A 72,089-nucleotide genomic window follows, 5' to 3' on the forward strand; every position below is an offset into this window, starting at 1 on the left:
CTACCTTTAAACAATTCAAAATTTATCACCTCTGATTTGTGTCAATGTTTTATAGCTCATGAGGAAGTATGTGGTGTTTATCTTTCAATCTTGTTGGGCAACTTTCACCAATGGACTAGTGGCTTCGTCCGCTTATCCAATAATTTTGCAAAAAGAGCTGGCAATGGGATTCCCAGTCCCAAATTAATTAACAAAAATAGACACTCCTCCATGGTATGTGATTGTTGGACGGCACCCGAAGGATTCGGTTAGCCATGGCTTGTGTAGGCAAAGGTTGGGAGGAGTGTCATCATAATAAAACTAAAATAAAAAGGCACTCCTTCATGGTATGAGATTGTTGGCAGGCACCCGAGGATTCGGTTAGCCATGGTTTGTGAAAGAAAGGTTGGAAGGAGTGCCATCCAAAAATAAAATAAAATGGGAGCCGCTCTTTGAAGGTTTGTCTGGCAAGGGGGTTAGAGTACTCGCTACCATTCGTTGACAACAACATACACCTCTCAAAACTTTATTTTTATGCTCTCTTTATGTTTTCAAAATAAAAGCTCTAGCACAAATATAGCAATCGATGCTTTCCTCTTTGAAGGACCATTCTCTTACTTTTATTGTTGAGTCAGTTCACCTATCTCTCTCTACCTCAAGAAGCAAACATTTGTGTGAACTGTGCATTGATTCCTACATACTTGCTTATTGCATTTGTTATATTGCTTTGCATTGACAACTATCCATGAGATATACATGTTACAAGTTGAAAGCAACCGCTGAAACTTAATCTTCCATTGTGTTGCTTCAATGTCTCTACTATGAATTTATTGCTTTATGAGTTAACCCCTATGCAAGACTTATTGATGCTTGTCTTGAAAGTACTATTCATGAAAAGTCTTTGCTATATGATTCAATTGTTTACTCATTGCATTTACGTTGTTTTTAATCGCTGCATTCATCTCATATGCTTTACAATAGTATGATTAAGATTATGTTGGTAGCATGTCACCTCAGAAATTATCTTTTATCGTTTACCTACTCGAGGACGAGTAGGAACTAAGCTTGGGGATGCTGATACGTCTCCAACGTATCTATAATTTCTGATGTTCCATGCTTGTTTTATGACAATACCGACATGTTTTGTTCACATTTTATGTCATATTTATGCGTTTTCCGGAACTAACCTATTGACGAGATGCCGAAAGGCCAGTTGCTGTTTTCTGCTGTTTTTGGTTTCAGAAATCCTAGTAAGGAAATATTTTCGGAATCGGACGAAATCAACACCGAAAGTCTTAGAATTCCCGGAAGCTTCTGGAACACCGAAGGAGAGTCGGAGGCGGGCAGCAGGGGGCCCACACCATAAGGCGGCGCGGGTGGCCCCCTGGCCGCGCCAGCCTATGGTGTGGGGGCCCCAGCCGCCTCCTTGCGCCGCCTCTCCGCCTATATATTCGTCCCTGACCTAAAAACATCGACCAGTTCGACGGAAACAGAGAAAACCATCCAGAGCCGCCGCCATCGCGAAAGTCCAATTCGGGGGACAGAAGTCGCTGTTCCGGCACCCTGCCGGGACGGGGAATTGCCCCCGGAGCCATCTTCACCGCCATCTTCACCGCCATCGCTGCCTCCATGATGAGGAGGGAGTAATCCACCCCCGAGGCTGAGGGCTCCGCTGTAGCTATGTGGTTCATCTCTCTCCCATGTACCTCAATACAATAATCTCATGAGCTGCTTTACATGATTGAGATTCATATGAGTTTTGTATCACTATTCATCTATGTGCTACTCTAGTGATGTTATTAAAGTAGTTTTATTCCTCCTGCACGGTGTAATGGTGACAGTGTGTGCATCCGTGTTAGTACTTGGCGTATGCTATGATTATGATCTCTTGTAGATTATGAAGTTAACTATTGCTATGATGGTATTGATGTGATCTATTCCTCCTACATAGTGTGAAGGTGACAGTGTGCATGCTATGTTAGTACTTGGTTTAGTCGTGTTGATCTTTCATGCACTCTAAGGTTATTTAAATATGAACATTGAATTGTGGAGCTTGTTAACTCCGGCATTGAGGGTTCGTGTAATCCTACGCAATGGTGTTCATCATCCAACAAGAGTGTAGAGTATGCATTTATCTATTCTGTTATGTGATCAATGTTGAGAGTGTCCACTAGTGAAAGTATGATCCCTAGGCCTTGTTCCTAAATACTGCTATCGCTGCTTGTTTACTGTTTTACTGCGTTACTACTGCTGCGTTACTACTGCTTGTTTACTGTCCTGGGCAAAGCACTTTTCTGGTGCCGTTGCTACTACTTATTTATACCACCTGTATTTCACTATCTCTTCGCCGAACTAGTGCACCTATTAGGTGTGTTGGGGACACAAGAGACTTCTTGCTTTGTGGTTGCAGGGTTGCATGAGAGGGATATCTTTGACCTCTTCCTCCCTGAGTTCGATAAACCTTGGGTGATCCACTTAAGGGAAACTTGCTGCTGTTCTACAAACCTCTGCTCTTGGAGGCCCAACACTGTCTACAGGAAAAGGAGGGGGGCGTAGACATCACTCGCCGGTTGTTTCGGACGCCAACACATTCTGGCACGCCCGGTGGGACAGTCTTCGACATCAACTGCATCGCCATCTACATCTGAGATGGCGGAAGGTACTCCAGTCACGTACGAGGATCTGCCAGAGGAGCTCAAGAAGAAGTATGACGATGTCAAAGCTCTCCTCGAGGCCGACCTCATCGGCTCTTTCCACAGGACCCGCTCACACGGCATCAGGTGGAGAGGGTTCTCACCTGAAGGCGCGCTCGATGGAGTGGACCTGTCCACCCCTTCAGAAGAACGCACCACGTCCTTGCGTCAGGAGATCAATTTCATGGTAGCTCATTCGCTACACCGCCACTCTGAGAGCCTGGTGAACACTTTGGAGCGGGTCGCTCTTCGAGTGCTCCATGAAATCTTGAATCATCGGTACTCTCCGTCAGGACCAGCTCTAGGAACTCATCAAGGGGAGCTACCACTCCAGAGCCGACCACCGCTGCCGTTCGCGCCGGGCAGCACCAGGTGCCGAATACACCGGCATTCGTTGTCTACAAGATCGGGGGCGATCCTAGTGATTACCAGTTCTTGTACGAGGCGCCCAAGGAGATCCCTCACGGATACACGTGCACATACGTGCCAGACAGCAGTAACTGGGCACTCATGAACCAGACTGCAACAGCAGGGACTTCTGGAACAGCAGGAGGAGTTTCTGGATCAGATCTTGAGAAGCAGACGTGGCTGGCTAAGTATGCCGCTCCGACGAACCTCCAGAGCTCAACTCCTGTGGCTAGCTCAGATCTCGAGAAGCAAGCGTGGCTAGCTAAGTAAGCCACCCCAGCAAATCTTCAGAGTTCAACTCCTGCAGCTAGCACGGCGGATCAGATCAGCAGGATCTTAAGAGACCAGTTCGGCATGGTGCCGAAAAGGAGGGCAATCGGCTATTCCAAGCCGTATCCCAACGACTACGATTTGATCCCACTACCACCCAAATATCGGCTCCCTGAATTCTCCAAGTTTAGTGGGGCAGATGGCTCCAGCTCAATCGAGCATGTAAGCCGATATTTGGCGCAGCTGGGCACGATCTCAGCTGCAGATCCACTACGCGTGAGGTTCTTCGCATAGTCCCTCACAGGATCGGCTTTCGGGTGGTACACCTCGTTGCCACCAGACTCGATCCGGACTTGGAAGCAGATGGAAGAACAGTTCCACATGCAGTATCACTCAGAGGCTTCCAAGTCTGGCATTGCCGATCTAGCACAAGTACGTCAGAAGCGTGGAGAAACTGTGGCAGAATACATCCAGCGCTTCAGAACTGTTAGGAACCGATGTTATTCGGCTCGTGTGACTGAAAAAGAAGCAGTCGAGTTGGCAGTGGTGGGCCTTGCATCACCAATCAAGGATATGGTCTCCCAAGCAGACTACCCTTCACTGGCGCACATGGTTCAGAAACTGTCGTTATATGAACAGCACCACCCAGACTTGTACCAGGACAAATTCAAGCGTGCGGTAGTCTTGGTTGAAGCAGATGAAGATGAAGGGTCCGCGGGAGATCAAGAGGTAGCAGTAGCTGAATGGACTCGGGGGGCAACCCCCGTGTCCTGCAAATGGGTGAAGCCACAAGGTCCTCCTAGAGGGTTTGACTTCGACGTTACCAAAGCCGAGCAAATTTTTGATCTCTTACTCAAGGAAAAGCAGCTGAAGTTACCCGACGGTCTCAAACTCCCCACAGCACAGGAGCTGAATGGAAAGCTGATGTCTACGTTCCCCCTCCTTTCCTGTAGACAGTGTTGGGCCTCCAAGAGCAGAGGTTTGTAGAACAGCAGCAAGTTTTCCCTTAAGTGGATCACCCAAGGTTTATCGAACTCAGGGAGGAAGAGGTCAAAGATATCCCTCTCATGCAACCCTGCAACCACAAAGCAAGAAGTCTCTTGTGTCCCCAACACACCTAATAGGTGCACTAGTTCGGTGAAGAGATAGTGAAATACAGGTGGTATAAATAAGTATGAGCAGTAGCAACGGTGCCAGAAAATAGCTTGCTGGCGTGTAGTTGATGGTGGTAGTATTGCAGCAGCAGTAACGCAGTAAAACAGTAAACAAGCAGTAGTAACGCAGCAGTATTTAGGAACAAGGCCTAGGGATTACACTTTCACTAGTGGACACTCTCAACATTGATCACATAACAGAACAGATAAATGCATACTCTACACTTTTGTTGGATGATGAACACATTGTAGGATAACGTTGCATAGAAAACAAAAAAATTTCCTACCGCGAACACGTAATCCAAGCCAAGATGCAATCTAGAAGACGGTAGCAACGAGGGGGTATCGAGTCTCACCCTTGAAGAGATTCCAAAGCCTACAAGAGGAGGCTCTTGTTGCTGCGGTAGACGATCACTTGCCGCTTGCAAAAGCGCGTAGAAGATCTTGATCACGATCGGTTCCGGCGCCACGAACGGGCAGCACCTCCGTACTCGGTCACACGTTCGGTTGTTGATGAAGACGACGTCCACCTCCCCGTTCCAGCGGGCAGCGGAAGTAGTAGCTCCTCTTGAATCCGACAGCACGACGGCGTGGTGTCGGTGGCGGTGTAGAAGTCCGGCGGAGCTTCGCTAAGCTACGCGGGCAATATGGAGTGGAGGAGCAAAGCTAGGGTTTGGGAGGGGGTGGCCGGCCACTCAAGGGGGGCGGCCAGCTTATGGTCTTGGGGTGGCCGGCCCCCTCCCTTGGCCCCTCATTATATAGGTGGATCCCAAGTGTTGGTGTCCAAGTCTTCGAATAAGACCCGAAACCAAAACCTTCCATAGGAGGGGGAAACCTAGCCCAACTAGGACTCCCACCCAAAGGTGGGATTCCCACCTCCCATGTGGGGGGTGGCCGGCCCCCTATGGTGGAGTCCACTTGGGACTCCACCCCATCTAGGGCTGGCCGGCCATGGTGGTGGAGTCCCATGTGGACTCCACCTTCCTTGGTGGTTTCTTCCGGACTTTTCTAGAACCTTCTAGAACCTTCCATAGAACCTTCCGCGACATTTTATTTCACATAAAATGACATCCTATATATGAATCTTATTCTCCGGACCATTCCGGAACTCCTCGTGATGTCCGGGATCTCATCCAGGACTCCGAACAAATATTCGAACTCCATTCCATAATTCAAGTGCTACCATTTCAACATCCAACTTTAAGTGTGTCACCCTACGGTTCGAGAACTATGCGGACATGGTTGAGTACTCACTCCGACCAATAACCAATAGCGGGATCTGGAGATCCATAATGGCTCCCACATATTCAACGATGACTTTAGTGATCGAATGAACCATTCACATACATTACCAATTCCCTTTGTCTCGCGATATTTTACTTGTCCGAGGTTTGATCTTCGGTATCACTCTATACCTTGTTCAACCTCGTCTCCTGACAAGTACTCTTTACTCGTACCGTGGTATGTGGTCTCTTATGAACTCATTCATATGCTTGCAAGACATTAGACGACATTCCACCGAGAGGGCCCAGAGTATATCTATCCGTCATCGGGATGGACAAATCCCACTGTTGATCCATATGCCTCAACTCATACTTTCCGGATACTTAATCCCACCTTTATAGCCACCCATTTACGCAGTGGTGTTTGGTGTAATCAAAGTACCTTTCCGGTATAAGTGATTTACATGATCTCATGGTCATAAGGACTAGGTAACTATGTATCAAAAGCTTATAGCAAATAACTTAATGACGAGATCTTATGCTACGCTTAATTGGGTGTGTCCATTATATCATTCACACAATGACATAACCTTGTTATTAATAACATCCAATGTTCATGATTATGAAACTAATCATCCATTAATCAACAAGCTAGTTTAAGAGGCATACTAGGGACTTCTTGTTTGTCTACATATCACACATGTACTAATGTTTCGGTTAATACAATTCTAGCATGATATATAAACATTTATCATAAACATAAAGATATAAATAATAACCACTTTATTATTGCCTCTAGGGCATATCTCCTTCAGTCTCCCACTTGCACTAGAGTCAATAATCTAGATTACATTGTAATATACCTAACACCCATGGCATTCTGGTGTTGGTCATGCTTTGCCCTAGGGAGAGCTTTAGTCAACGGATCTGCTACATTCAGATCAGTGTGTACTTTGCAAATCTTTACTTCTCCATCTTCGATGTACTCGCGAATCGAGTGGTAACGCAGCTTGATATGTTTCAGCCTCTTGTGTGACCTTGGCTCTTGTGCATTGGCGATGGCACCCATGTTATCACAGTAAATGATTAATGGGTCCAATGCACTAGGAACCACACCGAGCTCTACAATGAACCTCTTCATCCATACCGCTTCTGATGAAGCCTCTGAAGCCGCTATGTACTCTGATTCTGTTGAAGACTTCGCCACCGTGCACTGCTTCGAGCTTGCCCAGCTTACTGCAGCACCATTCAATATAAACACGTACCCAGATTGTGACTTAGAGTCATCAGGATCAGTGTTCCAACTTGCATCGGTGTAACCGTTTACAACGAGCTCTTGGTCACCTCCATAACAAAGAAACATATCCTTAGTTCTTTTCAAGTACTTTAGGATATTCTTGACCGCTGTCCAGTGTTCCATTCCTGGATCACTTTGATATCTGCTAGTCAAACTAACAGCATGTGCTATATCCGGTCTAGTACATAGCATGGCATACATGATAGATCCTACTGCCGAGGCATAGGGTGTCGTGGATGTAGCCACGGCAGATGCTACAGGGGGTAGCACTTCATTGATGCGAGGGGAAGGGAACATTGCCATCTACGGGTCGAGGTGCAAGAGACGCAAGGGTTTTACCCAGGTTCAGCCCCTCCGGAGAGTAAAAGGCCTACGTCCTGCTAGATCTCTATTGCTCAGTGGAGAATTACAATGGGGGGGCTCAGTCGGCGGCTACGCCGAGAGCTTACAGGGGGAGATTGGATCTCGAGTAAGGTGTCCTCTAGGGTTTAAGCCCGGGGGTTTATATAGACACCCCCGATCTAGGGTTACATGGTGATAACTCCGAATCATATCAGTTGCTACTAATCCGGGATTTGTTAACTCTCTTGCAAGTAATCTTCTAATCCGGCTGCACGGATCTTCTCCTTAGAATCGTGGCCCAGTCGCCTTCGGGCCCAGTCGCTTGGGCGACTGGCAGTCCACCTGGGCCTTCATCTTCAGGGCGAGTAGGACTGGCGACCCACCCCCTATGGGCATATCCCCATCAGTAGTCCCCGAGCGCGGTGGTGATGAAGCGCGGATCTGAAGCAAGTCTCGGATAGGCGCGGTGATGGATCGAGGTGAATCGCCGCCGGGCTCCCGAGGATAAAGTCACGGGTTCAGCGCCAGTCTCCAGTCGCCGTAACTTGATCAGTCAGTCGGCGTACGACAATCGCCGTTTGCCAGTCGGCGTTTTGCCAGTCGGCGCACATTCACCACAGAGACACGTGGAGAAGCCAACGGCTAGATTTCACGTTGACCGAGGCGTGGCCCGTTTGCATGTTGTTGACCGTTGGGCCTGACGTGACCGCTAACGGCTAGTTTAACGGCCACTCAGCCGGAGAGAGCGCAGATCTTGACCGTTGATTACGGGGCGGCGATTCCGGGACGGATCAACGAGCGGATTTCACCCTTAATCTGGGCGAGTGCGGACGGTATAAAGGGCTGCCCCTGGGATTAGGGTTCACCACTCCTCCGCATTCTTCTCCCATCTCATCTTCATTCCAAGTCTCACGCGCATCCATGACGGCGAAGGGTTGGGGCAAGTCAAAGGTCACACGGGAGTCTCTCCTCCCGTACGTCGCTTCTGGGGTCATCCCGGAGTTCAAGCAAGAGCGATGGCGAGTTCCGCCGGCGAACGAGGTGGAGCCCCTCCCGCGGCCCGGGGAGTTCGTGATCTTCCTGAGCTTCCTCGATCGCGGGTTCGCTCTCCCCACCTCCGACTTCCTCCGCCAATTGCTGGCCTTCTACAGCATCAAGGTCTCCGACCTTGGGCCGCACAGCGTCCAACAGATTTCTCTGTTCGTGGCGTTGTGTGAATGCTACTTGGGCTGCCCACCCTACTTCCCGCTGTGGGTGTCCATCTTCCACGGGCGGGCGACTCGGGCCAGCAAGAACAGCGAAGCACTCATCCCGAACGGGGGGATCACCTTCCAGGTGAAGTCCGGGGAAAGCTTCATCGACATGGCGCTCCCCAAGAAGGCGCAGTCGCTGTGGCGTCGTTTCTGGTTCTATGCCAAGGAGTACACTCCCCCGGGCGAGGTATGCATTCCCCAATACAGTCCCGAGCCGAGCGTCCCGCGGCGCCTCAATGTCCGGTCGCTGCCGCGCGAGCAGGAGAAGGTGGTGAAGGATATGCGCCAAGCGATCCAGGCGCTAAAAGATGACGGCCTGACGGCGGTCGACATGTACAACTGTTGGCTTGGCCGGCGGCTGATCCCCCTGCGGTGCCGAGCTCACCCCATGTGGGAGTACCGGGGACAGAACGACCGCACCCGGTCGACGGCGACCGAGTGGGACGAGGGCGAGTACCGGAAGGCGCTTGCTAAGATCACCACTGCCACCTTTACTTCCTTCGAGGACGGCTTGCAGCCCTACACCGAAGACACCCCAGCGCCTCAGGTAATGCTTCGCATGGCGACTTCGCACGGCTTAGCCGCGCTTCTTCCTTTCTGACTCGTTCCTTTGATTCGATTGCAGCGTTGGCGGAAGATCGCGGACCACCTCCCTCCTCTCGCCGGAAAGGAACCACCGGAGATGACCGAAGGCGAGGAGGAAGAGGTCGACGAGGAGGAGGAGCGCACCGAGTCGGACTCGGAGGCGCGGGACTTCATCAGACTCCCGCGCGGGTCGAAGAGGGGTGCCGAGTCCTCGTCCCAGGGCGCGGCTGAAGAGGAGGCGACCTCCCGTCCGGAGGACAAGGCGGAGCCCTCCAAGGAAGGGGCCGAGCCGCTATCAAAGCGACTGCGCCCCACTCTCCTGGAAGGGTCCATGAGGCTTCAGTGTCCCTTGAAGGACGCGATCGATGCGGGAGCTCGGGCCGGTCCGGGCGTAAAAGCGATTCCCACGGTGAAGTAAGTATTTCTTGTCGAATTTATCCTTCCTGCGACTGGACTGAGTGTCGACTCACCTCGCCTCTCTGTAGGTCCAAGAAGAAGACCTTGGCGAAGCCGCCCGCGGCCGGGGTGGCGGCCACGAGGGCGGCCGAGGCAAAGAAGAAAGCCGCGGAGAGGAAGGCGGCGCCGTCCGACCTTGGGGGTGCGGGGTCGGCTCCAGAAGAGCCCGCCGCCGGGAGTCAAGCGGAGAAGGAGAGCACTAGCCACGTCGAGCCCACCGCCAACGTTTTTCCTCTACCCAGCATGGCTCGCGGGGGCATGGCGAGTGCGGCGACGGGTCCGGACGTTGCTCCGCCTGTGGTGGAGGAGGAGTCGACTGACATTGGATCGACCGAGGGGCAGAAGGCACCCGAAGTTGAAGAGGACATCGTCGAGGAGGGCGGTCTGTCGGAGCCACTGAAAGAGCGCCGGTCCAAGGCCGCCAGGGACCGCGCCCCGCCCAGCGACACCGACACGCGGACGGGCGAGGTTCCGTCGACTGAGGCGGTGATGCGAGCGGACGGGGCGACCGAGTCGCGTCATCCGCCGCCGTCTTCATTGACCTTCACTGAGCTCCACACGGCGCTTGGCGAGGCGCATGTGGTAAGTGTCGCTGAACACGTGGCCTAGTCACCCCCAGTCCCCGAGGGTCGACTTGGTCTGAAAGGGCGAGTCGAGTCTCTATTTGCTTTTTGTTTGTTGACCTTGGCACTTTTGTTTGGTTTCCGTAGGCGGAGATTAAGCGGCTGACCGCGCTTGTGGAGGAGGCGGCGCAGAAGAACCGGAAGCTGATTGCCCTGGGCAGTAAGTCATGCCCACTCGCCGTCCTCATTCAGTGTCACTGGCCCGGGCGTTCGTTCTCACCGTTTCCTTTTCTTGTAGCAGAGGCGCAGGCAAAGGCTCTTGCCGAGGCTCGGGAAGGGTTCGTCAAGGAGTCCTTCTACCGTGAAGCCGAGTTCCGGGCGCAGCAGGCCGAAGAGGCCCGGAAAAGGGCGAAAGCGGAGGTGGCGGAATTGACGAAGGTCCTGGAGCAGAAGGGCCGGGAGCTGGAGGACGTCATCACCGAATACAAGGTGAAGCTGGAGGCCGCGACTGATGCGCGGGACTCTGCACGTGGGGCTGCCGCGTCTCTGCGGGAGGAGGTGGCGGCCTTGAAGCAGCAGCACGCCAAAGAACTTGCTGCGGAGAGGGAGGCGTCCGAGGGCATCGTCCTGGCGGTGCAGGCCGAGAAGACCAACTTCGAGGCTTTCGTCAGGGAGATGTCGCGGCAGATTCTTGGTAAGTTCTTGTCGTCGCACTTCTTGTTTATTTGCCGGGGGTTCGAGCATCTGAACACGGCGAGTCGGCCTCGGGGGTCAGTCCCCGAGCGTGGCGAGTCGGCTCCGGGGGCCAGTCCCCGAGCGTGGCGAGTCGGCTCCGGGGGCCAGTCCCCGAGCGTGGCGAGTCGGCTCCGGGGGCCAGTCCCCGAGCGTGGCGAGTCGGCTTCGGGGGCCAGTCCCCGAGCGTGGCGAGTCGGCTCCGGGGGCCAGTCCCCGAGGGTGGCGAGTCGGCTTCGGGGGCCAGTCCCCGAACGTGGCGAGTCGGCTCCGGGGGCCAGTCCCCGAGCGTGGCGAGTCGGCTCCGGGGGCCAGTCCCCGAGCGTGGCGAGTCGGCTCCGGGGGCCAGTTGGCGTTGAAGGGGAAGTTCTCATTTTCCCTTTTCCTTGTGTTGTTGACTGCAGGTACGTGCGACTTCGTGGAGACGGCGACTCCGCGGGAATGCCTGTCGACCGCGACCGCGCGTATCATCGCCTGCGCGGGGGAGATACTCGCCGCGCTCCAGTACCTAAGCCCGCGGGAGGTGATTCCGCGGGACACGCCATCCGTCTTCAAGGCGGTGTCCAACATTCCGGCTGTTGTTGACTGGCTTCGCCGCTCTTCCTGCCGCGTTGGCATTACCATGGCTCTGAGTATGGTGCTGGCGCATTACTCTGAAGGGTTCGACGTGGAGGAGGTCACCGCTGGCTTCCCCTCGGAGACTGGCGAGTTCGATGTTGCCGAAGTGCTGCGGCTGATGGATGCGGTGCGCCCCTTCGCCGACCGAGTACTGGCGACCGCGGACTTGGAGACTCATATCCCCAGCCAAGCGGCACCTGGTGACGCGGAGAAAGAGCCGGGCCCGGTGGACTACCCCGCGGAGCGCCTCTTCCATGCCGCTGCCGCCGGCTCGTTGTCGACATATCCGGTCGTGGTGTACACGCCGAAATTTCGTCACGGCGATGATGGCGTCGAGCCTGTCGTAGAGGGGGCTCCGGGGTCGTCCTCGTAGTTTCCTGAGTACCTGTGTAGGAAGTGGCTGGATTTCCCGCGAGCGGGAGTTAGTTGTAAATAAAATGATGACTTTTGCTTAAATATGATTCGGTGGTTGCTTTTGCATTATTTTGAGGCGGCGATGCATTGGAGTTGGTTCCGACTATCCATGGCCTTCAGGCCAGTCGCCTTGCGACCCCAATGAAGGCTATCGACTTGACTGTTTTCCTTTTCGAGCTGGGCGTCCCCAGTCGCAGTACGTAGTCATTATAGTACGAATAGCAGCCTCATGGGTGGAGTAGTGGTGAGTTGTATTTTGCGCTGTTCGGATGTAGCGCGCCACTCGTCGTGGCTCGGTGAGCCAGTCGCTAGGCGACTCCAAAGGGGATCATTGCGGGCGTATTTTCCTTGGCGAGCCGCGGGTCCGTTTTGCGGAGTCCCTAGTCGAAGTACTTAGCCGCACACCCGCCAACCTAAGGTAGAGGAGGGCATTGGTGTGCTTTATAGCGTAGCACAAGGCGGTCGCCGAGGCCCGTGGGGCTGGCCGAGCGTGCGGCCCTGCTGTGGGTTCCAGTCGCCGTTTTCACCCGACGGCGTTAGAGATGGTGGGTGACCGGGCCTGGTGTTGCGCCTCGGTTACGCCGCCATCCCGTGTTAGCCCGGCTACTTGGCCGATCGTGGACTTCTCTCTTCCAGCAGCGGCGACCGGAGGTCTCTCAGCACCTAGTCGCTTGTTGCGGCGACTAAGCCGGTGTGTACCGGGATGAGAGATGGCGATATCTGGCGGGTGAAGGAGAGGTAGTCGGAGCTTGAGATCAAAAATGGTCGGCGATTTTTATTAACCTCTGAATTTTCGGATTACATTTTTTCCTTAGGTATAGAACCGCCGGAGAAGGTTGATGTTCCAGGGGCGCTCCACCTCTTTAGTGAGCGGCTCGCCTTTGTCGTCCTTGCGGACGTCGATGAGATAGTAGGAGTCGTTGCCGAGTACGCGGCTGACGGCGAATGGTCCTTCCCAGGGCGGGGACAGCTTGTGCATCCCTTTCTTGTCCTGGATTAGCCGGAGTACCAGGTCGCCGACTTGGAAGGAGCGACTCCGAACGCGGCGACTGTGGTAACGACGGAGGTCCTGCTGGTAAATGGCGGTTCTGGAGAGTGCGAGGTCTCTGGCCTCATCGAGGAGATCGAGGAGATCGATGTTACTCATCCTTTCTCTTTCTTCTGCCGTAGCCGGTCCTTGAGTTTTACTCAATACCTTGCCTGGTAACATAGGTAAGAACCCTTTCTTACTTTCGTCCATTCTAAACTTCTTTAGAATCTTGTCCAGATATGTACTCTGTGATAGCCCTATTAGGCGTCTTGATCTATCTCTATAAATCTTGATGCCTAATATATACGATGCTTCACCAAGGTCTTTCATTGAAAAACTATTATTCAAATAACCCTTAACACTGCTTAATAGTTCTATATCATTCCCGATCAATAATATGTCATCTACATATAATATCAGGAATGCTACAGAGCTCCCACTCACTTTCTTGTAAATACAGGCCTCTCCATGACACTGTATAAACCCGAAGTCTTTGATCACCTTATCAAAGCGTCGGTTCCAACTTCTTGATGCTTGCTTCAGTCCATAGATTGAACGCTGAAGTTTGCATACTTTGTCAGCATTTTTAGGATCGACAAAACCTTTGGGTTGTACCATATACAACTCTTCCTCAATGTCTCCATTAAGGAACGCCGTTTTGACATCCATCTGCCAAATCTCATAATCGAAAAATGCAGCTATTGCTAACAAAATCCTCACAGATTTTAGCTTCGCTACGGGTGAGAAAGTCTCATCGTAGTCAACTCCTTGAATTTGTCGGAAACCCTTTGCGACAAGTCGAGCTTTATAGACAATAATATTACCATCAGCATCTGTTTTTCTCTTGAAGATCCATTTATTCTCGACAGCCTTTCGGCTATCAGGTAAGTCTACCAAAGTCCATACTTTGTTATCATACATGGATCCCATTTCGGATTTCATGGCTTCTTGCCATTTGTTGGAATCTGGGCTCATCATCGCTTCTTCATATGTCGCAGGGTCCTCATCATTGTTATCCACAATCATGACATTTAGACAAGGATCATACCAATCAGGAGTGGTACGTTCCCTTGTCGATCTGCGAGGTTCAGTAGTTTCCTCGTTCGAAGTTTCATGATCATTATCATTAGCTTCCTCTGTTGCCGGTGTAGGCGGTACAGGTACAATTTCCGGTACTGCGCTACTCTGATCAACGAGTATAGATTCATCAATCTCATCGAGTTCTACTTTTCTTCCAGTCACTTCTTTAGTGAGAAATTCTTTCTCAAGAAAGGTTCCGTTCTTAGCAACAAAGATTTTGCCTTCGGATCTGTGATAGAAAGTGTACCCTATAGTTTCCTTAGGGTATCCTATGAAGACGCATTTCTCCGCTTTGGGTTCTAGCTTGTCCGGTTGTAACTTCTTTACATAGGCTTCGCAACCCCAAACTTTCAGGAACGACAGCTTAGGTTTCTTATTAAACCATAATTCATACGGTGTCGTTTCTACGGATTTTGATGGTGCTCTATTTAAAGTGAATGCGGCTGTCTCTAATGCATAACTCCAAAATGATAACGGCAAATCAGTAAGAGACATCATACTACGAACCATATCTAAGAGAGTTCGATTACGACGTTCGGACACACCGTTTCGTTGAGGTGTTCCCGGCGGTGTCAATTGTGAAAGTATTCCGCATTTCTTTAAATGCATGCCAAACTCATAACTCAGATATTCACCCCCACGATCAGATCGTAGAAATTTGATCTTCTTGTTACGTTGATTTTCTACTTCACTTTGAAATTCCTTAAACTTCTCGAAAGTTTCGGATTTATGTTTCATGAAATAGATATACCCATATCTACTCAGATCATCTGTGAAGGTTAGAACATAACGATAACCACCGCGCGATGCTACGCTCATTGGTCCACATACATCGGTATGTATGATTTCCAATAAGTCAGTAGCTCGCTCCATCATACCAGAAAATGGAGTCTTTTTCATTTTTCCCATTAGACATGCTTCGCATCTATCAAGTGACTCAAAGTCAAGTGATTCAAGTAATCCATCAGTATGGAGTTTCTTCATGCGTTTCACTCCAATATGACCAAGACGACAGTGCCACATATAAGTAGAATTATCATTAAGTTTAATTCGCTTAGCATCAATGTTATGTATATGCGTATCACTACTATCGAGATCTAACAGAAATAAGCCATTCTTTTGTGGTGCTCGACCATAAAAGATATTATTCATAAAAATAGAACAACCATTATTCTCAGACTTGAATGAATAACCGTCTTGCATTAAACAAGATCCAGATATAATGTTCATGCTCAACGCGGGTACAAAATAACAATTATTTAGGCTTAAAACTAATCCCGAAGGTAGATGTAGAGGAAGTGTGCCGACAGCGATCACATCGACTTTGGATCCATTTCCAACGCGCATCGTCACTTCATCTTTCAGTAGTCTTCGTTTATTCTTTAGTTCCTGTTTCGAGTTACAGATATGAGCAACCGAACCAGTATCAAATACCCAGGTACTAGAACGAGAACCAGTGAGATAAACATCTATAACGTGTATATCAGATATACCTTCTTTCTTCTTCTTGACAAGGCCGCTCTTTAGATCAGCCAGATATTTGGAGCAATTACGCTTCCAGTGTCCCTTCTCCTTGCAGTAATAGCACTCAGCATCAGGCTTAGGGCCGTTCTTAGGTTTCATAGGAGGCGTGGCAGCTTTCTTGCCACCCTTCTTGAATTTTCCCTTAGACTTGCCCTGTTTCTTGAAACTGGTGGTCTTGTTGACCATCAACACTTGGTGCTCTTTCTTGATCTCAATCTCAGCAGCTTTTAGCATGCCAAAGAGTTCAGGTAACTCCTTGTTCATGTTCTGCATATTGTAGTTCATCACAAAGTTCTTGTAACTTGGTGGCAGTGATTGAAGGACACGATTAATCCCCAGTCTGTTAGGAATCACTATTCCCAAGTCACTGAGTTTCTTCGCATGCCCGGTCATGGCGAGCATGTGCTCACTAACGGAGCTGCCTTCTTCCATCATGCAGCTGAAGAATTGTTTCGATGCTTCATAGCATTCCACGGCCGCATGAGTCTCGAATATAGCTTTCAGCTCATTCATCAACTCATGAGGATCATGGTGCTCAAAACGTTTTTGAAGATCGGATTCCAGACTGCACAGGATGGCACACTGAACTTGAGAGTACCGAGTTTTCCGAGTTGCGTAAACAGCTTTTACTTCATCGGATTCATCTTCTGCAGGAGGGTCACCTAGCGGTGCATCAAGCACAAATTGCAGATTTCCGCCAGAGAGGAAGATCCTCACATGACGGAACCAGTCGGTGAAGTTGCTACCGTTGCTCTTAAGTTTCTCTTTCTCTAGGAACTGATTAAAATTGATTGGGGACGCCATCTCTACAACATATATTTGCAATAGTTTAGACTAAGTTTATGACAAATTGAGTTCAAATTTTAATTCAACATAATTAAAACCCTAGGTGAACTCCCACTCAAAACAATATCCCTCGCATTGTCTTAGTGATCACACGAACCAAATCCACCGCACCTATGTCCGATCATCACGAGACAAGGTGTGATTTCAATGGCGAACACTCAAAGTGTTCATCATATCAACCATATGATTCATGCTCTACCTTTCGGTATCACGTGTTCCGAGACCATGTCTGTACATGCTAGGCTCGTCAAGACCACCTTAGTATCCGCATGTGCAAAACTGTCTTGCACCCGTTGTATGCACTTGTTGATTCTATCACACCCGATCATCACGAGATGCTTCGAAACGACAAGTCTTGGCAACGGTGCTACTAAGGATGAACACTTTATTATCTTGAGATTTTAGTGAGGGATCATCTTATAATGCTACCGTCGCGATCTAAGCAAAATAAGATGCATAAAAAGGATTAACATCACATGCAGTTCATATGTGATATGATATGGCCCTTTTGTCTTTGCGCCTTTGATCTTCATCTCCAAAGCATGGACATGATCTCCATCATCTTCGGGCATGATCTCCATCATCGTCGGCGTAGCACCAAGGTCAATGGCGCCGTCTTCATGATTGTCCTCCATGTAGCAACTATTACAACTACTTTGAGATACTACTCAACATGAAATTTAAAGACAACCATAAGGCTCCTGCCGGTTGCCACAATACAATAATGATCATCTCATACATATTCATCATCACATTATGGCCATATCACATCACCAAACCCTGCAAAAACAAGTTAGACGTCTCTAATTTGGTTTGCATATTTTACGTGGTTTAGGGTTTTCGAGAGAGATCTAATCTACCGACGAACATGAACCACAACGTTGATACTAATGTTTTCAATAGAAGAATAAATTGAATCTTTACTATAGTAGGAGAGACAGACACCCGCAAAGCCTCTTATGCAATACAAGTTGCATGTCGAACGAGGAACAAGTCTCATGAACGCGGTCATGTAAAGTTAGTCCGAGCCGCTTCATCCCACTATGCCATAAAGATGCAAAGTACTCAAACTAAAGATAACAAGAGCATCAACGCCCACAAACCATTGTGTTCTACTCGTGCAACCATCTATGCATAGACACAGCTCTGATACCACTGTAGGATAACGTTGCATAGAAAACAAAAAAATTTCCTACCGCGAACACGCAATCCAAGCCAAGATGCAATCTAGAAGACGGTAGCAACGAGGGGGTATCGAGTCTCACCCTTGAAGAGATTCCAAAGCCTACAAGAGGAGGCTCTTGTTGCTGCGGTAGACGATCACTTGCCGCTTGCAAAAGCGCGTAGAAGATCTTGATCACGATCGGTTCCGGCGCCACGAACGGGCAGCACCTCCGTACTCGGTCACACGTTCGGTTGTTGATGAAGACGACGTCCACCTCCCCGTTCCAGCGGGCAGCGGAAGTAGTAGCTCCTCTTGAATCCGATAGCACGACGGCGTGGTGTCGGTGGCGGTGTAGAAGTCCGGCGGAGCTTCGCTAAGCTACGCGGGCAATATGGAGTGGAGGAGCAAAGCTAGGGTTTGGGAGGGGGTGGCCGGCCACTCAAGGGGGGCGGCCAGCTTATGGTCTTGGGGTGGCCGGCCCCCTCCCTTGGCCCCTCATTATATAGGTGGATCCCAAGTGTTGGTGTCCAAGTCTTCGAATAAGACCCGAAACCAAAACCTTCCATAGGAGGGGGAAACCTAGCCCAACTAGGACTCCCACCCAAAGGTGGGATTCCCACCTCCCATGTGGGGGGTGGCCGGCCCCCTATGGTGGAGTCCACTTGGGACTCCACCCCATCTAGGGCTGGCCGGCCATGGTGGTGGAGTCCCATGTGGACTCCACCTTCCTTGGTGGTTTCTTCCGGACTTTTCTAGAACCTTCTAGAACCTTCCATAGAACCTTCCGCGACATTTTATTTCACATAAAATGACATCCTATATATGAATCTTATTCTCCGGACCATTCCGGAACTCCTCGTGATGTCCGGGATCTCATCCGGGACTCCGAACAAATATTCGAACTCCATTCCATAATTCAAGTGCTACCATTTCAACATCCAACTTTAAGTGTGTCACCCTACGGTTCGAGAACTATGCGGATATGGTTGAGTACTCACTCCGACCAATAACCAATAGCGGGATCTGGAGATCCATAATGGCTCCCACATATTCAACGATGACTTTAGTGATCGAATGAACCATTCACATACATTACCAATTCCCTTTGTCTCGCGATATTTTACTTGTCCGAGGTTTGATCTTCGGTATCACTCTATACCTTGTTCAACCTCGTCTCCTGACAAGTACTCTTTACTCGTACCGTGGTATGTGGTCTCTTATGAACTCATTCATATGCTTGCAAGACATTAGACGACATTCCACCGAGAGGGCCCAGAGTATATCTATCCGTCATCGGGATGGACAAATCCCACTGTTGATCCATATGCCTCAACTCATACTTTCCGGATACTTAATCCCACCTTTATAGCCACCCATTTACGCAGTGGTGTTTGGTGTAATCAAAGTACCTTTCCGGTATAAGTGATTTACATGATCTCATGGTCATAAGGACTAGGTAACTATGTATCAAAAGCTTATAGCAAATAACTTAATGACGAGATCTTATGCTACGCTTAATTGGGTGTGTCCATTATATCATTCACACAATGACATAACCTTGTTATTAATAACATCCAATGTTCATGATTATGAAACTAATCATCCATTAATCAACAAGCTAGTTTAAGAGGCATACTAGGGACTTCGTGTTTGTCTACATATCACACATGTACTAATGTTTCGGTTAATACAATTCTAGCATGATATATAAACATTTATCATAAACATAAAGATATAAATAATAACCACTTTATTATTGCCTCTAGGGCATATCTCCTTCACACATTGCGTAGGATTACACGAACCCTCAATGCCGGAGTTAACAAGCTCCACAATAATGCTCATGTTTAAGTAACCTTGTAGTGTAAGATAGATCAACAGACTAAACCAAGTACTAACATAGCATGCACACTGTCACCTTCATGCATATGTAGGAGGAATAGATCACATCAATATTATCATAGCAATAGTTAACTTCGCAATCTACAAGAGATCATGATCATAGCATAAACCAAGTACTAACACGGTGCACACACTGTCACCTTTACACACGTGTAGGAGGAATAGAACTACTTTAATAACTTTGCTAGAGTAGCACATAGATAAATTGTGATACAAACTCATATGAATCTCAATCATGTAAAGTAGCTCATGAGATTATTGTATTGAGGTACATGGGAGAGATGAACCACATAGCTACAGCGGAGCCCTCAGCCTCGGGGGTGGATTACTCCCTCCTCATCATGGAGGCAGCGATGGCGGTGAAGATGGCGATGAAGACGGCGGTGGAGATGGCTCCGGGGGCAATTCCCCGTCCCGGCAGGGTGCCGAAACAGAGTTCTGTCCCCCGAATTGGAGTTTCGCGATGGCGGCGGCGACCCTGGAGTCTTTCTGGAGTTTCGTCAAGCGGTGTCGAAGTTTTAGGTCACGACGGCTTAAATAGGCGAAGAGTCGGAGTCGGAGGGGCCACGGGCTGCCCAAACCATAGGGGGGCGCGCCCCCCTTGGGCCGCGCCGCCCTAGGGTGTGGGGCCCCCCTGGCACCCCTCTGGCCTTTCTCCGGTGCTCTGGAAGCTTCGCGTATTTCTAAGACTTTCGGTGTTGATTTCGTCCGATTCCGAAAATATTTCCTTACTAGGATTTCTGAAACCAAAAACAGCAGAAAACAAAGAATCGGCTTCTCGGCATCTCGTCAATAGGTTAGTTCCGGAAAACGCATAAAAATGATATAAAGTGTGAACAAAACATGTTGGTATTGTCATAAAACAAGCATGGAACATCGGAAATTATAGATACGTTGGAGACGTATCAGCATCCCCAAGCTTAGTTCCTACTCGTCCTCGAGTAGGTAAACGATAAAAGATAATTTCTGAGGTGACATGCTACCAACATAATCTTAATCATACCATTGTAAAGCATATGAGATGAATGCAGCGATTCGAAACAATGTAAATGCAATGAGTAAACAATTGAATCATATAGCAAAGACTTTTCATGAATAGTACTTTCGAGACAAGCATCAATAAGTCTTGCATAAGAGTTACTCATAAAGCAATAAATTCATAGTAGAGACATTGAAGCAACACAATGGAAGATTAAGTTTCAGCGGTTGCTTTCAACTTGTAACATGTATATCTCATGGATAGTTGTCAATGCAGAGCAATATAACAAATGCAATAAGCAAGTATGTAAGAATCAATGCACAGTTCACACAAATGTTTGCTTCTTGAGGTAGAGAGAGATAGGTGAACTGACTCAACAATAAAAGTAAAAGAATGGTCCTTCGAAGAGGAAAGCATCGATTGCTATATTTGTGCTAGAGCTTTTATTTTGAAAACATGAAACAATTTTGTCAACGGTAGTAATAAAGCATATGTATCATGTAAACTATATCTTACAAGTTGCAAGCCTCATGCATAGTATACTAATAGTGCCCGCACCTTGTCCTAATTAGCTTGGACTACCGGATCATCACAATGCACATGTTTTAACCAAGTGTCACAAAGGGGTACCTCTATGCCGCCTGTACAAAGGTCTAAGGAGAAAGCTCGCATTGGATTTCTCGCTATTGATTATTCTCAACTTAGACGTCCATACCGGGACAACATAGACAACAGATAATGGACTCCTCTTTTATGCATAAGCATGTAACAACAATTAATAATTTTCTCATTTGAGATTGAGGATATATGTCCAAAACTGAAACTTCCACCATGGATCATGGCTTTAGTTAGCGGCCCAATGTTCTTCTCTAACAATATGCATGCTTAACCATAAGGTGGTAGATCTCTCTTACTTCAGACAAGACGGACATGCATAGCAACTCACATGAAATTCAACAAAGAGTAGTTGATGGCGTCCCCAGTAAACATGGTTATCGCACAACAAGCAACTTAATAAGAGATAAAATGCATAATTACATATTCAATACCACAATAGTTTTTAAGCTATTTGTCCCATGAGCTATATATTGCAAAGGTGAATGATGGAATTTTAAAGGTAGCACTCAAGCAATTTACTTTGGAATGGCAGGAAATACCATGTAGTAGGTAGGTATGGTGGACACAAATGGCATAGTGTTGTTTGGCTCAAGGATTTGGATGCATGAGAAGTATTCCCTCTCGATACAAGGTTTAGGCTAGCAAGGTTGTTTGAAGCAAACACAAGCACGAACTAGTACAGCAAAACTCACATAAAAGACATATTACAAGCATTATAAGACTATACATCGTCTTCCTTGTTGTTCAAACACCTCACTAGAAAATATCTAGACTCTAGAGAAACCACTCATGCAAACCAAATTTTAACAAGCTCTATGTATTTCTTCACTAATAGGTGCAAAGTATATGATGCAAGAGCTTAAACAAGAGCACAACAATTGCCAAGTATCAAGTTATTCAAGACATCATACCAATTACTACATGTAGCATTTTCCAATTCCAACCATATAATAATTAACGAAGCAGTTTCAACCTTCGCCAAGAATATTATGAGCTAAGAACACATGTGTTCATACGAACCAGCGGAGCGTGTCTCTCTCCCACACAAGCATTTATTCAAACAAAAACAAAAACAAGAAACATACAGACGCTCCAAGTAAAGCACATAAGATGTGACCGAATAAAAATATAGTTTCAAGAGAAGGAACCTGATAATTTGTCGATGAAGAAGGGGATGCCTTGGGCATCCCCAAGCTTAGACGCTTGAGTCTTCTTAGAATATGCAGGGGTGAACCACCGGAGCATCCCCAAGCTTAGAGCTTTCACTCTTCTTGATCATAGTATATCATCCTCCTCTCTTGACCCTTGAAAACTTCCTTCACACCAAACTTCTCATAAACTTCATTAGAGGGGTTAGTACATAATCAAAAACTCACATGTTCAGAGGTGGCACAATCATTCTTAACACTTCTGGACATTGCTCAAAGCTACTGGAAGGTAATGGAACAAAGAAATCCACCCAACACAGCGAAAGAAGCAATGCGAAATAAAAGGCAGAATCTGTCAAAACAGAATAGTCCGTAAAGACGAATTTCTAATAAATACTTCCGTTGCTCAGATCAGAAAACTCAAAACTAATGAAAGTTGCGTACATATCTGAGGAACACGCACGTAAATTGGCATATTTTTCTGATTTTTCTACAGAGAAAACAGCCCAGATTAGTGACAGATAGAAATCTGTTTCTGCGCAGAAATCCAAATCTAGTATCAACCTTCGATTAGAGGCTTTACTTGGCACAACAAAACACAAAACTAAGATAAGGAGAGGTTGCTACAGTAGTAAACAACTTCCAAGACACAAAATAAAAAAAACAAATTACTGTAGCAAAATAACACATGGGTTATCTCCCAAGAAGTTCTTTCTTTATAGCCATTAAGATGGGCTCAGCAGTTTTAATAATCCATTCGCGGGAAATAGTATTTGAAGCAAAAGAGAGCTTCAAGAGGCAAATTCAAAACAAATTTAAGTCTAACATGCTTCCTATGAAGAGGAATCTTGTACACAAATGAATTCATGAAGAACAAAGTGACAAGCATAAGAGGATAAAACACGAGTAACTTCAAGATTCTCAACATAAAGAGGGGAAACTTAATATTATTAAGATGCATATAACCATATTTCCCTCTCTCATAATAACTTTCAGTAGCATCATTGATGAAATCCACAATATACCCATCACTTAAAACATTCTTATCATGGTTCATATGCATAGAAGTATCATTAATTTTGGCATAAGAAGAGTTGTTCTCATTAATAGTAATTGGAGCAAGATTATTATCAAGAATTTGAACATGGTAAACAAGTTGCATATTAAAAGAATTGCTTTTGGTAATCCAATCATGACTATGACAAGTTTCATAAGGATAATTATAACCTATATCATAGCATTCTTTATAATAATCATCAAAGATCGGAGGCACAGTGTCATCATAAGAAATAGAATAGTTATCTTTCACAGTCGGTTTATCTATGACCATACCATCATTGTTATTAGAAGGATATGTATCAAACACATAATGATCAGTAGCAAAAGGATTTTCAAACACCTCTTCCCCAAGCTTACAGCTTTCTATATTATTATGGGAGGAAGCATGGATAGCACTGACACTATGGCAATTATTATCATCATTTTCAGAATTAGTTTCCCAGAGATTTGCAATATCAAAAGTAGTGTGCTCATTCAAATCATGATCGCTAATGTATGTAAAGGGCATAGGAAGATCATCATATTTAGATTCATTATCACAATAATCATTAGGAGCAACATACTTACGGTTACTTAGCGTTATCTCATTCACGCGGGGATACGCCGTTACCTCTTTCTTTTTATTCTTCTTCTTCTTCTTCGTTCCCTTCTTCTTCTTCTTCTCTTCCTTCTCCTCATTTCCTTCTTTAGGAGGAAGAGGCTTGAAGGGTAGCTTGTCCGCATAACCTGATTTACTTCCAGAAACAATAGAAGAAACTTGGGAGGATTCCTCCTTTCCATTAATTAGTTCAAAACACATGGCGGTCCTATCATATTTTGGCAAGGTGTCATCTTCTAAAATATTTTGTATGTAAGTATTTGTATGGATATTATCAATGCAATAAGAAAAACACCCATGCAGGACATCATCAATATCGAGATCACTCATATGTAACAAAGAGATTTTTCTCGACAGTTCTTCACACCCCAAAAATAAAGTAAGTTCATCATGCTGATTAGGAGTAATTTCATCATCACAATACAAATTTGCAGCACTCATTGGGTTCAAATTATCATTGGAGGAGCATTGAAAATTAAAATGATCCACTTCATGGCAAACTTCACAAATAAAAGGATAGAGGGCACAAACTTTTTTACCAAGATCATCTAGAGCCCTAAACCACTTTCTAGTTTTTTCATTAGCATGATGGATACAATATTCATCTTTGATTTGATTAATTCCACAAGGTTTATGTATTCCACAAAAATTAACATGCTTATAGGAAATAGCACTCTTAGGAGTTTGAGCATGCTTATGGCAATGATTAACAACAATTTCATTCTTCATGCAAGCCTCTTTAAAAGGTTCATGATACTTATCAAAATTCTTCCTTGGCAATTCAAAATGAGAAGCAAAGGCTTTATAAAGATTTGCAGCAACTTGAGAGTCAAGACCATAAGTAGCACTCATATTTCGAAATTTATCGGTATCCATAAAAGCTTCAATGCATTCATAATCATAATTTATACCTAACTCTTTACCTTCATTGTTCTCCCATCCTTCAGCGTTGTCCTCAATCCGATCAAGAAGATCCCACCTAGCTTCAACCTCCTTGCTTGTGAAAGATCCCTCCGAACATGCGTCCAGATAGTCCTTGTGTTGTCCTGAAAGCCTCGCATAAAAATTGTTAACAATAACATTACGGGGGAGCTCATGAATGGGACATTTGAGCATTAGTGACTTTAGTCTCCCCCACGCTTGAGAAATACTCTCTCCATCATGAGGATAAAAGTTATAAATATAATTCCTATCAATATGCACTTCATGAGGAGGATAAAATTTAGAATAAAAGAGAGATGCAATTTCCTCCCAACCAAGAGAATGTCTATTCTCCAACAATTTATACCAATGCGCCGCTTTACCAGACAGCGAAACAGAGAATAGCTTCTTCCTCACTTCATCCATAGAGATACCTGCACACTTGAATAACCCGCATAATTCGTGCAAAAATAGTAAATGATCTCTAGGATGGACAGTTCCATCCCCTTTATAGTGGTTGTCCATAACACGTTCAATAATTTTCATAGGTATTTTATACGGAATACTTTCAGCAGGTGGAATTAAAATATCAGAAGCATCATTAGAATCATCGCATATGGGAGATAAAGCATTATCAGAACAAATTTTCTCCCCTAAAGATGGGAAGCTAAAAAGATCACAAAAACTAGCTTCCCCAAGCTTAGACTTCTTCATAGCATTAGCAGTAATTGCATTCATACTAATAACATCGCTACTAGCATGCAAATAAGGTTCCATAGGTTTTTTAATTTTCGCATTAAACAATTCTAAATTAGGAAATAGATTAAAAAGCTCACCAATTTTTTTGTTGTTTTCCATTATGCCTAACTAGTGTAAACAAGAAACAAAAAGTTGCAATTGCAGGATCTAAAGGAAATAGCTTCGAGTACTTACAATGGCGGAAAATAGCTTGGTAGCCGAGGTCCGGAGTGTGAGTACCTTTTACCTTTCCTCCCCGGCAACGGCGCCAGAAAATAGCTTGATGTCTACGTTCCCCCTCCTTTCCTGTAGACAGTGTTGGGCCTCCAAGAGCAGAGGTTTGTAGAACAGCAGCAAGTTTTCCCTTAAGTGGATCACCCAAGGTTTATCGAACTCAGGGAGGAAGAGGTCAAAGATATCCCTCTCATGCAACCCTGCAACCACAAAGCAAGAAGTCTCTTGTGTCCCCAACACACCTAATAGGTGCACTAGTTCGGCGAAGAGATAGTGAAATACAGGTGGTATAAATAAGTATGAGCAGTAGCAACGGTGCCAGAAAATAGCTTGCTGGCGTGTAGTTGATGGTGGTAGTATTGCAGCAGTAGTAACGCAAAGAAACAAGAAACAAGCAGTAGTAACGCAGCAGTATTTAGGAACAAGGCCTAGGGATTACACTTTCACTAGTGGACACTCTCAACATTGATCACATAATGCAGACGTATAAATGCATACTCTACACTTTTGTTGGATGATGAACACATTGCGTAGGATTACACGAACCCTCAATGCCGGAGTTAACAAGCTCCACAATAATGCTCATGTTTAAGTAACCTTGTAGTGTAAGATAGATCAACAGACTAAACCAAGTACTAACATAGCATGCACACTGTCACCTTCATGCATATGTAGGAGGAATAGATCACATCAATATTATCATAGCAATAGTTAACTTCGCAATCTACAAGAGATCATGATCATAGCATAAACCAAGTACTAACACGGTGCACACACTGTCACCTTTACACACGTGTAGGAGGAATAGAACTACTTTAATAACTTTGCTAGAGTAGCACATAGATAAATTGTGATACAAACTCATATGAATCTCAATCATGTAAAGCAGCTCATGAGATTATTGTATTGAGGTACATGGGAGAGATGAACCACATAGCTACAGCGGAGCCCTCAGCCTCGGGGGTGGATTACTCCCTCCTCATCATGGAGGCAGCGATGGCGGTGAAGATGGCGGTGAAGACGGCGGTGGAGATGGCTCCGGGGGCAATTCCCCGTCCCGGCAGGGTGCCGAAACAGAGTTCTGTCCCCCGAATTGGAGTTTCGCGATGGCGGCGGCGCCCCTGGAGTCTTTCTGGAGTTTCGTCAAGCGGTGTCGAAGTTTTAGGTCACGACGGCTTAAATAGGCGAAGAGTCGGAGTCGGAGGGGCCACGGGCTGCCCAAACCATAGGGGGGCGCGCCCCCCCCCCTTGGGCCGCGCCGCCCTAGGGTGTGGGGCCCCCCTGGCACCCCTCTGGCCTTTCTCCGGTGCTCTGGAAGCTTCGCGTATTTCTAAGACTTTCGGTGTTGATTTCGTCCAATTCCGAAAATATTTCCTTACTAGGATTTCTGAAACCAAAAACAGCAGAAAACAGCAACTGGCCTCTCGGCATCTCGTCAATAGGTTAGTTCCGGAAAACGCATAAAAATGATATAAAGTGTGAACAAAACATGTTGGTATTGTCATAAAATAAGCATGGAACATCGGAAATTATAGATACGTTGGAGACGTATCAAAAGCCATATTGCAAATGGCATAACACGTTCAGCCATAACACTAACAACTGCAGGGTGTGGCATCAGCAGATCCAAATGGCGATAGAGCAAGGGCGTCTAATCTTCAACCAGTACGCCATGAAAGTCGACACACACCCCTTCCCCGCCGTTAACACGGTGGAGTACGCTTACCCCGAGGGGCGCCAGCCAGGTTTTTCGTTAAGCATCAACATGGTCGAGCCTGGGCACCACTCTGGAAAGGACAAAGGCGAGGGCAGCCGCTCTCGTAGCAAGGACAAAGAGGAAGCCGCTCCACGTGATCGGCTCCGACACGATGGCAAGCGCTACATCACAGAGGGAGAAGTGAAGAATGTACGATATCAACGACCTCTCTCTGATCATCTCCTCAATAAATACGTGAGTCAGTATGACCAGCGCCGGCGGTACAATAGCGACGATGAAAGGGATCGTCTAGCTAGCAGGAACGCCAGGAGACATCGTCGGCATGATCGCGACGAGGAGGGATATGAGCGCTACGCCAAGGAGAAGTCGAGAGAACAGGACGACGTGGACAAGCACTGGGACTGCCCTTTCTTCAAACACTGCTGGGATTCAGGAATGAGCCGATTGCCTACAATCGGCAACTGCCCAGAATGTAGACAGAAGAAGAAGGGTGCAACAGACGTGTCAGTGTTCAAACGTCTTGGGCCTCTCCCATCTAGGAACAAGCCAACTGAGTCCTCTCGGGAAGAAGACCTCGAGGAGTTGGAAGATGACTATGAAGAAGAAGAGGACAAGTACCACCGGCCAAGGTGGTGCCCTGATGGACTCAGCCGTTCCCAAAAGCGTAGGGTTCAGCGACTGCGCGGTTTGGAGGAAGCCGAAAGGTTATACCTGCACACGCTAAGGAAGGCGCGGCCCGATCTGGCCGCGAAAATTCAACGAACCCTAGACGAAGAGGGTCGACCACAAAAGATGGAGTGGCGCCCCAAGCAAAGGAAAGCCGATGATGAGACATCGGCTAGTACAAACATGGTGTTCATCCTTCCAGCGGAGTTTTGTGCTCCAGGATTAGACCAAGCACCTGTGGCACAACTTGACTGCGGCCCACGGCCGGTTATCTTTGAGAAGCCACGTGAAAGAAGTTACAGACACCTGAAGGCCCTGTACTTACGAGGTTATATCAATGGGCAGCCTGTCAATAGGATGCTGGTGGACACCGGAGCGGCAGTCAACATCATGCCATACTCCATGCTACGTCGGTTGGGACGCTCTAGCTCGGATCTGATCAAGACCAACGTGACACTGAGTGATTTCAACGGCCAAGCATCTGATGCACAAGGTGTTCTGAACGTAGATCTGACCGTAGGAAGGAAAACCATCCCTACGACGTTCTTCATTGTCGACAGCAAGAGCACTTACGCTGTCCTGCTAGGGAGAGATTGGATCCACCCCAACTGTTGCATTCCATCTACGATGCACCAATGCTTAATACAGTGGGATGGAGATGAAGTAGAAGTCGTCCATGCAGACGATACAGCCGAGGTTTCAACGGCTGGCATGAACGTTTGGGAGACGGAAGGCCAAGAGCCACTCTCAGGCATCACTTTGGATGACTGCGAGTACATCGACGTGTCAAAAAACGGGGTGAGACTGGTCTTATCCACTGGCCTGACCGTGTAACAGGAGCAAAGTCTATGAAGGTACATGGGCAGGCCGATCCTTGTGATCGGCCCCCAAAAAATGAAAAGTAATGATCTTGTCTCAAGCATGTCACGTAGTCATAGTGAAACTCGAACATTGCGAAACCTTCATTGAGCGATTTAATCAACATGGAGGCCGATTCCAGCAATCGGCCAAAATTATCCTCACCATACGTTCTGCCTGTATTCAACATCGATCGAACGGGCAACGGATTTACGTCGGCTGATGAGCTGGAAGAAGTCAACATTGGTCCTAACAGAGCCGACGTTCAAATAGAGTGCCTTGGATAACTGCAGAGCCGATATCTGCAGTAACCTGACAGATTCGGCTCGGGGGGCACATAATCAGAGGAACATGTGAGATACATGGGCAGTGAAATTTGAGTGGCCGATAGAAAAATTGGCCAGTAAAAAAAAAAATTCGCATGATGAACAGCCGATGCACAGCCATCGACTCTAGTACAATTTACGCAGGATCTACCAGCCGCGTGTTCAAGACGCGTTTTTTCGACCAAGTCGGTCTTCAGTTCAGCCCCGAGGCCTTCTGCTTCCTCGAGGGAGTGAACGATGAGAGCTTCCTCAGCTTCAATGAGCTGTTGCCCGAACCTTCTCTTCGAGGACCTCCAACCCTTTGTGCAAGGTCGCCAGTTCAGCAGTGCTGTTAGAGGTGTCATCAGTTGCAGAGGAAGAGGTTAGCCGATAAGAACGACAAGGGGTCGGCATGCAACATGAGCCGAGGAGAGGATGGAGCTGCCCTGCCCTTTTTTGGTGGGAGTTTGGGAAACGGCAGGTTCAGGGGCTGACCTTTTCTTGAAGCCGACGGTGGCAAGTCTGGCTGGCTCTGCGTGGTGACTGTCTCAGAATTGACTGAGTTCGAGGCCCTTCGACTGAACTGTGCGTCCTCGCCGCTGTGCTCGCCTCAACTGAGGCTCGGGGGGCAGCTGATCTGGTAGACCTTCTGTTTTTAGAGCCGATTGGAGTGTTGTCGGCTGGCTCTGCATCATAACCTTCTTCAGAAGCGGTGAATTGTTGCAGGAGAAGACCACCAGAGCTGTTGAAAGGAATCTAAAAGGGGATCCATCATCATTGACAGGCTCTGGGCCATCTTGTTGCTGCAAAGAAATAGAGCAGGGTTATAAAGCATCACTGGAAACTATCGCGGGGAGATTTGCGAGCAGGTGGCACCTGTTCTGCAGAGTATCAGCTTCAGCGTCAAGTTGTTTCAGCAACGGTCCTAGGGCTCTCCTGAAGGCATGGGTCTCCCACATTTATACACCAGCTCTCAGAGTCGTCAGTCGAAGAGTTGAAGGATAGATTGCGAGGGACCGATGCGTTACCATCGGCTCATTGGGCATTGATTAAGTTGACAATCGGCAAAGGCAGTATGAGGGGAAATCGGCTAAATTAGCATAAAGGAAATCGACAGAATCAAATTAAAGGAAATTCTTCATTGATAACGGGATTCCTTACATAAAAAGCTGAGCGCTCTCAAAAGGAAGTACCAGGGGATACATTGCCCCGTTTACTACTGCTAATCCTATACTAAGGGTCCTATCTATGGGCCGTTGCTGCCCTCGTCGTCGCCATCGTCGCCGCTGTCGGCGCTACTCCCGGCTGACTCGTCGTCGCTGCTGCCACGGACGCCAGCAGGGCCCTCGTTGTCCTCGTCCTCCTCGTCAGCATCGTCGTCGCTGTCGAAGTCGCTGAGGTTCCCCGGCCAGGGGCAGAAGCGCTTGGCCGGCGGTTCATCGGAGGAGGTGTCGTCCTCCTCCTCTTCCTCCTCCTCCTCCTCCTCGAAGGAGGAGAAGTCGTCCCAGGAGAAGCGATTGTCGTCGCTCTCCTCTTCCGTTTCCCCGTCAGCAAGGAAGTGGAGGTCACTTTCTCCGTCGGTCGAGGACTGGTCGTCCTCGCACTGCACAGAGAAGTCGTGGATCGGACTCATCCCCGTCTTCTATGGCGCGGCGAATGTGGGCCTCGTGGGCCTTCTTTGGGTCCCACTCCGGCATCGGCTCGCGGGAGGACTGGGTGGAAAGACCCGACGAGGCAGAGGAGGAAGAAGACATGGTGGCAGAGGAGGGCTTTTGGAGTGCTAATGCGAAGGGGATGAAGAAGTGAACTGTTCAGACTAATTAAATAAGGGGAGCATAGTGGAAATTGAATGCCATTACGGTGTCTGAGGGGGTGATGCTAAAGTTATCAAATCTTGCGGAGAAGTTGAGAAGGCAAGGCATCATGATGAAGGATACTGCGACGATTCTGCTCTGCTATGACATGACCCGACGAAGAGAAAACAGAGTGATTTTGGAATTATCAATTCCAAAACCAGGGGGGCATGTGTTATCACCAGAATTTGACCGAGTCAGAGGTGGGCCGCGATCAAGATTGGGCTTGAAGAATATACATAGAAGAAATACGTGAACCGGCCTTATACACGAAGATTGGGCAGTTTGCCCTTGTATCTGTAAATATAGTAGGATACGTGTCGGTTAGATAAAACTTGACTCGTGCACGATTGGGATTATTCCCACGTTAGAAAGTCTACGGACTATAAATATGTATCTAGGGTTATCGAGAGAAACAACAATCACGTTCATCACAAACCAATCTTGGCGCATCGCCGACCCCTTGTTTTGAGGGTTTCTTCCGGGTAAGCATCATGCTCCCTAGATCGCATCTTGCGATCTAGGCAGTATACGTTTATTCGTTGTTCATGCGTTGCTCGTGCTGAAGCCTTTTTGATGGCGAGCAACGTAGTTATCATAGATGTGTTAGGGTTAGCATCGTTTTACCTTGCTACATGCTTTCGTTCATGCAACCCTTAGACGTCTAGCCGTCCTTACATCTTTCTTAGGTGTAAGGGTGGCACCTTGCTTGATCATTATTTAGTAGATCCGATCCGTTATGATTGTTCCTTGTTCTTCAAGGATTAGTTTAATATCTGCATAATTAGGCCTTGCAAACGGGTTGAAGGATCCGGTGGCACGTAGGGTGCAGTTTGCTAACCCTAGATAAGATGTTCCGGGGATCAACTTCATGTTGGTTTTTAGGCCTTATATATGGTTGGTTTGTTGACACCGTGCGTGGCTGCTAGGCTCAATCACGAGTAGGATGTTCCGATTATGCGGTGAAAACCCTAAATCGTTGTAGATCGTTTTAGCTTTATGTTGATCAAGCAGGACCACCATGCTATCGTAAACCCTTTACGAATCATGGGTGGATCGGCTCCTTGAGCCGATTCACGGGAAAACCTGAGAGCCGATCGAGGCTCGTATTTAATGTTTACGTGTATGCCATGCACCAGGTATAGGTCAGCTGGCACGCCCTTGCACCAGCATCGGACGTGTGTGCAGAGTCTTTGCGGGCCGTCGCGCGAGGGACCAGGGCCAGCCGCAGCTCTGAGTTGTTCCCGGCTCTTCGTGTTGCCAGCCGTTGCTCGCCGGTGGGTTTCGGACGCCAACACCAACATAAGCATAATCAATTTTATTAGTTGTAGTGGGAGCAAATTCAACAAAGTAGCTATCATTATTATTCTCATCATCAAATATAGGAGGCATATTGTAGTCATAATCAAATTTATCCTCCATAACAGGTGGTAACAAAAGAGTACTATCATTATAATCATCATAAATAGGAGGCAAAGTATCATCAAAGTAAATTTTCTCCTCAATGCTTGGGGGACTAAAAAGATCATGCTCATCAAAACCAGCTTCCCCAAGCTTAGAATTTTCCATAGCATTAGCAACAATAGTGTTCCAAGCATTCATATTAATAACATTCCCATTAGCATGCATATAAAGTTCCATGGGTTTTTTAATTCTCTCTTCAAACACATCATGTCCTAATTCAAGATAAAGTTCATAAAGATCTCTCATATTTTTGTTGTTTGCCATTATGCCTAACTAGTGTAAACAAGAAACAAAAAGATGCAATTGCAGGATCTAAAGGAAATAGCTTCGAGCACAAACACAATGGCGCCAGAAAAGTACTGTTACCTGGAACCGGAGTATGAGTGCCTTTTACCTTTCCTCCCCGGCAACGGCGCCAGAAAAGTGCTTGATGTCTACGGGAGGTTCTATTCTTGTAGACAGTGTTGGGCCTCCAAGAGCAGAGGTTTGTAGAACAGCAGCAAGTTTCCCTTAAGTGGATCACCCAAGGTTTATCGATCTCAGGGAGGAAGAGGTCAAAGATATCCCTCTCATGCAACCCTGCAACCACAAAGCAAGAAGTCTCTTGTGTCCCCAACACACCTAATAGGTGCACTAGTTCGGCGAAGAGATAGTGAAATACAGGTGGTATGAATAAATATGAGCAGTAGTAACGGTGCCAGAAAAGTGCTTGCTGGCGTGTAGTTGATGGTGGTAATATTGCGGGCAGTACAGATACAGTAAAACAGTAAACAAGCAGCGATAGCAGTATTTAGGAAACAAGGCCTAGGGATCATACTTTCACTAGTGGACACTCTCAACATCGATCACATAACAGAATAAATAGATAGATGCTAGACTCTACACTCTCTTGTTGGATGATGAACACCACTAATTGCGTAGGGCTACAAGAACCCTCAATGCCGGAGTTAACAAGCTCCACAATATTCAATGTTCATATTTAAATAACCTTAGAGTGCATGACAGATCAACACAACCAAACCAAGTACTAACATAGCATGCACACTGTGACCATCACACTATGAAAGGAGGAATAGATCACATCAATACCATCATAGTAATAGTTAACTTCATAATCTACGAGAGATCACAATCATAGCATAAACCAAGTACTTCATGATGCACACACTGCCAACATTACATCATGGAGGAGGAATAGACTACTTTAATAACATCACTAGAGTAGCACATAGATGAATTGTGATACAAAACTCATATGAATCTCAATCATGTAAGGCAGCTCATGAGATCATTGTATTGAGGTACATGGGAGAGAGATGAACCACATAGCTACAGCGGAGCCCTCAGCCTCGGGGGTGGATTACTCCCTCCTCGTCATGGAGGCAGCGATGGCGGTGAAGATGGCGGTGAAGACGGCGGTGGAGATGGCTCCGGGGGCAATTCCCCGTCCCGGCAGGGTGCCGGAACAGAGAGTTCTGTCCCCCGAATTGGAGTTTCGCGACGGTGGCGGCGCCCCTGGAGTCTTTCTGGAGTTTCGTCAATTGGTCCTGCGTTTTTAGGTCGAAATGGGTTTTATAGGCGAAGAGGCGGCGCAGGAGGGCTGACAGGGTGGCCTCACCCTAGGCCGGCGCAGCCAGGGTCTGGCCCGTGCGGCCCTATGGTGTGGGGCCCCCTGGCTCTCCTCCGACTCTCCTTCGGTGTTCTGGAGCCTTCCGGGAAAAATAGGAGGTTTGCCGTTGATTTCGTCCAATTCCGAGAATATTGCCCGAACAGCCTTTCTGGAACCAAAAACAGCAGAAAACAACAACTGGCCTTTCGGCATCTCGTCAATAGGTTAGTTCCGGAGAACGCATAATAATGACATAAAGTGTGAACAAAACATGTCGGTATTGTCATAAAACAAGCATGGAACATCAGAAATTATAGATACGTTGGAGACGTATCACTCCTCCTCGTCCGTTAGACTTTAATTGGGAAGCTCTGAACCCTACCACTTACCTTCTAGAGAATCTGGGTCTCCCCTTCACTGAGGCGGAGATACAGGAAGCTGTGGAGGATATGCCTACAGACAAAGCTCTGGGCCCTGACGGCTTCTCTATAGCCTTCTTTCGTTCTTGCTAGGACATTATCAAGGATGACCTTATGAAGACCATAAATGCTTTATTGGAGCTTTCGGCGACCAACTTCCATATTGTCAACACCGCTAACATCGTGCTCTTGCCAAAGAAAGACGGAGCGGAATTCATCACCGATTTTGGACCCATTAGTCTCATACAGGTGATCCCGAAGATCATAGCTAAACCCATGGCACGACGTCTCAGCCCTAGAATGAACGAGATCGTGTCTCACAGCCAGAGTGCCTTCATCAAGTCTAGAACTATCCACGACAACTTCATGTATGTGAGGAATACCGCCCGCCAGCTGCATCGCAGGAAAATTCCGGCCCTCCTCATTAAGCTGGACATCGCCAAGGCTTTCGACACGGTGCGATGGGATTATATATTAGATCTTATGCAACGTCTTGGCTTCCCCCAAAGATGGCGGGCTCTTATGACGATGCTTTTCTCCACGGCCTCCTCCCGCGTACTCCTCAATGGGATCCCCGGCAAAGATATCATACACGATCGGGGTCTCCGACATGGGGACCCATTATCGCCTCTGCTCTTCGACATCGCCATCGACCCACATCAGAGGCTCCTGGAGAAGGCTACAGACACTACTAGGAAAAGGCCTAGTCGTAAGATTCCTATCAGTGGCGCACACCTTTTTTGGTGCGCCACTTCTAAGAAGTGACGCACCAAAAAAATGGTGCTCCACTAATACAAACATAGCAGTGGTGCACTGCTTTTGAAGTGCGCCACCACTAAAGGTCGGCCAGATCCCATCCCTTCCTCAAACTTAGTAGTGGCGCACCTTTTAGTGGTGCGCCATTGCTGTATATGTTAGGAGTGGCGCACTTCTATGCAGTGCCTCATTGATAAATGCATGTTCCTGTTAGCTATAGCGCACACCTAGGCAGTGCGCCATTGTGATATATGTATCAATTCGAACAAGCAACACATCGCACCGACAGCTAACACACGTCATCGCACGACCCCACCACGTCCCACTAGCTGCAGCCACACATTTCCTCCATCCACCTCTCTCTCCCAACCTCTCTCCAATAATTCCACCTACCACGCGTACCCGCACGCGCAGAACGTTTCCCGCAGAACGAACCAAACCATGGCCGCTCCTTTTGCTTGCCCCCCGTCTCCTCCCCCCCGGTCTCATCGCCCTACCATGGCCGCACCGGAGTGTCATGGGGAACATGGAGGAGAAGCCCCTCCCTAACCCTAGCTGCCTCCTGCACTCTTCTCCCTCCCCTCGACAAGCAGCTCAGGCCCGCAGCCACGGCGTCGGAGACCGAGAACTTTGCCTTCCAGGATGAGATCAACCAGCTCCTCTCCCTCATCATCAACACCTTCTACTCCAACAAGGATATGTTCCTCCGCGAGCTCGTCTCCAACTCATCCGATGTAAGCGCCCTCCAAATCCACCGTGATCCGCGAGTTCGATGATGTCTTTTTACGTAGTAGACTTTGTAGTTGTAGCTAGATTTTTGCATCTACCGAGCTAGATCCGTTGACCCGCGGTTCTGATTCGTGGCGTGTACTACAGATTTGTGTTCTTGGGCTGACTTTACCCGTGTGATTCTCGCAGGCGCTAGACAAGATTAGGTTCGAGAGCCTCACGGAGAAGAGCAAGCTCGACGCGCACCGCACCGTCCAGGTCACCATGGCGCTGCTCGATGAGGAGATCCCGCGAGATTCATTCTCCAACTGTGTCGGCCGCGAGATCGTAATCCTTTCCGATAGTGCCGTCGCGGACCTCTGTGCCACCGCGTTCCGAATCGTTGCGGCTGGGTACGTGCGCCTCCGTCCGCAAGCCGGCCGTCGACGCCTCCCTCCACCGGCGACGTGCGCATGCACCGGCGTCAACCGGCGGCCTGCAGGAAATCCGGCGTACTCCGCCCCAGTAGTGCAGGGACCTGATTGCGTTTTTGTATTTGTTTTAGGGGCTTTGCTGCAAAGTTACAAACTGGTTGTATTTTTAGTCATGTAATAAATGTTGATTACTTTAGTGTTTTTGTTTTCTACCCACCGGAGAAATGGAGACGTGATCAGAGCACAGCACCGTACGAGCTACTTTTTTGTTCTTTTTTTGTTGCTTTTTTGGTACTAATAGTGGCGCACGGTGCAAGATTTGAGTGGCGCACCACCAACTTATAACTGTGGCGCACATTCTTCCGACCTGTGGTGCGCCACTGCTAGCTGTTAGCAGTGGCGTGATATCAATGACGCACCACTAGTGCGCCACTGACAGCCAAAAGTGGTGCACCACTAATAAGCTGTTTTCTAGTAGTGCGAGGACGGCCTCCTTTCGGCCATGCATGGGGGCTTGCAGGGTCCTAGGGTCTCCTTGTACGCCGACGATGCGTCCATTTTCCTTTTCCCTACTGCGTATGATGTCGTTGGCCTTGCTACCATACTTCAGAGCTTTGGGGAGGTGACTGGACTTGTGACTAATGTGGCAAAGAGCTCCATTACCCCTATTCAGTGTGCCGACATAAACTTAGAGGAGGTACTGGCAAATTTCCCTGCGACTACAACCCCCTTCCCCATCAAGTATCTGGGATTGCCTCTCTCACTCGGAAGACTCCGAAGGGTCGACCTCCAACCCTACATCGACAAGGCTATGGCCCGCCTAAACCCGTGGGAAGGCAAGTTCCTGAATCGTGTCGGCTGCACCGCTCTGGTTAAGTCGGTTCTGTCCTCTATGCCTATCCTCCTTTTGACGGCTTTAAAAGCTGACAAAGGCATCCTCAAGGCTTTTGCCAAAATCAACCATGTGATGCTCTGGGCGTGCAAAGAAACGGTCAGCGGAGGGAAATGCAAGGTGAACTGGCAAAAGGTTTGTCGCCTAAAGGAGCTTGGGCGACTGGGTATCATGGACCTGGATAAGTCCTCGAGGGCTCTCAGACTTTGATGGCTATGGTACAAGTGGATGGCTCCGGACAAGCCGTGGGTGGGCTCCGAGACCCCCAATGATGTCGCTGATTTAGATCTCTTCGACGCGGCCACTCGTGTCACCATTGGCAATGGCGCCAAGGCCTCCTTCTGGTCTTCTTCATGGCTTCATGGAACCCCTCCAAAGGACCTTGCTCCCCTGATTTTCAAAGCTTCCAGAAGGAAGAATCGGACGGTCCAGGAGGCGCTCGCTGATCATAACTGGGTCGCAGACATCGCGGTAGACGCCTTCACCGCTGAGCATATGGAGCAATATGTTCATTTGTGGGATCTCCCTTCTGAGGTCCAACTGATCCCAGACACCGAGGATTCCATCACTTGGTCCTTGACCCCTAATGGTTGCTACTCTGCCAGCTCCGCTTACAAAGTCCAATTCCTCGCGGCTTTTCCTTGTCAATTTGGGAAAATTGTCTGGAAGACTTGGGCCCCTCCAAAGTGCCGCTTCTTTGCGTGGCTCGCCATCCAAAATCTCCTCTGGACCGCTGATCGCCTGGCAAAGCGGGGATGGCCACACCACCCCACCTGCTAGCTCTCCAGATGCTCCCCTGAGACGGCTCATCACATCCTCTTCGAATGTTGTTTCTCCATGTGCATTTGGACCGCAGCGGCCTCCTGGCTCTCTTGCCCGGATCTTATTGGCAGCCTCAGAGAGGGCAGAGCAAAGGTCATTGATTACTGGCAGGCCATCACGTCGACCACTACCTCTTCTCCCAAGGGTCTACGGCCTGCAGTAATTCTCATCACTTGGGAGATTTGGAAGGAGAGGAACGAACGCGTCTTCAACAACAACTCCTCACTGCCATCGGTCGTTATGCACAAGATCCGGGACGAAGGAAAAGATTGGATCCTTGCCGGAGCCAAGAGCCTAACAGAGGTCGTTAGCTAAGTTGTTCTGGGGCGGAGTTTGTTCAGCCCCCTCCCCCCTTTTTCCGTTTGTTTGGCTCTTGCCATGTACCTGTTTGCTTCTCCTATATCAATATAAGGCAAAAGCTTTTTTCCCCGTTTAAAAAAAAAAAGATGTTACTATCATCATCCTATGGGATGTGGGCTCCATCTCTCCTCTTCCTCCCCTCACAACCCCGTTACCGCTCTGCCCACTCTAGCGTCAAGGCACACGCTTACACTGCTTTCTGCTTCATAGTTTCACCATCGCCACCCCGCTTCTCCTCCTTCCCTCGAAGTGGTAAACAACACCGACTAATCCAAAAGGGAAGGGGGAAGATCAATCTGGAGCAGTTAAACAAGCAAAAAAAATTCCAAAGCTTAGGAACACGTTCCCATTCGGGCACTAAGTAACATGTCGCATTGGATCTTCACTTATCTAGCTAGTCAAGGAGGATATGAGGGGACTCACTAAATCTATCCATAATCACGTGGAAACCCTTAATTATAGTCAAATTGAAGTAGATGACTACCAATCTCTTTGGTGGTTATGAGGAATGACAGTTGATGATTGATCCGTTGTCATTCAGTTATGGAGCTCCACCCCATACATACACATGAAGGAAGGGCTAGATTATCTTAATCATAGTTAGTAGATTCTAATGGTGGAACCGACAATCCCTGAGACCTCTATAACCATGCATATTACACTCTCCACAACCGTATTCACATGCCCTTTAGTTTATTTTACTTATTTAGTTATTTGTTTTCTCGTTATTCACAACTACACTCCATTATCAAACACCCTTCATCCACTTTGCCTAGAATTCGCAAAAATATTAAACACTTCTTTAGTAATAATTATAAGGGGCATTAAGACAGTTTTAAATCTAGCTCTCCGTGGTTCGATACTCTTACTTCGAAACTAGCTATAAAAGAACTGTGCACTTGCAGTTATCAATGGCCATAGCCGCATGTTTTTCTTTGCAAATTACTCTTGTTTCAACACTGGCATTGCGCTAGTTCAGGACTATTATCATTATTAAACCTTTTTAATTACTTTTTTTATTTTTTTATTTAGAGAACATGAGTTTTAAATTGTAGATCTCATGTATGAATTAACAAGAAAATAGTTTTTTTTAGGGTTAATTATTGGTTTGCCACTACTGTCCGCGCATGACTCAGTTTTGCCACTAGAACAGAATGGTGCTCAGTTTTGCCACCGCTTGCTGCTCCATCGAGGCCAAACGGCCAGGCTTCAAACGTTTCCGTCTCTTGCCGTTACTGAAAGTGGGGCCGGATCTTACAGGTAGGACCGTGCAATGACAAATAGGTGAAGACCGAACTACCCATGCTCCCGCCACACAGCCACACACCGATCCACTGCACCCACCACCATCCGCTACGCCACCACCTGCGACGCCACCACCTGCGCCGCCGTGCGGCCATCCCGCGTGGACACCTTCTCCACCACCACCGCCTCCAGGAGCACCTGCTCTGCCCCACCATCTTGCGATGTAGTCGCTCGTTCCGCCACTGCGCCCTCCACCTGCTCGACGAAATGGCTAGTGGCGGCGACGGCCTTACATTCTTATTCAAACAAACTACATGACTGAAACAGCAACAAACTACCCAAACTACATGCCATGCTTTAACCTCTCCTATGATAAACTTGGCCCTTGTCCTTGCCTCTACCAATCTTCAGTGCCTCTTTCATCTTCTTCATGCCCTTCTTCAGCTAGCACAACATAACTCCAGCCTTCACCTTTTCTTCAAGATTTGGTGACACATGGTACCTTCTCGGTTTGGGAGTAGGTTTTGGTCTGTCTGTTGGAAGTTGGATGACCTGTGTAGTCCTAAAGCACTCACCTAGCTGCTTCAGGGTAACAGCTGCTTGTTGCTCTTCCCTCAGCCTAGCAGCAGCTTCTTCCTCCTCCCTGCGCCTTGCAGCAGCAGCTTCCCTCTCTTCCAAGGTTCTCCTACGATAAACTAGCAAGTGCTTGTCTGCCCTAGCCATGGAAGCACTTCTGGACAGAGAGGCATCTCTGGAGCGAGAGGCACCAGTAGAGCCAGTGCTCCTCCTCCAACTCATGGCATTGTCCATCTTTGTTTGCATTTCTGGTTCAGTAGATGGATGCCATTTATAGGATGCAGCACAATGGCATCAGCACACGAGCTGAACAGAAGGCACACTAGCTGAACACATGTAGACAAGTTCATGAGTTTGATCTGTAGTGTCTAGCCAGAAAAGGGAAAAGAATATTCTCTATATTGTGCATAATTAACTTTTCAGTCGACCTGCCATATTCATAAGAATATTCTCTGATTAACATTGTCTCTATATTACAGGGCCTCATCAATGCAGTGAAGAAAGTTTTCCCTGATTCAGAACATAGGCACTGTGTGAGACATGTTTACCATAAGCTTGGGCATGGGTGGAGGAATTGCAGCCAAATACATGGATTAAAGCTTTCTTCAATGATTTCCTAAAATGTGACATGCTTCTGAATAATCATTCTGAAGTATTTAACAGCTACATTCTTGAGGGTAGAGAGTTTCCTGTACTATCAATGTTGGAAACCATTTTCAGCAAAATCATGCATAGAAATGTGGCAAAGCAAAAAGAGGCAGATACATGGCCTGGTACTATTTGCCCCAAGATAAGGAAAAAAAAGATAAAATGACAGAATGGGCAAAGAATCTAGGAGCATCACATGCTGGTGTCTACCATGTCACATCAAATGAATATGAGAAAACCTACAATGTTGACATGGTCAGCAGGCAATGTGAAAAGAAGCAATGAGCACAAGGATCACAAGGAGCAAAGTGGTGGCAAGAAGCGCAAGGACCAAGAAGAAGCCGCAACGCTTTGTAGATGATGGAGTGGGAACCAACTAAAGTTCATGAATAATGTTGTATTTCTGTTTGAATGATGTTGGAATGATTAGAGTACATGTTTGAAATGATGTTGGAATGATGAGATTACATGTTTTGAGGAACTCATATCAAAATGTGCTAAAAAAGAGCTCCAAAGTTAGGGTAAATGGCCTCATTTCTAAGCAAGTTTTTTTGATCTTGTCTAAATTGGCCAAATAAATTCACAACACATCAATTCCATGTAAGAAGACTATGTGAGAAGGATTTTCATTTTTTTGATTTTATTTGAATTTTTTATGCTCATCTCAAATTTAGTCAAACCTAACTTTGACCATCATTTTATCAAGTTTTAAACATGGAATTGAAAAACTAAGCATGGATCCTTGTTATTCACTCCAAAATGAAGCTTTGGTGAGGTTTTTGAAACTTTTCATGTTCCAAACCCTAAACCTCTTGTCTTCACCCTCGAACTTGTACCCCAGTGTTTGAGATATCACATTAGACACATGGTTTTTTTGTTGAACAGCATGTAGACCATGTTTATCAACTAGAATGGGTAGTATATGACATAAGAAGACTATGTGAGAAGGATTTCCATTTTTTTGATTTTTTTTGATTTTTTTATGCTCATCTCAAATTTAGTCAAACCTAACTTTGACCATCATTTTATCAAGTTTTAAACATGGAATTGTAAAACTAATCATGGATCCTTGTTATTCACTCCAAAATGAAGGTTTGGTGAGGTTTTTGAAACTTTTCATGTTCCAAACCCTAAACCTCTTGTCTTCACCCTCGAACTTGTACCCCAGTGTTTGAGATATCACATTAGACACATGGTTTTTTTTGTTGAACAGCATGTAGACCATGTTTATCAACTAGAATGGGTAGTATATGACATAAGAAGACTATGTGAGAAGGATTTCCATTTTTTTGATTTTTTTTGAATTTTTTATGCTCATCTCAAATTTAGTCAAACCTAACTTTGACCATCATTTTATCAAGTTTTAAACATGGAATTGTAAAACTAAGCATGGATCCTTGTTATTCACTCCAAAATGAAGCTTTGGTGAGGTTTTTGAAACTTTTCATGTTCCAAACCCTAAACCTCGTGTCTTCACCCTCGAACTTGTACTCCAGTGTTTGAGATATCACATTAGACACATGGTTTTTTTGTTGAACAGCATGTAGACCATGTTTATCAACTAGAATCGGTAGTATATGACATAAGAAGACTATGTGAGAAGGATTTCCATTTTTTTGATTTTTTTTGAATTTTTTATGCTCATCTCAAATTTAGTCAAACCTAACTTTGACCATCATTTTATCAAGTTTTAAACATGGAATTGAAAAACTAAGCATGGATCCTTGTTATTCACTCCAAAATGAAGCTTTGGTGAGGCTTTTGAAACTTTTCATGTTCCAAACCCTAAACCTCTTGTCTTCACCCTCGAACTTGTACCCCAGTGTTTGAGATATCACATTAGACACATGGTTTTTTTGTTGAACAGCATGTAGACCATGTTTATCAACTAGAATCGGTAGTATATGACATAAGAAGTCTATGTGAGAAGGTTTTCCATTTTTTTGATTTTTTTTGAATTTTTTATGCTCATTTCAAGTTTGGTCAAAGCCTAATTTTGACCAGCTAACCCTATTCTTCTAGAAGGAAACCGGACCGATCCGTGGGTTGCTCTGTTTTGCATTGTGGACCGTTCACTGCAGTAACGCCAGCCGTCCGATCTAGCCTTCTAGAAGGTTTCGGGGCCGATCCGTGGACACCCTCGTTCTTCAACATGATTGGTTCCTTTCTCCACGCGTACGGTGGGCTATAAGAACACTGAAATGTTCGTTGGGCCGTCCAGCGTGTCTAGGCCTGCGATGCATGCGCCATGCATGCGCCATGCAGGCGCCACGCCAACGGCCCTTTCCACGTACCTCACTCGCCGACGCCTTTTAATGCATCAACGCAGCGTCTCAGCGTTGCCGTCGTCTCAGCTCTCGCAGCGATGCAGCGGCATCAGTTTTGCCATCGTCAATACGCTTAATTATTTTTGGAAGACGGCTAGCCACGCGTTAATTCATTAGGAACCACCCAATTATGAGCCAACCTCTTTATAAGGGGCCTCTCTTCCTCTCCCACACACCAAACGAGCGAGCCTCTCTTCCTCTCCCTGTCCAAAGCACCACGCACCCAAGCGAGCCTCTCTGCCTCTCCGAAGATGCAGTACACGGGACCGACCTTCCGCCGTCCGCGCACCAGTACGGAGCTACTCTATCCGGCGGACGTCCTCGTCGAGAAAACGCTCCGTGTGTGGGCAAAGTCGAGGTGGAGGACCGAGGTCGAGCTCACTCGAGACTTCCTCGACGAGGGCTTCTCCCACCTCCCACCGGGCTCGCCCGTCATGTACTACGTCAACGAGTCTCGTGAAGGCGTCGCCCTCAAGCTGCTCACGGTCACCTTCGCCAACCGATTTGACGCGTACGCCCTCCTCGGTGAGGTCTTCTGGTGCGGCTGCGAGTCAATCTTCTTCACCACCTACAACGTCTTCACCGATTGCGACGCCATCTTCTTCTCCGGGAAACCTATGCACTGCCTCCCGTACTACAAGTGAAGACGCTGGTGAAGACGGTGGTGCGGCGCAGGTGCTGCGGCAGGTGGTGCGGCCAAGATGTGTTCTCATCAAGCTCGTCATGTTTTTTTAGCTTTACGTTTTCATTTTCTATGTGGTTCCGTGTTGAGTCGTGTCAAGTCGTGTGTCACTCAACTTATCTATCTTGGGTACCCATCTATCTATCTATCTAGGGTACCCATCTATCTATCTAAGTTACTTCCGTGTAATGGTGGAACTAAGCATCTTATGTATCGAATTTATCTAAGTTATTTTGCGTGATTATCTGGCTACCAATATTTGCATCTCATATATCTTAGTTTTCTATGATTTCGATGTAATATATCAAGGGTGTATGAATCATGAAATCACAAACATGGATCCAAGTATGAATTTTGATGTAATATAAGTAGGGTACCCATATAAGTATGAAACAAAAAATCACAAACACGCAATGCTTGAAATCAGATAAATGCACCATTTTTCCCTCGCAAAAATATAAAGATGCACCCTTTTTTGTTTGATTATTTTTCCAACCTAAACCACAAACACGTAATGCTTAAAATAACAAAGACGCACCCTTTTTTTTGGTTAAGCAGCATGCATAAACACAAAGAACAAACATATGCGTCCTTACACCATAAACCAAGTCACGAACTAGAACTATCTATAGCTAGATTTCTTCCATTCGCTTTTCAATATCTTTCCATCCGCCCCATTGGTTACCAAAGCAATCCTTCACGCTACCAAACAAAGCGGTCTTGGGTTCGAGTCCCAGCCGCACCCTTTTTTGTTTGTTCATTTTTCACCATTTTATTAAACACCCTTCTCATCTGCCCAAAGCCAAACCTTGTGGGTCCCACGCGAAACGGCCAGCAACGGTCCTCTTTTCAAACGCGTCTCCGCCTGGTCCCACCTGAAACAGCCGAGTCCAGGACGTTTGACTTGAATGAAACGGCAGACTCACGGAACGAGTCGTTGCACACATACTAGTGGCAAAACTGAGAACCATTCTGCTTTAGTGGCAAAACTGAGTGTTGCGCGGGCTGTAGTGGCAAACCAATAATTAACCCTTTTTTTTATAATTACTCAATAAAATCTGATTTATCAAACTGAACGCCCTTTTACACCATTTTGTACTACATAAATTCACCATAACATAATTCAAACTTCAAGGGGGGTGATTTAGGCATGTTACACTAGTATCTATAGTTTGGAAATATTTGCCAAGTAGTTTTCTAGAATCATACACTCTACAAAGTTTTGTAGATATTTAAGAATACCATGGAAAAGGATAATGAATAAGACACTATTATATGCTAAGAGGCATGGTGAGATGTGATAGTATTTGTATTCTTTGATCTTTTTGGTGAAATCTATTATCACAAAAGTTTTTTAGGGCATCCCAAACCAAACAAAAAAAAAAGTTGCAACAGAAAGTTGTTTTAGTTGGGTACTAGAAATGTATATGTAAAAATGAATATTGGATTGTACAAAAAATTACGTATATGTGGGCATGTTTACATTGCTAATATTGTCTTTTTATACCCGAAAATAGTATTCAATACAATATAGTACATGAAGTGTCAGCAAGAGTAACACAAATTTCATGACAAGCGGTCTGGTGATGAAGTAAAGACGTTTATTACAAATTAATTAGAACGTTGTGTTACTATACTTGGGCCCACAAATTGTGATTTTTTTAATATCATGGCTGGATATTAGTGCACACGCAAAGTGCATGAACTTGAGATATCCATAGGGCGACTGGTCTGATATGACATGTGATGTATGGTTAATTTTCTTTAATCTTCTATATGGCTTGTGATTTTTCATCATATTTAATGTTTAATAGTTGATATTATCTGGAAATAAGAAAGGTTACTCCGAAAGACAAACACTGGAATTCGCTCTGAACACGAAACAAACTATTATGCTCATAAAAAAAAGTTGAATGACCATTTATTGCATTTTGAGACTTGGGTGACTCAAATACTCATCTCAAAAGGGTTCACTAACTAGTGATGTGTTTCCCTCAATAAATAAGGCTATATGCATCAATCACTGGAGAGATAGAGGATGTCCCCTTTCTGAGAAAAAACTACCACTTTGAGAATCTTTTGCACGGAACCAAAACTTTTCAGTCTTTATGTTTAGATACGCCAATAGAGTCCAATGGTCTAAAACAAATATTCTAAAAAGTGGCGGAATTAGTACATCTGCCTACAATTTAAAGCTTCAAAAGAGTGATTTTGTGCAACAACACAAAATCTGGAAGTGTCGGTTTCCTAAACGCATGTCCCTAAAATTGGTGGTTTTGTGTAATTTACTCCTGTTGTAAAATGGATTTGTTGTTATGGTAGTTCAGGACAACTATAGTTGTTAAACCTTTCAAATATTTTATTGTTGGTTTATCTATAGAAGATATGAGTTTCAGATTGCATACCTTAAGTCTGAACTAACATAAAATTAGCAGGGAGCACCCGTTTACACAAGTTTCTACTAACGTAAAGTCAGCACAGCATACTTAAATAGCAGCAACAACAATAACAAACTCCTAAAAAGGTACAGTACTCACTAGGCTAACTTGTACCCAACACCAAAGTTCCTTTTAGATAATACACTGCAACAATTTTCAGCGCGACATAATGTACATGCTAGTTGCGGAAAAAGGAATGGCACTTCGTACCGCCAAAATAGACTGCCCTCAAATCAACGTTGCTCTAGATTTCTCTGGCCCAATATAAGCAATATTCAAAGTCATCCGGTAAGTGAGTGCAACTACTTCAACCGCTAATTGAATTCACCAACCGCTCATGAACATCGTCCCTCCGGGCACGCAACTCGGCTGATATGTCATGCGATCCAAATTAACTTCAGTTAAAACCATGCACCAAACAAATCAAATGGGGATACTTATAGATTGTAAAGAAAACTATAGAAAAAACACACGAGCAGAGGGGTTCCTATCATCATCCTATGGAATGTGGGCTCCATCTCTCGTCTTCCTCCCCTCGCAATCCGGTTACCGCTCTGCCTACTCCAGCGTCAGGGAACACGCTTCCTCTGCTTTCCGCTTCACAGTTTCACCATTTCGACTCCGGTTCTCCTCCTTCCCTTGAAGTGGTAAACATCACCGACTAATCCAAAAAGGGAGGGGGAAAGATCGGAAGGGAGCAGTTAAACAAGCAAAAAAAGATTCCAGAAATCAGGAATACGTTCCCATTCGGGCACTGGCGCCGCCCAGTCGATTGATAGGCTCGTCATCCACCGGCACATATAAGCCCACCGCCACACCTTCCCTCAATCCCTCCTCTCCCACTCTTCCCTCTTCTCCATTGCCCCACCAAGAAGCCAACAACCAGTTCACACACTGTCCTAGCAGAGCAACAGAGCCGGCCCGAGGCTCCCGGCCGGCCGTTTGCTAGGTGGCGCCACCATGTCCAGCGGCGTCCTCCTCCTCGTCCTGCTCGCCGTATTCGCCTCCACGGCCAATGCGGCCGTCTCCTACGACCACAGGGCCGTGGTCATCAACGGGCAGCGCCGCATCCTCATGTCCGGCTCCATCCACTACCCGCGCAGCACCCCGGAGATGTGGCCGGACCTGATCCAGAAGGCCAAGGACGGCGGCCTCGACGTGATCCAGACGTACGTGTTCTGGAACGGGCACGAGCCGGTGCAGGGGCAGTACTACTTCGGCGACCGCTACGACCTCGTCCGCTTCGTCAAGCTCGCCAAGCAGGCCGGACTCTACGTCCACCTCCGCATCGGACCATACGTCTGCGCCGAGTGGAACTTCGGGTCAGCAGCCAATTACTCAATGCAACAGCCATTCCATTCTTTGGTAGCTACTTTGGATTTGCTTCCTTGATATATATACTTTGGTAAGCTAATTTGTATTTGCTTTGGGTGCTGCAGTGGATTCCCTGTCTGGCTCAAGTATGTGCCTGGCATGAGCTTCCGGACTGACAATGGCCCCTTCAAGGTATCACTGACAGTCAAACGGCCCCTTCGATTTTGGTCTCTTCCTTTCGTCCACTGTTGCATGGTTTTGTATCTTACGGCGTCTCCGGCGGTGCGAATTGCAGGCGGCGATGCAGACGTTCGTGGAGAAGATCGTGTCGATGATGAAGTCGGAGGGGCTCTTCGAGTGGCAGGGCGGGCCCATCATCCTGGCTCAGGTGGAGAACGAGTACGGGCCCATGGAGTCCGTCATGGGCGCCGGCGCCAAGCCCTACGCCAACTGGGCAGCCAAGATGGCCGTCGCCACCGACGCCGGCGTGCCGTGGGTGATGTGCAAGCAGGAGGACGCCCCGGACCCCGTGGTAATAACCATCTCCTCCTCATCTCTCTCTCTCTCTCACCGTCGATGCCATCCAACGCCATGATGCAGAGAGCAAATTTGTGGTACCAGCTAATTTAACCACCTCCCTTTCTCGCAATCGCCACATGCTTCCGTTAGGACATCACATCACCGAATCACTGAACGCTGCCACCGCACTTGCTTTCCAGCACAGCAGAACTTGCCAACTTTGCAGCCTGGCATATGTAGTGAGTGGCATTGGCGCCAGATAATTGTTTTTTTCTCTGTTTTTTTAGGATACTTTCTTCTTTGTAAATCGATTCTTTTGGCTTTTCTGTTCTTGTCTTAACTTTGGATGCTGATTGAACTGATGGTGGCGGCAGATAAACACCTGCAACGGTTTCTACTGCGACGACTTCACCCCCAACTCCAAAGGCAAGCCTTCCATGTGGACTGAAGCTTGGAGTGGATGGTAAATTTGTTTGAATCTTAAAAATTCTCAACAAACACAAGTGAAATGTCAAGCATCCACAGCAATGTTGACACGGTCGATCATGCTGGTTCATTTTAAGGTTTACGGCTTTCGGAGGCGCGGTGCCCCACCGGCCGGTGGAGGATCTAGCGTTCGCGGTGGCGAGGTACGTCCAGAAGGGCGGCTCCTTCGTGAACTACTACATGGTGAGCCACTGAAGCTGGGTCGTCTTCACTCAGATGCTTGAGTTTTCAGTGGGTACAGGCACCTAACATTTGCTCCCTTTTTCAGTACCATGGAGGCACTAACTTCGACCGCACCGCCGGTGGCCCATTCATCGCAACGAGCTACGACTACGACGCCCCGATTGACGAATACGGTACACAATCCAGTTCATGTTTGGCTTCGCCTTCCTGGAGTGTAAAATCAGGGGTAGCCGATCTTCGCATTGAGAAATTCTGCTCTCATCATATGAAGTAATTGTTGGTACGGTGCACAGGTCTGCTTAGACAGCCGAAATGGGGTCACCTGAGGGACCTGCACAAGGCCATCAAGCAGGCCGAGCCGGCACTCGTCTCCGGAGATCCCACCGTCCAGTCCATTGGGAGCTACGAGAAGGTTTGATACTTAATTTGGTCTTGTTGCTTTCCTAATCAGAAAATATCCAGCCAAATGAAGTGACAACAGATCCATTTATAACTGATCGAGTTCTGTTTCTTCAGGCGTACGTGTTTAAGTCGAGCACCGGAGCCTGCGCCGCGTTCCTGTCCAATTACCACACAAGCTCCGCCGCGAAAGTGGTTTACAACGGGCAGCGGTACGACCTCCCGGCATGGTCCATCAGCATCCTGCCGGACTGCAAGACCGCCGTCTTCAACACCGCCACGGTGCGACAGATAGAAATAATGACTGAAACTAAACACTATCCAGCCTGAATGTCTAACATGTCCTGACGATATATTGCGCTGCAGGTGAAGGAGCCGTCGGCGCCGGCGAAGATGAACCCGGCAGGGGGCTTCTCGTGGCAGTCGTACAGCGAGGACACCAACTCGCTGGACTCGAGCGCCTTCACCAAGGACGGCCTGGTGGAGCAGCTGAGCATGACCTGGGACAAGTCGGACTACCTGTGGTACACCACCTAGTGAGTGACGAACAAACTGACCCTTCTTGAAAACTGACCATCTCTGTCTGAACCTATTTGAGCTCTGAATGTTCGTTACCTTTTTTGATAATGTTCGTTACCTTGATGTACATCGATGCAGCGTGAACATCGACTCGAGCGAGCAGTTCTTGAAGTCCGGCCAGTGGCCGCAGCTCACCATCAACTCTGCCGGCCACTCGTTGCAGGTGTTCGTCAACGGGCAATCTTACGGTAATTGTCTGAATCATCCTTGTCAGAGCTGCATCTTTTTATCGACAAAACCAAATCTGAAAGTTTTATTGATGGACTCTATGTCACAGGAACTGCTTATGGAGGTTATGACAACCCTAAACTCACGTACAGCAAGTCCGTGAAGATGTGGCAGGGCAGCAACAAGATCTCCATCCTGAGCTCCGCAATGGGCCTAGCTGTAAGTTGATCACAAATTAAGAGTTTTGACACCGTTTCACTTCAGATCATTTTGTAAGATGCACTACAATCTCCTGTGTTTGCCGCAGAATATGGGTACCCACTACGAGACCTGGAACGTGGGCGTTCTCGGCCCGGTGACACTCTCAGGGCTGAACCAGGGGAAGAGAGACCTCAGCAACCAGAAATGGACATACCAGGTAAACCACATTTGTTCGAACTGAACATGCCAATTGAACTGAACATTTGCTCAGTACTGATCAAGATTTCCTGTCGTCTCAGGTCGGCCTGAAAGGCGAATCGCTCGGCGTGAACACCATCACCGGAAGCTCCTCCGTCGAGTGGAGCAGCGCCAGCGGCGCGCAGCCACTGACATGGCACAAGGTCAGTTCCGATTCACAATGGCACTAGTCTAACTGTTCCGTTTCCATTTCTGCTGAACTTTGCAATTCTGAACTTTCTTTGCTGCTGATCTCTCCAGGCCTACTTCGCCGCGCCGGCCGGCAGCGCGCCGGTGGCCCTGGACATGGGCAGCATGGGGAAGGGGCAGATCTGGGTGAACGGCCACAACGCCGGGCGGTACTGGTCGTACAAGGCCTCCGGCAGCTGCGGCGGCTGCAGCTACACCGGCACCTACAGCGAGACCAAGTGCCAGACCAACTGCGGCGACGTCTCCCAGCGGTGGTACCACGTGCCCCGCTCCTGGCTCAAGCCCAGCGGGAACATGCTCGTCGTGCTCGAGGAGTTCGGCGGCGACCTGTCGGGCGTCACGCTGGTGACCAGGACGACATGAGAGAAGAAGAGGAGAGCTTGAAGAAATCGAAGCGGGTGGACACAAATTAGTTTTGAATAGATTTCACTGATGGATTTGAGGAGCACAGATATATACCACGTAGATACTGATGTCGCTGGTGGAGTACGTACAAGGAGTACCAGCATTATTTATTGGGAGTGGACTTGGCCGCCGGCGTGGTTGCAGGAACTGCAGCTCCGGCGAGGTGGCCGTCGTTATACACTTATTTCGAGCAATAGCCTCTAGGTGGATTTTCTCTATAGCCTGCGCACGCATGTGCCCAATCTGTATTGCAGAATTTATTTTGGCATGTGGTAGTGGTACGTGCTCTTTTTAATTTACGTATTTTTTATTAAAAGTATACAGTAAGTCTTTTAAAAGCAAATTTAGCTTTCTAAAAAGTCTTATATCGAAGCTCGGTGATCAGGTATATAGGTGACCATGTACTTACATACCGATGGGTGTCTCTAGAAGCGTTAGTTTATCTGTGAGGTGTGTGGTCCTCCCAACAAAGCTCGTACCGGCTAATTTATTAACTTCCACACCAGATGCAGCACCAGATGCGACACCGTCCGTTCCCTACCATGGCCTCCCCTCGAGCTCTTGCTGACTCGATTCGGCCGGTGATGGTCACCCCCTTGAGCCCCGTCGACTCTATTTGGGCCTTCATGGCCGCTGCACCTGCACGAACTCCCGTTGACTGAATTTGGAGATGCGTGGCGGTTGGCGGAGCGAGATCGGCTAGTCTCCCCATTTTTCTTTTCTATTTTTGTTGACCAGGGCACCGTCTGACGTATGTTGATCGTCGGGAGCAGAGTGGAGGCGGATGGGACACAGCTAGTACACAGAGGAAGGGGTGATAGTCACCGTGACCTACTGTCGGCGAGCGGATGGACAGGGAGGCAACATCGGCCGCTCCAAGCGGTTGAGGAGGGGCCCCGAGCTCATACCCCACGTGAGTGATGAGGGAGGTCTTTAGGCCTCGGCGGTAAAAGCAGAAACGGCAACTGTTTAGTCATCGTCAGTTGATGGACATAATCCAACGGCGCCAAACAGAATCCAACGGTGTCGAACGCATGCGCATCGTATCCATGTGAACACCAAATCCACTCTCAAGTCCCATATTTCAAAATGAAGGTAGTAATATTTACTACTCCGTATAAGAATTTTTTTTTGGATCTCCCAACAAGAGTGCACTCTCTTTCGATGAATATCAGATTGGTGTCTTGGTGATATGATGAAGAAAATGTGAACCTCATTCCTGCTTACTGAAGGACGAAGTTACATAAGTGATTTTTCATAGGGAACACAATAAATCACATGCGCCAGGACAACATTGTGCAGACTAAATTAAAGACCCCTTGTTATAGTTTGTCAATAAAATACATAATCATGATTTAGAACTCTTTAACTTGAAATGAGGTATATTGCATTGGACCTCTTGAAATGAGGTAAATTGAAATGAGGTATATTGCATTGTGAAGACTAAATTAAAGACCTCTTGTTATAGTTTGTCTAAAATATAAGGCATATTGCATTGGACAACCTGTGCAGATTTTTTAGGGATTGGCTTATATTTTTTTTATCTTTTGAAAACTCCTCTATCACGTCAATTGTCGAGGATAAATCCTGCCAAACCGTGTGTAGTTTTTTCTCCATGTGTATTCCTTAATTTCCGTGCAAAAAACTATACACCTTGTAGCTAGGAAGGGAGGGAGTATATGATAATGTCAAATGGTTTTTCCTTCAGAAAACTCTATGAACACAATGATGTTGATCATTACTTCCAATCGAAAGAAGGACTAAATGATTTACACAAGGCGACACAATATCGCTCATACTATTCAATATAGTGGTTGATATATCCCTTGTTATGATTGATAAAAATCATGTGCTCTTGCTAGCATCTTGACAAAAAAAACTACACATCATTGTCGTCACATGCATGTGGTAGAAAGACTACAACGACTCCACTACACAAATAACATACATTTGAAATAATCACATGATACAGTAAGAAATTAACTAGCTAGTCCATCCTTTGACCTAAGTTAATCAGTTATGTATCCCTTGCACCGGCAATTTCCCGTGGTCTCCAAATCTGTGCTTACAGATAAAACCACATGTCTAAAAGTGCCTCCGCATCTCTCCATGGCCGACTTTGTTTGCAAATTGCATGCTGATAAACAGGAGGGGTGCTTTACCATGTGTAGGATAGAGACTCGTGCTTCACAAGTCGCATATAAATATTTACCAAACTCAGCACATTTTTTTGTCGTAGTTATTTATTCATGGCGTTTCTTAGTCGTCAGGGCCGGCCCATAGGCCGGGCAAACAGTGCGCCCGCACTGAGCCCCAGCGACGAAGGGGCCCCGGCCTGTACCCTGGTTACCACGCACGTGAGAACACCGAAGAAACCAATCGTCAGCCCGTTGCCTCTCGTAATAAGCAAAATTAAAATAAATCGTTGCATGTCGGCTATTCTCCTTGGTTCGTTCCTGTACCTGACGACTCATCTCCTCCTCCCACAAATCTCGAGAACGGCGCTACCACTGCTCTGAATTTCCGATGGTGCGGCCACGCCGGCCAGCCATTAATGGAGGCCAACGGGGTGACTCCATTGTTTCCCAACATCTCCCCTTCAATTCTCAATTGTTCACAATCAAATAGTCGTTTGAATCTACGGAGATGGATGACAAGCTCTGTGTTCTGTCATCTCTCTCTTCTCTTCTTCCCAAGAAGTCAAGATTTGCCTAAGCAAAATAAAATCGAATTTAGCACCTGATTTCTGTTTTGAATGTACGGAGTATTTACTTGCTTACAGATCATGGTTGTGTGGTCTTCATGTTCATGCTACAGATCAACCCTCCTACACCCGAATCGAGCCAGTGAGTCAGGTGCTTTGTCTTTCTTAACCATTTCTTATACAATTTGTATTACTTGTTTCTTGATATGTCCATCTTCTTGAAAGCGATCTCTCTTTCGTGGAACTATAACGATTTCTTGCTATCATGGTTAGTTTGTTGGATCAGGAAAAATAAATTCATTGTGGTGCCAGCTTAGAGTTAAAAGATATATATGATATGTACTGAGTATTACTTGGTTTATATCTAATAAATAGTGTTTTGATAGTTTTTGTGTGAATAAGGGCCCCTTGTTCCTCATTTCGCACTAGGGCTCCGTAGAAGTATGGACCGTCTCTGTTAGTTGTTGGCTGAAGTGTATACAATAATGTACTAATGGATGTTTTATACAATATAGGTATCCCTAGCTACTATGTGCGCATGCATGATTGTTTCTTTATATTCAAATATTTGCTCACTGAGCTACACATGAACCCTGACTTAAAACACTCTTCCAAGAAAATGCGGCCATACCACCTAGCCTTGAAAACGCCAGCCCCAAATCAAGCAACCACACACACCTTGTGAGGCGCTTTGCTGGCAGCACTTACGAAAACCATATACCTTATGTCAGAGATCCGGGTACATGTCGGAGCAACTTCTGAGGTTGTAACTGAAGTTTGAAAACATATTTGACAATATAAGTAATCTCGAATACCGTATGCCGACATGGCTACATTACCGCCGAGACATTTGATCGTCAAAAGAAGCCGATGTTGCAAAACCATGATCTCTATGGGCACACACACGTTATAAGCCTAGGATTTGGAGTCCCCGGCCGCATCCATGCCGCGCACACCTAGACACAGCTGCTCGATCACATAAACAATCTTAACACGAACATAGCTGCATGAACAAAACCATTCCCGGGGAAACATGTTGCCTAGCTAGCAGAGTCCCTAGAGGTACCGGCAACCATTGATGAGGAAACCACAATTTTAAGATGTGCGGCAATGATATGTGAGATCTGCTTGAACTCTTAAGAAAACACACCTACTTTCGAGTTTATCCAAGCAAGTCGTATGCAACACCATGGACCACAAAACCAACAATTTGCACAGCTGTAGAGTCGTTGGATATGCCATCGTAGACTCATTTGATGTTGGAAAATTGAACATCCAGCATGGTGATGCAACACTAGACTAGTACCGAACACTGCGACTTAACGCATCTATAAATGGATACTATCGCGCTGGATCTAGATGGGGTGAATCATCTCCTCACCTAGGGAAATTGGAACGTATTGTGCTGAAGGATACCCGTCCGAGCCCAGGGCAGTTACTTCCACGGATAGATTGTCGCATGGACATGCGATGGTCAAGAAAAATGCACATACCTCCTTCGGTGCAAGGGCCTACCGACAATGACAAGGAGAGGCAATGTCTTGCCTTCACAGTTAGGATAGGGGCACCTAGGTGGCACCTGAAGCAGTGCCAGGGATGTTCTTTTTGTTGGATGTGGTTATAGTGCAAAGGAATATTGATATTACTTTTTGAAGATCGATGATTTGTTTGATACGATTATAGAGTGTTCCACTAAACAGGATGAACAATCTATACATGTAGAACTAACCGAACAGGAAGTGTTTCATCCAATAACACACCTAATAGATAATGATGTATGCCATAATGCATGTTGATCACTAGTCTTCAGGAATCACAATAACCGTGCATGTGTCGTGGACATAATCTTTGATCGGACGAAAATAAGTGTAAAAAAGTAGGATACTAACTAGTATCATCTACTGTTTCACGGGCCTCAAGAATACCACAATAGCTTGACTGCTTGAATAGTAAAATATATGTACAGAAAAAAAGATATTAACTAGTACAACATGTCATTTGCGTAGTCTAATCATGGGTCCCTTGCATAGAATACTTCCCGGTGCCTCCGACTCCTATGTCGCGCATATAGCTTTTTTTTTAAAAAAAAAAAAATTTAAATTTTTTTTATTTAAAACGCATATAGCTAGTGAACCACATGTACAATGCTACATCCATCCCCTTATCTTGATATTGACAAACATGAGGGAGGCTTTAGTATCTAGAAAACGGGAGTTGTGCATACTATCCAACTCACTTATAAGTAACCTGTAACGGGGAAGCCGGCATCCCCACGATTACTAATCGTTCATCCTCATTTATGGTGTTTCTTTTTTGTTGGTTATGTCAAATTTAATGATGCCATATTCTATGAATTTATTTATTATCTAAAATACAACTTTATTTACTAGAAGGATCTAAGTACAGGGGCAGATGAGTTCATTGTTGAATGTAGATGGGCTGCAGCCCAGTAAGGCAGCCCATATAGTCTACAATTCCTGAAATCTCAAGGCCCATCACGTTGGCAGCTTGGGACAGCCTTGGGGGACAAAGTTTAGTCCCACATTGCTAGTTGGGAGAGAGTTGGAGTGGTATATAAGGGCTGCTGTTCTAGTCATTCCAAGTGAGTGAGAATAGAAAGAGCCCTCGCGCACTCCTCCTCCTCCGCCCGCCCCGCCTCGCCTCGTCACGCACGTCGCGTTTCGTGACTCGAGTTCGAGTTCGAGACACACTCAAGGAAGCCTAAACTTTTTGCATGTGCATGTTCGCCGCGTGTCCCTGGCTTCCTACGCGTGTCAACGCGGTCGGGTCGGGTCGGCTTCCCAGGCTATACAAGGAGACAGATCAGATCTAGAGATACATACAGTTCTTAGAACTCTCTAGTCCATCTCTCTCGCGAAGTTCCTTTTGCTGCGCTACTCTCTAGTCTTCCCCATCCCGGCGTCTGCGTGCACAGCCGTCCGGGAGAGCAGGCCTCCGAAACTCCGTCCGTTGAGATCCTGCACCGGGAGACGGGCGATAAGGTTTTTGGGGAGCGTCTCGACGCGACTGCTCGCTACTGTTCGTCTTCTTCTTCGACGACCCGGCTGCTTCATCGACAGATCCGACTACACCATGGGCGACATCAACAATACCCATGGTGGTGGTGGTGCTGCTGCTGGTGCGACCTTCCCGGTCGCGATGTACGTGCTTTTCCTCTCCTACCCTGCACTGCTACTTGTTCCATGTTCAGATCTGATGCATGTGCTTAGTCTGATGTGTATGGTTAAGTATGCTTGTGCATCTGTAATGTTGATTTCGGTAATTAAACTCACACGGAAATTGCCTAATAATCTAACAATCCAAAAACCTTATATGCTTAGGCAATTTTCACCGTCTGGTTTTGCTGCTGCGCTTAAACCGAGCCCGTTTACGGGTTCTCATTTCAAGAGATGGCAGAGTAAGACCCTCTTGTGGCTCACTTCTATGGGCGTGCATCGAGTTGCGGAAGGTACTCCCAGAGGTCCGCTTACTCCTGAAGAGGATAAAGCGTTCGGGGATGCCACCGTAATCTTTGTGGGTGCCGTCCTAAGTGTGCTTGGAGACAAGTTGGTTGATGCTTATCTGCACATACGAAATGGGAAGGAACTGTGGGATGCACTGGACGCTAAGTTTGGTGCTGCCGATGCCGGAGGTGAACTGTATGCTATGGAGCAGTTCAATGACTACAGAATGGTTGAGAACCGATCTGTAGTAGAACAGGCTCATGAGATACAGATCATGGCAAAGGAACTCGAGCTCCTCAAGTGTGTGCTACCGGACAAGTTTGTTGCGGGATGCATTGTCGCTAAGCTCCCCCCTTCATGGAGGAACTTTGCCACTTCCCTGAAACATCAGAGGCATGAGTTTTCTGTTGAGAATATCATGGGCTCTCTGGATGTTGAGGAGAAGGCGAGGGCAAAAGACAAACACACTGGAGGAACCGAGGGACGTTCTGCTGCCAATATGGTGCAGAAAAATGCCCACAAGTCCAAGGGAAAGAATAAGGGAGTCTCCCAGACTACCAACTTCAAGAAGAAAGGGAAAACGGAGAAGAAAGATCCTTGCTGGGTGTGTGGCGAGACTGGCCATTGGGCCAATCGTTGTCCACAACGCAAAGGAAAGAAATGTCAGGCTGGACAGAACTCAAATTCTGTCAGCATGATCATTGGCAACACAGAGGAAGGAACTACAGGGTATGGTAATATGTTACCTACTGTTCTTTCGGTGTTTCAGCCCACGGAATGGTGGGTTGATACAGGTGCTAATGTTCATGTGTGTGCTGACATCTCCATGTTTACCTCTTATCAGGCCCGAGGTTCCTCAGTAATGATGGGGAATGGGTTACATGCTACTGTTCGTGGTGTTGGCACGGTAGATCTGAAGTTTACTTCGGGAAAGATCGTGCAACTGAAGAACGTGCTGCATGTCCCTTCCATCAAGAAGAATCTCGTTAGTGGCTCCCGTCTTATGAAAGATGGGTTTAAGTTGGTGTTTGAGTCCAATAAAGTTGTACTGTCTAAGTATGGAACTTTTGTTGGAAAGGGATATGAGTGTGAGGGAATGTTGCGTTTCTCTCTAGAAGACTTCTGTGATAATGTTGTGAACCATGTAAGCACTAGTGTTAATGAAACTAATGTTTGGCATTCACGACTTTGTCATGTTAATTTCGGTTGTATGACGCGGCTTGCTGATATGAGTTTAATTCCGAAATTCACCTTTGTCAAAGGCTCTAAGTGTCATGCTTGTGTGCAAGCAAAGCAGCCTCGCAAGCCTCACAAGCCTGCGAAGGAAAGAAACTTGGCACCACTAGAGCTCATACATTCAGATCTATGTGAGATAAATGGTGAGTTGACAAAAGGTGGAAAGAAATATTTCATGACTTTGATTGATGATTCCACTAGGTACTGTTATGTGTATCTCCTCAAAACTAAAGATGAGGCTCTTGATTTCTTTAAAATCTATAAGGCTGAAGTTGAGAATCAACTTGAAAGAAAGATAAAAAGGGTTCGGTCCGATCGTGGTGGAGAGTACTTTTCTAATGAGTTCAATTTATTCTGTGCGGAACATGGTATAATCCATGAGAGGACGCCTCCCAATTCCCCACAATCCAATGGGATTGCGGAAAGGAAAAACCGTACTCTAACAGATTTGGTTAATGCCATGTTAGATGTTTCGGGTTTATCCAAGGAATGGTGGGGGGAGGCTATATTGACTTCGTGTCATGTCCTAAATCGTGTTCCAACCAAGAATAAAGAGATTACCCCATATGAGGAATGGGAAAAGAAAAGACCAACACTCTCGTACCTACGAACTTGGGGTTGTTTGGCTAAAGTGAATTTGCCAATCACCAAAAAGCGAAAGCTTGGACCAAAAACCGTGGACTGTGTCTTTCTTGGCTATGCTGCCCATAGCATTGCTTATAGATTTCTTGTGGTGAAATCTGGAGTGGATGACATGAATGTTGGCACCATCTTTGAATCAAGAGATGCTACATTCTTTGAGGATATATTTCCTATGAGAGATATGCATGGCATGTCTAGTTGGGAATCTGATCCAATACATGAAACTCCTATGGAGTCTGATGAGGAATCTGATGATGAGAGTTCAGATTCTGATGAAGATGACAATGAAGCTCCCACAAGGAGTAAGAGACAAAGGACTGCAAAGTCTTTTGGTAATGATTTCATTGTGTATCTTGTGGATGATACTCCCACTACCATTTCAGAAGCTCTCGCATCTCCTGATGCAGACTACTGGAAGGAAGCGGTTCAAAGCGAGATGGATTCCATCTTGGCTAATGGAACGTGGGAGTTAACTGAGCGTCCTTATGGGTGCAAACCTGTAGGATGTAAATGGGTATTTAAGAAGAAGCTTCGAGCTGATGGTACTATTGAGAAGTATAAAGCTCGACTTGTAGCCAAAGGCTATACCCAAAAGGAAGGCTAAGATTTCTTCGATACCTACTCACCTGTTAGGAGATTGACCACAATTCGAGTACTACTGTCATTGGCTGCCTCACACGGTCTTCTCGTTCATCAAATGGACGTTAAGACGGCTTTCCTAAATGGAGAGTTGGACGAGGAAATTTACATGGAACAGCCTGATGGTTTCGTACTGCAAGGTCAAGAAAGAAAGGTGTGTAAATTAAAGAAATCTTTGTATGGACTTAAACAAGCACCCAAACAATGGCATGAGAAGTTTGAAAGAACTTTGACATCTGTGGGCTTTGTTGTTAATGAAGCCGACAAATGTGTGTACTACCGCCATGGTGGGGGTGAGGGAGTTGTCCTATGCTTGTATGTGGATGACATACTAATTTTTGGGACAAGTCTCAAAGTGATTGAGGAGGTAAAAACCTTCCTATCTCAGTGTTTCGAGATGAAAGATCTTGGAGAAGCTGATGTTATATTGAACATCAAGCTATTGAGAGATGAGAATAATGGGATTACACTTGTGCAATCTCATTATGTTGAGAAGGTGTTGAGCAGATTTGGTTATGCTGATTGCAAATCTTCTCTCACACCTTATGATCCTAGTGTCTTGCTTCGAAAGAATGAAAAGGCAACTAAATATCAATTGAGATTCTCTCAAATCATTGGTTCACTCATGTATTTAGCTTGCGCTACGAGGCCTGATATCTCGTTTGCTGTATGCAAACTTAGCCGGTTTGTGGCCAACCCGGGAGATGATCATTGGCATGCTCTTGAGAGAGTGATGCGCTATCTAAAGGGAACCATGAGTTATGGAATTCATTATACCGGGTATCCAAGAGGACTTGAAGGGTATAGTGATTCCAATTGGATTTCTGATGCTAAAATGAAGGCCACAAGTGGATATGTTTTCACTCTTGGTGGTGGCGCTGTTTCCTGGAAGTCTTGCAAGCAGACCATCTTAACGAGGTCAACTATGGAAGCAGAACTCACAGCATTAGATACAGCTACTGTCGAAGCGGAATGGCTTCGTGAGCTCTTGATGGACTTGCCTATGGTTGAAAAACCAATACCGGCTATCCTCATGAACTGTGATAATCAAACTGTGATTATCAAAGTGAAAAGTTCTAAGGATAATATGAAAAGTTCCAAACATATCAAGAGGAGATTGAAGTCTGTCAGAAAACTGAAGAACTCCGGAGTGATAGCATTGGATTATGTACAAAGTGCTAAAAATCTCGCAGATCCTTTCACAAAAGGACTATCAAGAAACATGATAGACCTTGCATCGATGGAGATGGGTTTGAGACCCACTTGAGTTGCCGAGGGGGTAACCCAACCTATGTGATCGGAAATTCCGTGAAGTAGGACCTGGGAAAACAAACCGGAGTAACTGAGTTGAGAGAAAATATAATACTCCCACTCCGCTGCTGATGCAATTCTCTCATAGCTACTGTAAGGCAGGTTGACGATGTCTTAATGTGTTCTGAGCGGCTCTTAATGAGCGAAGACGCTGTCCTACAGGGCGATCTTTGAAGAACACACCTATATGAGTGACACTACTGGTCATAGTGTGGGAGATTTGGGTGAATCTCTAGTAAGCTCATGAAAGGCCGAGGAGTATGACTTATAAGCTCCACCCGAGGGGAAGGCTATGGTAGCCTAGTACCGTGCCGGCATTGAGCGAAACTTGCTGCACAAAGACTGACAATTCAAGGCATAGTCCATTGTTCAGTTGTAGTCAAGCGTAGCACCTTGCCTAAGTGGAAGTTCAACTTAACAGTCTCCACCGAAGTGCAGGTATATCAAACAGTGAATGGAACTAATGTGTCATCTGATGTGCATATGAGATCTGGTGGGGGATTATTGAATGTAGATGGGCTGCCGCCCAGTAAGGCAGCCCATATAGTCTACAATTCCTGAAATCTCAAGGCCCATCACGTTGGCAGCTTGGGACAGCCTTGGGGGACAAAGTTTAGTCCCACATTGCTAGTTGGGAGAGAGTTGGAGTGGTATATAAGGGCTGCTGTTCTAGTCATTCCAAGTGAGTGAGAATAGAAAGAGCCCTCGCGCACTCCTCCTCCTCCGCCCGCCCCGCCTCGCCTCGTCACGCACGCACGTCGCGTTTCGTGACTCGAGTTCGAGTTCGAGACACACTCAAGGAAGCCTAAACTTTTTGCTTGGTGCACCAACTGTGTTGGTTACGTGTCAACCTGCATGTGCATGTTCGCCGCGTGTCCCTGGCTTCCTACGCGTGTCAACGCGGTCGGGTCGGGTCGGCTTCCCAGGCTATACAAGTAGACAGATCAGATCTAGAGATACATACAGTTCTTAGAACTCTCTAGTCCATCTCTCTCGCGAAGTTCCTTTTGCTGCGCTACTCTCTAGTCTTCCCCATCCCGGCGTCTGCGTGCACAGCCGTCCGGGAGAGCAGGCCTCCGAAACTCCGTCCGTTGAGATCCTGCACCGGGAGACGGGCGATAAGGTTTTTGGGGAGCGTCTCGGCGCGACTGCTCGCTACTGTTCGTCTTCTTCTTCGACGACCCGGCTGCTTCATCGACAGATCCGACTACACCATGGGCGACATCAACAATACCCATGGTGGTGGTGGTGCTGCTGCTGGTGCGACCTTCCCGGTCGCGATGTGCGTGCTTTTCCTCTCCTACCCTGCACTGCTACTTGTTCCATGTTCAGATCTGATGCATGTGCTTAGTCTGATGTGTATGGTTAAGTATGCTTGTGCATCTGTGATGTTGATTTCGGTAATTAAACTCACACGGAAATTGCCTAATAATCTAACATTCATTACCCCTAAAGACCCCGCCTGGGCAGTTAACACATGCGTGTACGCTCACTGAAAAAATATTGGAGCTCCGTGACACATTTAACGCGATTATGCATTCCTCCATTGAACACACATGCATCGGTACTGAAATATGGAATACCGAACCGAATTGTTCACTAAATAGGATGGAATGTACTACTCCTGTGTTACTACTCTTGTGTTGTTGAGTAAGTGTTTGGAAAAATCTCACTCAATGATTAGAAAAAATGATGGGATATCTGTTCAACCATCACCCATCTTTGTTTGCAAAGTTTAATTACCATAAGAAATATGAACAATCTAGTTTAAATGCACCAAAAGGCTAAGGGGCCACTTTAATTTATATAATCCGCTGTTTGAAAAAGCCCAGTATATGGCTACAAATCTCATAAATCTAAATACACAACTAAAAGTATACTAGGAAATATGCCCGTGCGTTGCTACGGTTTTTATAATTCTAATAATGAAGCTCGGAAACTTTATAGAACATACCATGGGTTGTATCTACAACACAAAGAAATGTTAGCTGAAAATTTCATCTACAATTAGACGAAAAATTAATTAAAATTATAGCTTTGGGTGAATAGTATTTCATACCATTTAAACCCAAATTACAAAAAAAAAAAAAATTCTATGGGAAACTTAGAAAATAAAAATAATTTCTCGTATTGGTAGCTTAATTACTCTAAAACTGATGCTAGTTTTCACGTGCATTACCTTAAATAATAGCGGCAAAAGTAGGTATCTAGTAACATGTATGCCATCATGACAAGATCGTTATTCCTAGGCACTTGCGGAGATAGAAAATTTAACTCTGAAATCCAAGAAGTATTTGCATAAAAGGATCAGGCTATGCTAGACATCAACATGCAACATTCGAATAGGATGATACCTATAGAAGACCTTTGCATATGCGGCATGGCCGGGTTGAGATTTTCTTAAGTCTCAGTCACCTCAGAAAAGTGCAACTGCGGTCCAAAGAAAAGTGCAACTCGGTCCTGTTACACATTTCTGGCAAAAAAGTATAATTGCATTTTTTTAATAGAAAAGTGCGCGCAACTCAAAGCACTTTTTATAAATGACTTGGACTTAACAAAACCTCAGGTAACTGAGACATAGCAAAACCGAAATAGATAAGTGCAAGCAGCGCTCACATTATATGCAGCTTCTTAGGGTCTTCGGACCCTGTCTCCGTTAAAAAAAAAAAAGAGCAGCGTGACGTTATAGATGCAGAGTCAATGCATCATTACCTGTAATCAAAAGACATGATAGAGCAGCAGTGCACAAAATATGAAGCATTGCATGTTCTGCAATGTTGTAGTGGACACAGACCATGACACAATCGATGGTGTCCTATGTTGTAGTGGACACAGACCGGAAGCTGCAGCAACGGGTGCGGAATGAAGATACGGGGTGATGCTTTCATGTGGTGTACCCTTATAACTTACACTATACCGCCCCGTCAGTTTCTTGTATGCGTATGTTACATGTTGTGTGTGTGATGGGTCTAGGACCCGTGGTGTTGTAAGAACTTGCTCGTCGTTGCCGCTTTATCTATAAAGCCGGGCCTTTGGCCTTCTGTTTAAAATGTGTGCCCACGAGTCATGTGATAAAAGCTAAATAAAATAAAAAACATTGGAGTGGCTAACATCAATGGAAGGACCGTTCCAGATCAATCATGTGTCATCCTCCAACACATAGTACTCGGGGCTGCTTCTCCCGCCGTCCCGCCCAGCCGCCCGTCGGACTTGCATGGTTGGCCCGCGTCACGATCTGCACCAGCGTGCTCGGTGCCGTCGACAGGAAAATCTGGGTTGCCATCCCCGCCGTGCACCGTGAGGATCACGCCCGCGGACTTCACCATCTCCGCGAACGCATATCGGTGCCGTCCTCCGCCTCGATCAGTCACATGGAACCCGAGCTGAGCTTACTGGACGCCGCCGTCACTCCCTCCCGAGCTAGCGCTTAGGCTGCCGAGATCCCGTCGCTAGGCATATGGTCATCTTTTCGCGCCGACCTGCAGCACCACGCTGGCTTCCTCCGTACTCGACCAGCGCCATTTTCGTACCTAGGTTTGCGCTAGTTTTGGTCTCCCATCGATCGAGCAGATGCGCCACCGCGGCCGGAAGCAGTTTCCCGTCCCCGTATATGTTTATATACTCGTAGGTGATACCGTATAGTCATTGTATACTGCATATTTCCTGCCTAGAATCACAAATCGATACAGATGATTCAAGCAAGCAAACCAATGAACGTACCTAGTACGAGAGAATGGTATTCGCTAATAGGCGTGATAGTTACATGGCTCTTGGTTAGGCCGTGGCTACGTGATGGTGCACGGCTTTTGTCTGGGGCCATCTGCGTCGATAGGCGTGGTAGTGTATCGATCAGCGAAGTTGAGGCAGGAAGAAAAGCGGGCGACGGAAAAGATCGGGAAGAGAACCAGCGCACATGCGAGCGAGATGCGCATCCTCTAGCTGTTGAAGAACAACTTCGTATCCTAACCCCGCGAGGATCTTGGACGAACGGGCCAGGGCGTCGTGTGCGCCGCTGTGACGATTGAGCCTCTAATACACATCGGCTTGCTTCTGGTTTTCGTTGTCATCAGGTTCGGAGTCAACCTCGAAGCTTCCCTACTTGACGCTGAGAACGGCCAGCTTTACGTCCATGGCCACCACGACCTTGATCGCCGGCGACCTCCTGCCCCGCTTGAGCGATGTCATAGGTCAATGCTCTTGAGCACCGGGATATTAGGGCAGGCGACAAGGTTCAGCAGGGCGGACTTCCCGTGCCTTGGGCCCGACGACGCCATAGCACTGGCCGTGGGAGATCCGAAGGGAAGAGCTCCGGAACGATCGTTTTGATATTAGGATCCTGAGCAGCCTGCCCGGCGATCTCTTGCGCTCAAACGGTGTCGTGCGATTGGGGTTGACCGTATCTAGGTGCGTGCCTTTTATGTCCTTAATAGATTGGCGTGCTTGGCCTAGGTTTGATGGATTCATGGATTCGATCGGAACAAGAAGTGGAATTTGATCGGGACTTTCTAACGAAGCTGCTGGGTGCGCGGGTTGACGTAGGAACGACAGGTTGCTTTGTTGGGCTTGGCCTGTGCGGAATCACAACAACCAATTAAATAAATCTGGCCCGTTTATGACACCAGGCAGCCACCTATTGCAATTTAATAGTAAAGATAATCACAGTAAGCGTGAAACAAAATGCGTTGCACCGTGACCTCCCATGGTGCGAACGCGTGTGGGATGCCAGCGAACCACGAGTAGTCTGTATGGTGTTTACAATTTAGTGATTCAGCGTGTGGCTGGCTGCGACCACATAAATACCTGTTAATCAGTCATGTATGATCAGTTGCATAGAATGTTGGGAAAAGATACAAAGAGGCGCCGCACAACCTCTCTAGCGTGCGGCGGGCAGCGAACCGTCCGATTCGAATCCCATCGCCTCACCTCACCACGACACAACCTCACCTAACCTTATCCGCTCACCTGCGCGGTCGCTCCAGCCACACATCCAACCCCCTCTCTCCCGTCGAGTTCCCAACCGGAGATTTTCTCGAGGACCGTCGGCCGCCAACATGGTGGCGTCACGGAGCAGCCCCGCGGTGGGATTTCGAGGCCACCGCCGTATAACCACGTCACGCCATGAAGTCGCGGGGCGATGTGTCGAAGGCGGGGACCTTGCCGGGAACGCAAGTGCGCTGCTAGGGGAGCTGGAGGTGCGGCCGCTGATGGGCAAGGCAGCGGCGGAGCGGTCCGACGCGCTTCTAGGACGCGGTGCCTCGGCACGTCGTGCTTGCAGCCGTCGAGGCTCGGCTCGGTGACTCCGCTGCCAGCGTGGTCAGCGGCGAGAGCGCGACAGCTGCTCGGGGTGGAGCTTCAACAGGGGATGGCCGCGCCTGTGCGCGTTCGTGGCTGTAGTCTCCTCCGCGCCGTCGCTAGCGCTGGTGCGTGCGCAATTTGCTGGTAAACAAGCGAGCTCCACAGGTACGGTGAACTTCCGCTGCTTGTGGCGCTCCTGTGCGCCGAGCACGCTCGCACTGAAGCTCTCCCTATGCGTCGTGTAGGGATGGCCCTGGATGCGGTCCACGCCAAGGGCTTTGTCAATCGCTTCTCCAACCTTGACAGCTCGCTCGACGAGCTCATTCCGCTTGCTAGGAGGCACTAGCCGCACCGCTCCATCATCTTCTAGTCCTGCAGGCCATCCTTGTTGTCGTTGTTGACACACAAGGTCACGCCATTTATACCAGCGAGGTGAAGCTCATACATGTTAGTTCATCCACGAAATTGTGAAATTATTGACTACACAATTACCAATTGCTCTGATTTTCAATTTATACCTCATAATTGATAGTCAGTTGGTACTTGTTTGTAAATAATCTGGCAGTGGTGTGTAATAAATCTGGTAGTCTTGTCAATAACCTGGTAGCCATTTTGTAAATAACCTGGTAGTTGTTTCTAATTAGTCTGGTAGTCGTGGTCAATATTCTGGTATCCTTTGTAATTAATATGATAGTACTCCTAATCTGGTAGTCATTGTCAATAATCTAGTAGCCCTTTGTAAATAATTTGGCAGGCATCCGTAAATATCCTAGTAGTTCAGTTGATACTGAAAACGTGGTTGCTACCGTTAAACAACTTGTATTGGAGAACTTTCGAAAAATATGGTGATCATTTGCAAATAATCTGCTAGTCGTTTGTAATAACCTGGTAGTTGATGTAAATAACCTGTCACTTGATACAAGAAACTTTGTTGCTACTCCTACCTTTTTTTGATAAATCTTGTAGTCGTTGTAAATAATCTGATAGTTGTTACATGAAACGTTTGGAAAACCTGACATTTCTTTTTAAAACATTTGTATGTATTGCTAAAATAATTTGATAACCAAAACTCTGGTAGTTGTTGCTAAAATCTTTTGCAAATAGCCAAACGCAAAACATACCGTGCCAATATAGTACTAGATTAGTACTAGTCAGCAGGTGCATGGAGTCATGGAGATGACAGAGTCGGGAGCTAGACTACTATCATAGTCTGGCAAGCATGTGCTAGCTACTGGTGCATGTAACTTTTCGTTTCATGCATGTGGATGATCCGCGTGCTTGCTTGCTCGGGTGGTACGGTGCCGCCGCACCAAAATAGAATTGTGCGGCGTCGCTAGGTAGTCCTGTCCTAGAATGTTTCCCATTGCCTCTAATTCCTATGGTGTGCATACAACATGAGACCACACGTGTCTAATAGCACCTCTTGCTTTCCATCGGCAACTTTATTTTCACATTGCTGATAATGGGAGGGGTGATTTCGTACGTGCAGGATAGAGAGCCCTGCTCTCTCATTCCTATCCAACTCTCTTATAAATGTCCAGCAAACTTAGCATATGGTCTTTTTTTTGCCGTACTTATTTATTTGTGGCATTTCTTAGTTATTATCTAAAATGTATTCAATGATGTTCTGTTGTATGAAAAAATATTCGGTACAAGTATCCACTAGCTAATATGGTGAGCCGGCGTATGCATGGTTGTTTCCTTTATCTCCATGATTCGAACACATGCAATTGTCAGTTCTAACCACTGATCCACGGACGCGGATATAACTATGAGAACACTGACACCCACTTTCGAGAGGTTCCTTGCCATTGCCAGTAGCACGAGGCACCACAAACCATGGGCTTGACCCCTTTTTCAGGATAGTTGTAAACTCGTCGGATCTGCCATCACAGACAACTTAGAGCTTAAGAAAACAAACAACCCGCACGCGGTCACACATCATATTAGTTTTGACCACTGCTAACCCAAAGCATATCTACATATAGAGAGGAGACACCTCTGAGATCAAACTGATTGTGCAATGCCGCTGCTTCCACTGATTGATCACCACAAGAACACACAATGGTCCATGGTGAAGACTGTTTGGTTCTGAGGGAGCTGCGCGAAACTCTGTTCTGTGTTGATATCATGTGACATTTGGTCCATAGTGAAGTCAGAAGAAGAGAATATCATGAAGGCCAGATGGAATGACTAACTAAGGGAGGTTCCAGTCTCTGCGTTGTTAAGGGACTTGCTTGTTGTTCCGGGTTTTGCAGTAGTGGTATGAAAGTAGGGGCGGCAACACATGTGAAGTTCGGAGTCTTACCTTTCAGGGTGAAAATTCAATGTCCGACCTTAACTAGTTGTGCATGGCAATTTCCTTGTTAAAGGCATTGTTTTAAGAGCAGGTACTATCTTCAGAGTGAAAACCTAAGATCTTTAGTCGTGCGATGATGGTGCTGGTGCACTATTCCCTTCTTAGAGGCGTCGCTTTTGGAGAGTCCGAATTTCAGGTGTTGTCTTGGTGGTGGATGTATTGATGTTGCTAAGTGTCAACACCCGGATTTTTAAGTCCAGATGCCTATTATGCCATTCATCGCAATCCCGGGAATATTGTTTTTGCGAGACATAATAGATTGATATCACAACACATCATTCATTACATATCATAATCGTCTTACAAAGGATCACATGATCCAAGTCTTACAACAATAGTGGATCTATTGATCAATTACAGAACACATAGCTGAAGCGAAGTAGCGGTCGTGGTCCATCTGTTCCACAGGCAACTTTTGACGTCAGGAGTAGTCCTAGTTATCGTAGACGTCTTGATGTCCATCTTCATGGTATTGGTTCTCCTCTTCATGGTCTGGCCATTTGAATAGCCAGGGACAAAGCCATGAGTACTTTAAAGTACTCGCAAACTAATACTAATGTAAGTACTATCAACTATGGTAAGGGGATGCTAAGCTCTAGGTTCATTTGCATAAAGCCAGTTTTATTTCATAAGCACTTTAGTAATAAAAGACTCTTCATTTGCCTAACTTACTCAAGTGGGAACATTAGTGTCATTCCCAGAACTCTGTTGAGTTTCATGTCAAATTCACCTTTCAAGTTCAAGTCACAAGTCACATGTCACATTTTTGAAAATGGTCTGATGACGGAACCGTATGGCCTTTCCAACCGTCCTTAACCGTGGACGCGGCTATTCGAATAGTTTTACACTCTGCAGAGGTCGTACACTTGTGCCATGACATTTGCAATAATCCGTCAAGGTTAACTGGCCCCGATTTATCACACTCCGTGTGCGGACTACCAACCATAACCTTTCACTTACATACCCTAGTATAGGCACCTCTCCCCATGAGCTTGGCCTCCCAGTGAAGACAAACCGTCAGCCTGGGAACTGCACGGGGCTTGGGCCGGACATTCACCTCATTTCACGTCATTTCACATCATTTCACTTTCAACGGAGGCAGCCTCGGCATAAGCCCTATGACGCTTGTTTAGAGGGAACCCATACTAAGATACATAAACTTCCAGTTAAGCCCTACCCATAATCAGGTATTGTGGGGGTACTCAAAAATTGGAATGGTATCGCATCCGAACCCAACCATCAGTTTTTGTAAAGTTCACCATGTCATTCATAAGTCACCTTCACCTTCAAAATCTTTCAATAGAATGACTCATCATTCCAAGGTTTTCAAAGTCATTTCATTTCACATGTTCCCATCTAGAGTAGTCACTTTTATTTGTTAGCACTATCAACTAGTCATGAGGGGTGCTAACTAGCTTATAGCTTTTTAGGCTAAGTGTGATGTTCTTGTACTACTCCATAGTTAGACCAAGTGAATCATGAATCAAAAAGTAAACTTCGATAAACCAAAATCAAACTTGTAAGGTAAAAACTTGGGATAGGATCATTAAGCATAAAATTATATGTAATGGTGCCTTGCTCTTGTAGAGCTTTGCATTTTGGGTAACTTGCAAGAATGCTAGCTTGCCTTGGTTGGTACAGTTGTCAAAAGTGTTCTTTTTCTTCTTCGTAGAAGACCTCCTCCTCCTGGTAGTCTCCCGTACTAGCGTCTATAAACGAATACGAGGATACAATCACCAAACAATACTTAAGTAGACTAATTAGCCTTAATGGCTCACACAAGATGATCTATCATCATCCCAATCATCCCTCAACATCATACTAGGGTTTCTTCTTTAGTGTTTGTAGAAATAAATTCCTCTCATTGAAAATTCTATTAGGGTTTCTATTTAGTTCTTTGGAGAAATATTTTCCTCTCATTGAACCTTGTTAAGATTTAATCTCCTCAAATAAGAAGTATGAGACCATGTTGACAAAAGTCAACACTTCACATTTATCATTTGAGAAAAATGATTTAAATGAGGTACTATACCTCATGCAATTTAAATCCTACTTTGATTTAAGATCCTCAAGTGAGCAAGTATGAGACCATGCAACAAGGGTCATCACATTACTTCACACAACTTGGGAAGATGATTTAAATGAGGTGTGATACGTCTCCAACGTATCGATAATTTCTTATGTTCCATGCTACTTTTATGATGATACTCACATGTTTTATACATACTTTATGTCATATTTATGCATTTTCCGGCACTAACCTATTAACGAGATGCCGAAGAGCCAGTTGCTATTTTCTGCTATTTTTGGTTTCAGAAATCCTAGTAAGGAAATATTCTCGGAATTGGACGAAATCAACGCCCAGGATCTTATTTTTCCACGAAGCTTCCAGAAGTCCGAAAGGGAAACGAAGTGGGGCGACGAGGCGCCCACACAACAGGGCGGCATGGCCCAGGTGCTGGCCGCGCGGCCCTGGCGTGTGGGGCCCTCGTGGCGCCCCCTGACCTACCCTTCCGCGTACATAAGCCTTCGTCGATAATAGTTCCAGTACCGAGAGCCACGATACGGAAGACCTTACAGAGACGCCGCCGCCGCCAATCCCATCTCGGGGGATTCAGGAGATCGCCTCCGGCACCCTGCCGGAGAGGGGAATCATCTCCCGGAGGACTCTTCACCGCCATGGTCGCCTCCGGAGTGATGTGTGAGTAGTTCACCCCTGGACTATGGGTCCATAGCAGTAGCTAGATGGTCGTCTTCTCCTAATTGTGCTATCATTGTTAGATCTTGTGAGCTGCCTAACATGATCAAGATCATCTATTTGTAATGCTACATGTTGCGTTTGTTGGGATCCGATGAATAATGAATACTATGCTATGTTGATTATCAATCTATTATCTATGTGTTGTTTATGATCTTGCATGCTCTCCGTTATTAGTAGAGGCTCTGGCCAAGTCATTACTTGTAACTCCAAGAGGGAGTATTTATGCTCGATAGTGGGTTCATGCCTCCATTAAATCTGGGACAGTGACAGAAAGTTCTAAGGTTGTGGATGTGCTGTTGCCACTAGGGATAAAACATCAATGCTATGTCTAAGGATGTATTTGTTGATTGCATTACGCACCATACTTAA

At 46.6% G+C, this 72,089-nt stretch overlaps 3 protein-coding genes across 3 annotated transcripts; all 3 read left to right on the plus strand.

Moving 5' to 3' along the window:
- Positions 1–9,207: 9,207 nt before the first annotated feature.
- On the plus strand, positions 9,208–34,813 carry LOC127313262 (uncharacterized). Its single transcript, XM_071824268.1, has 5 exons — positions 9,208–9,618; positions 9,690–10,242; positions 10,371–10,443; positions 10,522–10,917; positions 34,698–34,813. The coding sequence occupies exons 1-5, from the start codon at positions 9,302–9,304 to the stop codon at positions 34,811–34,813; spliced, it is 1,455 nt and encodes a 484-aa protein (XP_071680369.1). The 5' UTR covers positions 9,208–9,301.
- Positions 34,814–34,996: 183 nt separating this feature from the next.
- On the plus strand, positions 34,997–38,290 carry LOC139833896 (uncharacterized). Its single transcript, XM_071824269.1, has 6 exons — positions 34,997–35,429; positions 35,891–36,210; positions 36,395–36,597; positions 36,750–36,792; positions 37,229–37,645; positions 37,736–38,290. Exons 1-6 carry the CDS (start codon positions 34,997–34,999, stop codon positions 38,288–38,290), a joined length of 1,971 nt encoding a protein of 656 aa, XP_071680370.1.
- Positions 38,291–47,428: 9,138 nt separating this feature from the next.
- LOC127313263 (beta-galactosidase 9) lies at positions 47,429–51,625 on the plus strand. Its single transcript, XM_051343813.2, has 14 exons — positions 47,429–47,930; positions 48,048–48,114; positions 48,218–48,454; positions 48,816–48,904; positions 49,005–49,110; positions 49,196–49,283; positions 49,404–49,522; positions 49,627–49,791; positions 49,876–50,045; positions 50,167–50,276; positions 50,366–50,475; positions 50,564–50,674; positions 50,757–50,858; positions 50,956–51,625. The coding sequence occupies exons 1-14, from the start codon at positions 47,569–47,571 to the stop codon at positions 51,265–51,267; spliced, it is 2,148 nt and encodes a 715-aa protein (XP_051199773.1). The 5' UTR covers positions 47,429–47,568; the 3' UTR covers positions 51,268–51,625.
- The last annotated feature ends 20,464 nt before the right edge of the window (positions 51,626–72,089 follow it).

Source organism: Lolium perenne, chromosome 7 (assembly GCF_019359855.2).
Source record: "Lolium perenne isolate Kyuss_39 chromosome 7, Kyuss_2.0, whole genome shotgun sequence".
Taxonomy (NCBI): domain Eukaryota; kingdom Viridiplantae; phylum Streptophyta; class Magnoliopsida; order Poales; family Poaceae; genus Lolium; species Lolium perenne.

Excerpts from the sequence above, each read along its gene's own strand:
- LOC127313263 (XM_051343813.2), top strand. The coding sequence starts at position 47,569 with ATGTCCAGCGGCGTCCTCCTCCTCGTCCTGCTCGCCGTATTCGCCTCC. Across the intron at positions 49,111-49,195 it reads CCTTCGTGAACTACTACATG|TACCATGGAGGCACTAACTT; the intron begins GTGAGCCACTGA and ends TCCCTTTTTCAG. Across the intron at positions 50,859-50,955 it reads AGCCACTGACATGGCACAAG|GCCTACTTCGCCGCGCCGGC; the intron begins GTCAGTTCCGAT and ends TGATCTCTCCAG.
- LOC139833896 (XM_071824269.1), top strand. The coding sequence starts at position 34,997 with ATGGCACGACGTCTCAGCCCTAGAATGAACGAGATCGTGTCTCACAGC. Across the intron at positions 36,793-37,228 it reads CTGGTTGTATTTTTAGTCAT|AGCTTTGGGGAGGTGACTGG; the intron begins GTAATAAATGTT and ends ACCATACTTCAG. Across the intron at positions 37,646-37,735 it reads GCAAGGTGAACTGGCAAAAG|TGGATGGCTCCGGACAAGCC; the intron begins GTTTGTCGCCTA and ends CTATGGTACAAG.
- LOC127313262 (XM_071824268.1), top strand. The coding sequence starts at position 9,302 with ATGACCGAAGGCGAGGAGGAAGAGGTCGACGAGGAGGAGGAGCGCACC. Across the intron at positions 9,619-9,689 it reads AAAGCGATTCCCACGGTGAA|GTCCAAGAAGAAGACCTTGG; the intron begins GTAAGTATTTCT and ends GCCTCTCTGTAG. Across the intron at positions 10,918-34,697 it reads GATGTCGCGGCAGATTCTTG|AGAATCTGGGTCTCCCCTTC; the intron begins GTAAGTTCTTGT and ends CTTACCTTCTAG.